Consider the following 72,089-nt stretch of genomic DNA (forward strand, 5'->3'; position numbering starts at 1 on the left):
GCAGAGTGCAGGATGACTTACAGAAGAGTTGGAGGATAGAAGGATCTGAAGGAGACAGGAACTCCACAAATCTAGGCCCAGGGGGACCTCCAGAGACATCATCCAAGCACGATGCATGGAGAGGACCCAGACCCCTGCTCAGATATAGTCAATAGGCAGCACAGCCTCCACGTGAACCCCATAATACGTGGAGTAGAGGCTGCCTCTGACAAGGACCCTGTTGCCCACTCATTGGTCGCTTCCCCCTGGTGGGGAGGCCATGCCAGCCCACAGAGGAAGAAGATGCAGGCAGTACTGACAAGACTTGATAGGCTGGGGTCAGATGGTAGGTGAGGAGGGTTCCTCCTTTCTGAGGACTAGAGGAAGGGAGAAGGCGGGGGAAGTGGGGAAAGGGATGGAGGCTGGGACCAGGAGGAGACTAGGGAGGGAGATACAATTGGGATGTAAAGTGAATAAATGAAAAATAAACAAACAAGCAAAAAAGCTTTAAGGAATGGCTGGATTGTATTCCTAAAATATTTACAAGTTGGATAACAGCTATAATTTCTGTTGACAGCAACCCTCACAATTGGGGGGGAGGGGGGAAACCTGGCAATCACTATATTTTTCAGGTCTTAATATTTAACATTAAGTTTTTCAAATATACAATAAAGCTGAAAGCTGAATGGATTACCTGCTAATTCCTGGTAAACCTGAAGGGTCTTTATTAATCACCTACATACTATTCTATTTAATTAATTCATAGGTGTAAACTGAGCTTGAATGTTATGGGAATTAGGGGTTAAAAGCATCCAAAGTATTTTTCTTTACAGATTCCTTCAGTAATAGATTAATGTGACAAAGAATCCAGCATCTATATATTCAACCTCTGTGGCCATGAAGAAAGGCACCCCATACAGTTCTGTGAAGATGACTTTCTTAGTCACTGTTCTATTGCTGTGAAGAGACACCATGACCACGCAGTCTTATAAAAGAAAGCACTAAATTTGGGCCTGCTTACAGTTTCAGAGTTTAATCTATTACCATCAAGGTGGGGAACATGGCAGCGCGCAGGTAGACATAGGGTTAGAGACGTAGCTGAAAGTTCTACATTTGGATCAGCAGGTGGCAAAAAGAGAGAGACACTGGGCCTGGCCTGGCTTTGGAAACCTCAAAGCCCAGCTGCAGTGGCACACTCCCTCCATAAAGGCCACACCAACTCCAACAAAGCCACACCTCCTCATCCTTCTCAAGTAGTGCCTGGGCTGATGACTGGGCATCCAAATACATGAGCCTTTAGGGCCATTCTTATTCAAACCACCACAGTGACATTAAAACTGCTCTAATTATTATATTCATTTTACAGCAAGACAGGATAAAGACCAGTCATACCAACATACAGTTTGTTTCCCTTGAACAAGTATTGTGAATAAATTGTATAGAGGATGTGTTCTTTTTTTCTACCCTATCGGAAGATGTGACAGTCAACCTTTATCCAAAATTTCAGTCACCCAGAGCAAACAGTAACCTGAATAATATAAAATTCCAAAAATGTATACAGTTCCTACGTTTCCAATTGCGTGCAGCCCTGGGTAGCACAGTGAAATTGCCTCATCCCATCAAGTGTGTGAAGGATGTCAGTGTCCAGTGCATCCACACTGTATATGCCACTCCCAGATCATTTAGTAGTGCTTAGGTCCGCAGACTAATCAGTACGGTTTCACAGCATATGAGCTCAAGTAAGCTTTATTTTAAAGACCAACAGCTCCAAAGCATCATAGTGAACTTTAATGGAGTATATGAGTTGTTCCGTTTTGTTATTACTGTTGTTAGTCCCTCCTTGTATTGATTGATAAATTAAACTACCATAAATATATGTAGGGAAAACATACTATATAGAGAACATATAGTGTTAATGGTTATTTTAAAAATGTGTTGCAGTTCCTCTCTTAATCCAGCTAGCAACCGAATAATTGAGACTGGCACTAGTATATTTATTTGACAGGCTTTAAGGCACAAGAGCTGAGCAGTGTTAACTATTTTAACCCTTTGAGCTAATCTAGCTACCTCCCAGCTAAAAGCTCCAAGATACCTGTATTTTATGGCTTTCTCTGCTCCAGCTGCTCTCTCGTGATGTCTCCTGGACCTCTCCTGGTGGCTGGATCCCTACTTTCTCTCTCTCTTCCTCCCCTGGCTGGCAGGAAGCCCAGCCCTACTCTCTCTCCTGGTCAGTGACTGGCTGTCAAGCTGCTTTCCTGACATATCAGGGAACAACTGGGGAGCAATGTTTAGACAGGAGATTCTCAGAACAAGGAGTACAACCAGATATGGGGTCCACAAAAGTCAGCATTTGAATCTTTACACAGTGCACAATAACATTATGCCTACAATATAGGATCGAGCACTGTCATAGTTTTAAGCATTGGCTGTGTCTTGGTCACTGTTCTATTGCTGTAAAGTGACACCATGACCAAAGGCAATTTTTCTATAGAAAAGCATTTGCATGGGGCCTTGTTTATAGTTTCGGGAGCTTAGTCCTTTATCATAATGACAGAGAGCACACAGCCACAGGCAGCCAGGCACTGGGGAAATAGGAGTTACATATTGATTTACAGATTGAGAGACACACTCTGGGCTCAGCATGGACTTTTCAGACCCCAAAGCCCACCCCCAGTGACAAGCTTCCTCCAACAAGGCCACGCCTCCCAATCCTTGTAACCTTTTCAAAGAGTTCCACTCCCTGCTGACCAAGCATTCAAATATATGAGTAAATGCGGCCGTTCTTCCTCAAACCACCACGCCAGGGTTCTGGCAACATAACCTGCACAGATAAGGGAGGATTGCCATAACTTTGTCAAAGTCACTAAAAAGGAACAACTTCTATCACCCCTCAAGTCAGAACTAACAATAGTCCTGACCACAGGTAGTTTAAATGGTAGGGCCACTTCTGCAGAAACAGTTATGAAAACACTGTTTCTAAGACTATTTTTTCCTTGTCATCACCATTCATACCTCTTAGAAACTAGCCCCACCCCCCCCCAAAAAAAAACCTCCTAAATTTATTATTTATTTTATTCTTTTTTTAAATAAATGGATCAGTCTAGGTGTTCAGTGGGTCAAACAACAATTCCTCCAACCCTCTTCACATGCACCTTAACAGTGTGACTTTTACCATCTCCACATTAAAAAGTAGCGGTGGGGGCTGCAAGACGGCTCAGTGGATAAAGGTTACTTGCCATGCAAGGCTGGCGTCCTGAGTTCAATCCTTGCACATAAAGGTGGAAGGAAGGATATGACTTCAAAAAGTTGTCCTCTAATCTCTACACACACACACACACACACACACACACACACACACACACACACACACACACTCCCTCACACAAAAACACAATAATAGTAAGTCTTTTTTTTTTTTTAATGAAAATTAGTTTCTAGATTCTAGATACAGCCATTTTACTTGCTTTGGCCAATAAGATGTGAGCAAAACATGGAGAGTAAAACACCATGGCTCCATGAGCCCACTGTGTGAAGAATCTGAGCAAACCTGTCAGAGATACTTGGTTGAACTGACACTGAGGACCAGGATACCACGTGACCATCCAGTGCCAGTCAAATCACCACATAGCGGCACTTGAGTGATCGCCATTGGATGAACCACTGGCACGAGTCCAAACCAGACCAATGACCCTAAGCAAATATTTGTTGTTTTCAGCCAAATGAAATAAGACCACAGTCCCTAAAATCTTAGGAGAAACCCCACATGTGACGTGTACTCTTCTCCGTGAAGACAAAAATCTTCATTTGATTCTCCAAGTACCCCAGAAGTCTAACTAAAAAAGAAATAAGCAACCTAAACCCTAACTTCTCATCCACGGAGGGTGGCTTAACGCCACAGAACACAGACCACCGGGCCCTAGAAAGAAAGGACACTATGCCTCTAGCATATGAGTCTAAAACGTGAGTTAGAGTTTGGATACTCGTTCCCACCTTTTCCAGAGTCCAGAAAGCAGCAAGACTTGATTGCAAGGTACATGCAATTGAGAGGGTTCACAGCCTCAACTCTAAAACCGTGTGTCTTTTCCACTGCCCTAAACCTCTGGGGCAGAAGTCGGTAAAATTACTTCCTCCAAGAAATAATACAGACCAGATAGGTCTCTGGATATCAAAACTTCTTTCCACAAAAAAAAAAAAAAAAAAAAAAAAAGGGCCTCGCCCTGGTGCACCTGTAGAGCTTTCACACCACCTAAGAGACCTGATCCCTAAGTGAGGTCGGTACTAATGACAACTGAAATGCCAGGGGCAGGAAACCTTAGAGGAGCGATGCACCTCCCTGCTGTGCACCGTTACAAAGAACACTTGTCAAGTGTCAACAGTGTCACTCAGGAAGGAGGCACGCCCTGCTTGGATCACCGCAACCAGCAAGTGCTACACAGGTAGGGTGGTCTTAGGGCTCCACCCAAGGTCAATCTCGTCCTAGTCGCTAGAGTAGGTCCCGAGGACAACGCGGAACGCGATCGCCCGCCTTTCGGTTCCGTAAATGCCGAAGGCGCGATCTACAGACGACAACCTTAGCCACCGCCAGCAGGTGAAGTCTATGTCACCTTGGTGGGGCATGTTCCAGGCCTCACCTGGCCACGGAGGGGTAGGGTGAGGAGCCACGACCCCGCAGACATTCGCTCACCAGCACCTGCAGTCCCCGCCCACCCCAGAGACGGCTCTTAGCCCGAGTCACGGCGGTGACGGCTGTGCAGAGTCGGCTCGGCTCTTCTGTCACTCACCAGCCTGGTGGCCCGGTACGGCCCGGGCCCCACGATGCGGTGCTCCATTTCTAACCCGCACCAGTCGCCGGGCAACGCCAGCACGGATTCTCAAAGTCGCCGCGCTGCAGTTTGAATCACAAGCCTGGAGGTTCCGGGCGCTGATTGGGCGGCGCGAGGACACGTGACAGGAACTGCGTGAGTGGGCGTGGCCTGGGTTTTACTAACTATGGTTGCCTGGAGGAAATAGACGCTTCCTCCACCCCAGGGACGCTCAGACGCTCTGGGTTGTGACTGCTTGCGGAGGATATCGCAGGGCCACAGAGGAAGGCGCTGCCCAAACCCTACACGGACTGTCCCCGCCGCCCAGCTCTGCAGCCTCAGAGCGCAGTGAGCCAAGCCTAGCTGGAACCTATTAGATAATCCGTGTCCACACCCAGGGCAGAGAGCATTTGTAGGTTAGCAAAGAGAGGTAGAAATGGGTGATGAAAAGATGCTCGCTGTTAGCTGTCCAAGTGGAGGAACTTGTGAAAACTAGATAAAGGCAGTCTGTCATACGGAGTGTAAAGAGACTATTGAAGGGATAAAGAGGGTCAGGTCAGCTTACGCTGTGTTCTCTTGATAACGTATAGTAATCTTTCGCCTCCTTGAATTTATGTTTCCTATTTGGCAATCTGACTGAAATTGTTAGTTTATGGGGTTGATGAATCCATTTTCTCTGTGTTGAATCACCTACACATCTCCTGACTCTGGGAATTATTGGCCCAACTTGCAACTGTTCAAAGAGACAAATGACTTTTAACTCGGTGACTATGAATCTATGTCTGGACAGGTCCGTGAAGAGGAAGACGGGAGAGTGCTGAACAACCCCCACCTTGATCATGGAAGGGGATATTCAATTGACGTATTAGACGGTGATATTAATTCAAACACTCAAAACTGGTGAGAGTGCTGAGAATAAATAGGACTGAGCCTGGGACACTGATGAGAACACTCACTTCAGGGAACATGGTAGAAGAAAATGCAGAAAGAATGAGGTGAGGGATAGGGAGGAGAGCTGTGAAATGCTGTCTCCTGGACATGATGCGGCTGGTATGGCTGTTGCACTCATGAACCCAACGGCAAGTTTGATTTCCTGTGCAAGATCTGCACACAATGAAGCCTGTCAACATTCCAGCTCGCCAAGGAAGGGCTCATAGGGCTGCTTAGCGAGGAGATGAATGGAAGTCAATGGCTGCTGAGAGATGGCATCTGCTTTCTTCCCCACACCCATGTTCCTGTAAGCTACCCTAATGAAACTCAGTGAGTCAATCCCAGCACTCGGGAGGCAGAGGCAGGCAGATCAATGTGAGTTCGAGGCCACCCTGGTCTACAAAGTGAGTCCAGGGCAGCCAAGGCTACACAGAGAGACCCTGCCTCGAAAACCAAATAAATAAATAAATAGTCAGTGAGTCATTAAAAGAAAGAAAATAAAAAAAATAAGATTACAAAATAAAGCCTAGACATGCTCAGGTAAACATGTTTGAGGGCCTGAGGTGGGATGGCTCAGCTAGTAAAGTCACATTCTGCTAAGGCCAATGAATGCCCTGAGTTTGATTCTGAGGCCCAGCTGTCTCCCATAAGTTGTGCTATGACCTACATGAGTGTACTGTGTCATGCTAAGGCACACACACACACACACACACACACACACACACACACACACACTAAAATAAATCAGTACAAATTTAAAAAGAGAGATTGCTGAACAAAGAATGAACTCCCCACCTCATCCTACACACTATCCAGGTATGTATTTGTCTTATTATGAAAGAAAAAAACTTGCCTGGAATGCTGCAAATATATTACTTTTGTGAACATAAAAAAAAAATTTTTTTATTTCCAATGAATAAACCTTTATCAACTTTTTATACCTCCGGACATAGCTCTGCTTGTCTTTGATGATGGATGCCCAAGGATGCCTATATTATTAGTACAAAAGGCAGAAGGAAAAGAAATTTTAGAGTCTGGTAGAGCTAGAATCCTGCAACAAAGCCTGTCCATCTTCAAATTACACAGATTTCAACTCCCATGGAAACCACAGATGTAGAAATTTGCTAGATATCAATTTCAATTCCAGTAATGACCAGTACACTAACTAGTTGAGTGACTTCGAGCTAAGAATTTAATTCCCCTCCACATGGTTGCAAAATGGAAGTCTCAGTCGTTGTCTTGCAGAGCTGGTATAAGGGCTTTAAAGGGTACATTCAAGTACTCAAACAGTGCCCATTATACAGCAATAGTTAAAAGATGGACCTAGGGGGACTTGAGAGATGGCTCAGCAGTGATCAGCCCATGCTGCCTTTGCAGAGTACTGGAGTTCATGTCCCAGCACACACATCAGGCAGCCCATAGTGACCAGTGCCTAGTCTGACCTCCTCAGGCCACTGTATGCATGTACATACACCCACATACAGACACATGCACCCACACACACAGTATGTATAAAATAAAGTTTTAAAAGGAGCTACCTTTGAAAACCAAATCATACTAGCTTTTTCATCATTTTCCCAAGTCCTCTACAAGGCATTGATGATATTTTCCATTAATTTGAAAGGATCGGAAGGGTCCACATGTCAGAAGGCATGAGGGCGGGCAGTCTTTGTGGATGTAGTATAAAGGGATGCTGATCATCCGTCAGGCTTTTGGCATCACATAAAAGCAGTTTGACCATTCCCACCCTCTCTGCTTTCTTTCTCATTCATTTACCTTTCATCCATAGCTAGCCTTCTTTCTGTTTCTCATACATATCCCTACTTCCCAGCCTTTGCAGCTTCCTGCCAGGAACGTTCCTGCTCCAGCAACTTGCACAGCCTTCTCCATCAGCCCTACCCTACAGCCTACCTACAGCCCACCCTACAGCCTACCCTACAGCCTACCTACAGCCTACCCTACAGCCTACCTACAGCCTACCCTACAGCTTACCCTACTACCTACCCTACAGTCTACCTACAGCCTACCTTACAACCTACCCTACAGCCCACCTTACAGCCTACACTACAGCCTACCTACAGCCTACACTACAGCCTACCTACAGCCTACACTGCAGCCTACCCTACAGCCTACATACAGCCTACACTACAGCCTATACTACAGCCTACACTACAGCCTACCCTATAGCCTACCCTACAGCCTACCCTACAGCCTACACTGCAGCCTACACTACAGCCTACCCTACAGCCTATCCTATAGCCTACACTACAGCCTACCCTACAGCCTACCCTATAGCCTACACTACAGCCTACCCTACAACCTACCTACAGCCTACCTACAGCCCACCCTACAGCCTACCTACAGCCTACCTACAGCCTACACTACAGCCTACCCTACAGCCTACCCTATAGCCTACACTACAGCCTACCCTACAGCCTACCTACAGCCTACCTACAGCCTATAATACAGCCTACCCTACAGCCTACCTACAGCCTACACTACAGCCCACCCTACAGCCCACCCTACAGCCTTCTTACAAGTATCTTCTTCCTTAAGTATAAGGTTTCATACCACACTTGTCTTGCACTGCTTTTTTTCTTCATAACACTTAACATGCACCTATTTTTTTTTTCTTCCATCAGTAAGACAATGATCACCCACCTTTTTGGGTATGGTTTTCTGGTTTTTGAAATATGGGGAGGTCTTGGCTGACATTTTATGGGCAGAGAAAACAGAATACTTAACTCAGAAGGGGCAACCAAGAATCCTTGTTCTGTACAACATTTTAGTGACCTATTGGATGACTAGGGCGAGAGAAAACCATGTTTGTAATTCTATAAGCCTGGAGCCCTGCTTTTTTCATAAAAAATTTCAAGAATTTTTTGTATGATCTGGGAATATTGGCCTCTGTTTTGTCACAATGTTACCATGTCAGAAGCCATGTCACCAATGACAAAGCACATTGTGATGTCTGACACAGACTGTATCAGCCTGCATCTACAGCTGTTGAATTCATGGGTCGTATACAAAAAAGTATCATATACTTAGCTCTTATTTCAAAATGGCAGACAAAGGGGAATGGTCACCACATTCAATTTGTGTTTTTAATTACTTATAATTCTGTATGTAATGCACTCTACAAGAGAATAAGTGCACACATCATTGTGTGCACACATGCGTTCATACATATGTATGTGTCTGTCTGTCTGCCTCTGTGTGTGTGTGAGAGAGAGAGAGAGAGAGAGAGAGAGAGAGAGAGAGAGAGAGAAATGGGGGAGGGGGAGAAAGAGAGAGGGAGGGAGTCCAACTGTTCAGAGTCAATTCTCTCCTTCTCCTGTAGGTCTTAGAAAAAAAGCAAAAGAGTGAAGGGGACAGCAGTGTAGAGAAGTAAAAGAAGCTACCACTGGCCAAGGAGGATGTGAGTGGTCAATGTGACTGAAGTAAAGAGAGCAGTGTGGGGACAAACTTCAGAGCCAGGAAACTGAGAAGACCACAGGAAATCCTGAGATAGGCTCATGCCTACCTATCCAGAGAGCACAAGGAGCCTGATGCTGGAGGTGGGAGAAAAGGGAGTGGAAAAGACGTCAGAGACAGGGCACAGAAAGGCTTTGCAGACACATTATAGTCTGTGGAATTAAAATTTTGTTCTAAATTTATGAAAAGTATATTGAAAAGTTTTGAGCAAACAAGAGCCAAGATCTGAAATGTTTTTAAGTGCCACTCTGGCCATTGCACCAGCAACAGTTGGATAGGGGTGTACTGAAAGTTTTTATTTCTTTAAAAACCAAGTTATGATATATGAATTTTTCAAAAATCCCAGGTGTGGGATAAAAAGCTGCTTCACAGCAGGTGATTATAATTTAGCTAGTACATGAGCAAGGGTGTGATCTTTGCCAGCAGTAGATAGTTTAATTCTAGGGACTCTGGAGCAAGTATAAATGGGAGAGCCCCGAGAGAGCCTGTGGCTATGGCTGTTACTGCTGCAGCCTGCTGTGTCCTGCTGCTGCACTTGCTCTTGTGTTTGCTGTTGTTGGTTTCCCGGACTGCTGGCTAATCTGACAACAAATATTGGACTTGCCCTAAGGAACACAACACCCCTAATCAGCACTAAGTAGCCTATAGAGGTCTACACCCCCTTTCCCCTTTAACCTTTTTTCTCTCCTGCCAAGTGTTGAGGGGTTGGAAGGGATTAGGATGGAATAAGGGCTGGAAGGGGGGTAGATATAAGAACCCAATAAAATAGCTAAACAAATACAACCACGCAGGCGGGGACACAGATCACGGGGTGGAAACAGGTAAATCAGGCAGGAAGTTGTTGCAGTAGCCCAACAGGTAAAATAAAATCAGCCTAGTATTGGTGCATAGTGGTATCCAAAAAGCAGTTGATGAAGAAGTAAACAAGCAAATGAAACTAGACATCAGCTTCGATTTTTCAGATTTCAAAGTAGCTCAGTAAACATAAGTGCTTATGCTAAGTCTAAAGATCTGAGTTTGATACATACCTGCCTGATGGAAGGAAGGAGCTAGCACTTAAAGTGGTCTTCTGTCAACAACTCATGTGTACACACACACACACACACACACACACACACACACAAAACCATTGTGATGGTAAAATGCTTAATTATTCCATTCCATCCTAGGTGTGCGGCTCACTCCTCTAACCTCAGCACCGAGGAGAATCAAGAACTCAAAGCCAGCTCAGAATACACAACAGCACTGTCTCCATTTTTGTTAGTGCTCCCTCCTTGGGCCTGGAGAGTTGGCTCAGCAGCTAAAAGCACTTGCTGTTCTTGCAGAGGACCCAGGGTCGGTTCCTGGCACCTACGTGAAGGCTTACCACCATCAGTAACTCTTGGCCCAGGTGGTCAGCATCATCTTCTGGCCTCCTCGGGTACAGAGCATGCACACGGTGAGCTTACATAATTGTCAGGAACACACTAACATGTAATTAAAGCCATAAACACTGTAAACTATTAATTTCTTAAAGAAAACTTTGATTGACTCTATAGTTGGGATTTCTTATGTAAATTTACAGAATAACTGCCTTTAATAGGTTTATATCATCTGCCAAATTTGTTTCTGAGACAACTACTCTGTTGTTATCATTAAAGTTGTCTGTATTTGTTTCTCCTTTTGAGTTTCGAAGGTGGAAGCCACTCATATCTCGGGCCTTGGCTTATAATCACCTCTTCCCTTTCTGCCATTTCATACTTCTTGTGTTTTAGTTCAAAAGTTGTCCTAGATAAACCTCTGCCAAAGAGCATTATAAAATGAGTTCATACAGTTGAGTTCGAGCTCTCCATTTCTGGCAGGTCTTGGCCATGCCAATTAGCATCTATTCTCAGTAGCTGGAAAAGCAATATAATGGGAAAGCAATTTGTAGCCAGCATCTGCCTGGGGAATTTTGGATGGACTGGAGGAAGATCCTGAAGATAAGAAACCCATTTAGAAAATTATTGGAGGATTATAGGCATGAAATTGCAACAATAACAGAGTGGCATGTGGAAATAGTGTGTGTTCTTAATACTAGTGGGTGACAGAGCCCAGCTGACTCCTATGGAAGGGTTCTGGGGTCTTATATCCTGGAATGAGGTGGACAGAGGCACATAGATAGTAGCAAAAGAAACAAGAGGATTTAAGAAAGGAAACATTTCTGAGGGAGAAGCACGCTGGCTAGAAGACATGGGTTAAGAGCTGAAAGGTCTTCCATATAGGTAATATCAGGTCAAGTGAGTCAGGTAATGTGATCTCTGGTGTCTCCTGCATTCTCTGGGACACGTAGTTCCCCTGGTTTCACGCCTCATTAACATCTGAAATCCCCACCCGCAGATAGCCTGACCTTGGGGCAATGCCTCTGCTCCTACACCAGTGGCTCCATTTGTGTGGTGCAGTCCCACTGTTGGGTTTAGTAAAACTAAAATCAGTGTATAGGAGAGATGACTGCACTCTCATACCTTCTGAGTTTGTTGCAGCACCATACATAGCCAACTGTAGAATCAACCTAAGTGTCCATCAGTGGGTAGATAGATAAAAAAAAATTAAAATAAAAGTATGGCATAGAAGTCATGAGTCCCTGGGTTCAATTTTCAGCTCCAAAAGAGAAAATTTTGTCTTTTTAAAAAAGAGGAAAAAAAGAAGAAGAGAAAAAGGGAGGGAAATGCAGTATTAAATGCCACTGTGGAATATTACTCAGCCATAAAAATGGTGAGATCGTTTCAATTGTAGCAACGTGAATGGGAGAAGAGCATATTAAAGCAAAGTGAGCCAGGCACAAAAGGGCAAATACTACATTTTTCTCACTCATTCGAGGAAGCTGGATGTTCGATCACATTGAACAGAATAAAAGTCAAGAGGCCTAATCAATCCTTTTTCCATTGAATGGATTTGGCTTCTTTGTCAAAAATCAAGTGACCATATGTGTGTGGATTCATATCTGGGTCTTCGATTCGGTTCCACTGATCAACCAGCCTGTTGCTGTGCCAGTACCATGCTGTTTTAATTACTATTGTCCAGGTACTCTGAAGACAGAAACAAGAGGATCCCACATTCAAGCCTGGGTTTCTGGGCTGCAGAGTGAGTTCAAGGCCTTCCTGGGTGCAAAAGAGATAGAGGTTCAGCACCGCAGGAAAAAACTCTCCTAGGACCTGCAAAGTTCTAGGTACGGCCTCCAGAGCTGAGAAGGGCTCTTTACTCCCAAATTTGCACTCCCTCTGTGACTTTCACTTATGGTTTTCCTAGTAATTCAAATTTGTATTAAACTTTTTAATGCAAATATTAAAATTCGCTTGTCTGGTTCCTGCAAAAAAAAAAAAAAAGTCAAGAGGCCAAGATGAGTGGGTGGGAGGGAGGGTACAGAAGATGGACAGTGAGCACCAAAATGTGTTTAGAATTATAATGAAGAAATTGTAATGTCCTACAGACAGCACGGTGAACTACACAAGAAGAAATTGTAATGTCCTACAGACAGCACGGTGAACTACACACTAATTGCTGTATGTTTATAAAGATGCAGAAGAAAGGAGTTTGAAGGCTTACAAACACTTCAATATTTTGAGAAGATGGGAACGCTAATTTTCCTGATATTCTATATTATATATGTGTGTGTGTTAAACTATAATGCTTAAGTTCATAAGTACAAGGATTATAAATCAATCAAAAAGTAAGCCATTGGGGGCTGGAGAGATGGCCCAGTTGGTTTTCTGTTTAGCTTCTGTTGCTGAGATAAACACTGTCACCAAAAACAACTTGGAAAGAACAGGCTCTCTTTTCTCTCTCTTTCTCTCTTTCTCTCTTTCTCTCTCTCTCTCTCTCTCTCTCTCTCTCTCTCTCTCTCTCTCCCCACCCCCTTTCTCCCTCTCTCCCTCCCTCATTCCATCCCTCTCTTCCCCTCCCCCTCTCTTACCAGCTAGTACTCAGTCTGTTTTCATACACAGCCCAGGACCTCCTGCTCAGGAGTGGCACAGTGGGGTGTCCTTCCGCATCAAACATCAATCAAGAAAATACCCCACAGACAGGTCCACAAGGCCACTCCGATAATGGCAATCCCTCAAGGACCCCAAACACCTTGGACTCACAGGACTGGCAGCTAAGACATGGGTGTATGGACAGATGTTGGCAGTGTGTGCAGAAAATGTTGACCAGAACTTTTTTTCTAGATGTTCAGAGCCTGAAACTGCTTCTCTACAGAGACATGTCCATTGAGATTAGCTAAACCAGTCTCCTTGATCAGTTGTTCGTGAGAACCCTGCCTCTTTGTTCCGCTATGTACAATAACCCTGCCTCCTTGATTCAGATTATGAAAAAAATGTGCAGATGTTTTGGACAACTGCCAATGGTGTGTCTCCATGAGCACACATGGCCTATCTGATCACAGCTTTTTGTAGGCTCAGTTTTCTTAGCCAATATATTTTATCACAACTTATTAACCAAGCGTACCTCACTTATAACTCGACTAATCGAAACAACAGGAAAAGAGGATTAAAGAACACAATGGCAAAACCGTAAGGATATCAGTTCCGAGGAACTATTGTCCTGGCAGAATCAGCAGGATTTCTTCTGCTGGAACCTGGAGTAATCAGAACCCGGAACCTCAGCAGGAGCCTGGAGCCCCGAAGCCTTCCCTTGAGCGATTCTCTCTAGAAGCATCTTGCAGTGGAGTGATAAACAGCCAAAACTATCCAAAGTCTCCAAAAGCCCCACCTCCAGTTCTGGCCTCATTTATATATCTCCTCCCAGAGTCTGTTCACAGGATTTTTTCAGCTGGCAACAATCAAGCTCCCACACTAGGTGGTCGGTCTTCTAGTGGATTAACCTCACCTGTTGTCTCACAAGACCGTTCCGATCCCACGCTTGGGATCATAAAAAAAACAGTTTTATCTCTCCTTCGACTTTTCTATATGTGTGTCTGAAAATTCTTCATTCCCCATGGCCCCAGTTAGGTCAAGCCGTAAGCTGTGCAGGTCCCAGCACCCTGCACCAAAAGACTATGGTGGAAGAACAGTCCAAGAAAATTCCTGCTATCGACTTGAGGCCTTTGCAAGCACACAGGCACACAGGCACCTGCATGTACACATGTGCCCACACATATGTACCCACAGAGAGAGAGAGAGAGACAGAGAGAGAGAGAGAAAGAGAGAGAGAGAGAGAGAGAGAGAGAGAGAGAGAGAGAGAGAGAGAGAGAATCACTCAGGATAATGTTTGACTAATACCCAAGTATCCTTTGACCCAGTCAAGTTGCTACAAAAAATTAACTGTTGTAGCTACATAGTTCTCAATCTGAAGTACACAGACAGCTCTTCCGGTGATTCCCAAACATCCTGCTCAGGATTGTGGTGAGGCATTGTGCACATACAATCCCAAATCTATTCTTTACTATACTAGAGCTAAAACAAGAACCCAAGCAAGATGATCTCATCACACGAGCCCTGTGACGAGAAACAGTGCTGTCCAGTTGGCCTTAGAGCTTAAGTCAGAGACTTAAAGCCGAGCTGAGTCCCACAAACCTGAATGAGTTACAAGCAGAAAGACAGAGCCGCAAGCCTCAAGGAAACAGGGCGCATCTGTGTAAACAGAAAAGGAGATGAAGGGGTTACAGACTTTATTATGCTCAAAATAAACAAGGAGCTTATGGCTCAACTTTGTGAACGCTATACATGGAGGTACCTAGATTCCGCAACTGGGTTATGGTTTAGACTATTGTCTCCACCAATGTCTGCCTGGATAATACCTTGACATCAGTTCTTGAGAGCTGATACTTTCATCAGAGGCAGCCACGGCAGGCCAGATTACTATGATCTGTAAGCCATAAAGTGCTGTATAAAATCCACTAGGCTTGTGTCACTTCTTGTATAACAATAGAAAGCTGATACACATTTTATGGACAAAACTCCATAGCGAGTGTTTGTTCAGTACAGCCACAACACGACAGTAAGAACGAAAGGAGTGTCAATATTTAATGAGTGACTAGCTATAAAGGATACAGGAATGGGGGAGGGGCGGGTAGGGTGGATCAAAAATGGCTTCAACGCCACTGCAAGGCTGGCAGGAAGACTGAGCCACAAGGAAACAAGAGATGTCTGTGTCAACAAGAAAGAATATGAACGGATACAGTCTTTAATATATTCAAAATCACTAACGGAGCTTATGATTCAACTTTGTGAACTCTATACACAGAGGTACCTAGGTTTCATAGCTGGCTTATGGCTTTGACTATTGCTAACAGTGTCAGGTATCTATGACAAGCACGGGTTTCTAGTCTCAATGAAACTCTCACCCTGGAAGCCAAATATAAGCTGTTTCCCAGTTTGTAAATGATATCAGCCAAACACCTGTTATTGCAAGTGCATGATGACTTCACTGTCCCCTGCTTACTGCATGCCTATGCATGATGTAAGCTAGTGCGTGGTGACCTCACTGTCCCCTGCTTACTGCATGCCTATGCATGCTCCAAGCAACAGAATTGCAATTCAGGTATGTGAAAATTGACTAAAGTCATTGCCTCTGATCCTCATAATAATAAAGGTCAAAAGAAGTTGGCATTTAGAACTGGTGATATGGGTCCATTGATAAGCACACTTGGCTATGCAAGCCTGCGGACCTCAGTTCAAATCCCCAGTAGTCACAGAAAAGGCTGGGCACCACAGTGGTGTCCATAAACCCAGCACTGTGGGAGGTAGAGACAGGAGGAGCTCTGGGGCTTGCTGGTTACCAGTAGTTCCAAGTTCAATAAGATACCCTATCTCATCAGGATAGTTGGGGGTAGGAGAGCACCCCCCATTAGAGGTCTATGGGAGGGGACTAGGCAGAAGAGGGAGGGAGGGAGGGTGGGAATGGGAAGATAGGAGGGAGGGAGCTAATAATCAGGATGTAGGGTGAATAAATTATAATAAATAAAATATATGTTTAAAAAAGATACTCTGTCTCCAAGAAATAAAGCAGGACACTTAACTTCCTCTGGCCTGCACAAGCACACACATGAGCATGAGCACATGTACACACATGTATACATAGGTCACACAGATACACTGTGTAGACACAAAAAGGGTTCATTAAAAACAGAACTTGAGACACACAGCATTTGATTGACAGTGAGATATCAAAATAAGGTTAACCCATAGTCATAGATATTCACATGCGAGGTGGGCGAACAACTGTGGAAATGGAAGCCAAAGAGATGAATTAAGATACTGAGGGAGGAAGAACAGAGCAGGGAACAGAGACCCAGGGGTGCTCTCCTTCAGACCCTGATCTGCTGTCTTGACTAGGTCCTCTGGCCCCCCACCCACCCATCCCGACTCCCCCTCTTCACTGTGAATCTAGGCTTGTCGCTCCACCCCAGCCTTTCCCTCCACAGCTCGCCCCGTGTCTGCGGCAGTTCTAAGAAGGGACTGTCCTCTTCTAACGCAGCAACCCTGGAGGCTCAATCTCTGCACAGCTATCACAGGCCTCCTCTAAATGACCCTTAAAGGCACAGGATTCCAGTGTGGCCTCTGCAGAATTAACAGCACATGGCATATTAAAGTGTTGGTAGATGATTTGTCTGAGCCACAGCATCTCGGCTCAGTTCTGAAAGAAACTTATCAACCTGGTTAAAACATCTAGATTTTTAAAAAGCTTCCTCACAAATGGTCCCTGAATAGTAAACATGCTTGATGTAGCTGCTGGGAGGAGCAGGGGTGGGGTGGGCAGGTCGGAAATCATTTCACACAAGGAGAAGGTCAGAGGAGGATAGCAGGGAATATACACAATGCCGGGAAGGCTTCCGGCTTCACAGCCAACACTTGGAAGTCATAAGGGACCTTCTGCCAGCAAGATATTAAACAGCACATTTCCTACTCCCGGCAATAACAGCAGAGTACCCTGGGAGCCCAGGCCAGTGGAGCACAATGCGGGGCGGGGATGGGGTGGTGACACCCACACTGGAATCTGAAGTGCTTTGGTGCTCAGTAGCACCAGGCTAGAAACTGGACTGAAAGTGAGCTGGGGAGGCCAGAGCTCTTAGAACAAGGAAGGCCTGTGAGCTGTGCCTGGGGGAGGGGGAGTGTGTGTGTCAGACTCACAAAGACAAGAAGCACCTTTGTGTTCCGCCCAACACTGTGGCCCTTATATCCTTTCAGGGCTGTGTCGCTGACACTCGCTTGGGCAGGAAAACAACATCATCTTACACTTTTGTCCTCAGTGATAATGATGACTTTATGGTGTATTTTTCTTTCACTTGTTCCCTCCTGCTGCCTTCTCCACACACACAGTCCTTCCCTTTCTTGCTTCCTTTATCCCTCTGTCATTTTCTCCTTTCTTCTCTTCATCTCTCATCTGCTTTTGTTCATTTTCGTTGGTTCTAATGATAATTCAAATTGGATATTTATTGTTTGATTATATAAAGCACTTTGAAAGTTATAAATATTATGTATATATAAAATAATATGCAGGCTTATTTATTTACTTATTTGTTGGAGGTACACACATGCCATAGAGGTTGGAAGACAACTTTCAGGGGTCAGTTCTCTCATTCAACGTCTCCCGGGAACAAATTCAGTTCATCAGGCCTATCAGTAACACCTTTACCCACTGGGCCATCTCATTGCCTTTGTTTGAAAATATACGTGTGTACCCGTAGGGAAAAAAGAATAAAAGGGTCTTATATTGAAAGTATAAAACTCAACATTTCATTTCAGCATTGACTAGATAAATCACCTGTGGCTTTCTTCCTTTTATTTACAACTAAAGAGACTTTTCAGACACTGAAACCTGCTTGACTGCATTTTCCTTATGTAGCTTTCTCTGCAAAGTGCTCATTGGCTGGGTTCTGGAATTGACTGACAGGCAATGGTTCCACTGCAGTCCTGGTGAGGGGTTAGTAGGGACCAGGCTCTGCAGATCTCACTCAAAGTTACCCTCAGCCTATAGATAAAGCTCTGACTTCGGGCCCCTGGGAGCAGCCTCTCTGAGAGACCACAGGAGTGATTTAATATCTGACCTCTTTCCACAGGCTGAGGACTGGAGGTGGGCTTCTGAAAGCCCTGTCAAGCAACATCAAGAGGACCAGGGCAGGCTGGGAGACAATGGCTTCTGCCACTCCTGAGCTCCAAGTTACCAGAAGCAGCATGCTGAAGGGATGCTAGAAGACGCCCATAGGAGTATTCAATGAGGTCTTCATGTTGGGTCACAGACAGTTCAAGGAAGACAGAAGTGGGCATGTAATAGCAGGAATGTTCCAAGTGGAGCCTGGAGTAACTACAGAGCAGCAGTGCACACGCCAGAAGCAATCTTGGGTTCTTGGGGGGGTGGGGGCAGGACTTATTGCATCTACTAATTTTGCATGAAAAAAAAATATATGTATATCAAGTTGGCTGTGTCCCTTGCTATAAACTGTAGGACTTTCAAGGAAGAAGGGGGTGGATAGAGAACGGAGGACTATTTGAAAGAACTGGGTGACCACGCCCAGCCAGGAGTGGGTGTCACCTACCTGTAGTCCTGGCATTTAGGAGACTGAGGCATGAAGTTCATGTCTGAGTCCAGCCTGAGAGCCTGTCTCAGAAAGAAAGAAAGAAAGAAAGAAAGAAAGAAAGAAAGAAAGAAAGAAAGAAAGAAAGAGAGAAAATTGTCGTTCGGCATGGTTGCTCCACGTCTTTGGATTACACCAGACACCCTGGAGGACTTGTTAAAACAGGTTACTGGGCCCTGATCCCAGAGTTTCTGTTTCAGAACAGCTTCCTTGCGGCCTGCGATTGTTCCCAACAAGTTCCCAGGTGACTGTGCTGATGAAGGTGTGGGGACCACAGGCTAAGAGCTGTTTGCCCTAAAATGTATTCTGAGATTATGTGTGATAAAATGACACCATGTCCAAAGCACACCTAAAAGCCATGCGGACGAAGGAACATGAATAGGGACAGAAATCAAAGATGGCTGATGATTTAGCCACTCTTAGAGCTGCATGGCAGGTACATGAGGAGTCGCTACTGCTCTTCTGGCTTCTTTTACATTGGAGTTCACTGTTTAAAATTGATGTAGGTCTGTAATCCCAGCTAAAGCTGGAAGGTCTTGAGTTTAAGTCTGGCCTGGGAAATGTATGGAGACCTTGTATCTAAATACAAAGTAAAATCTGGTTCAGTGCACTATGGCACAGGCATGCTGCCGCTGCTGTTATTACTACTACACACACAGACACACACACACAGACACACACAGACACATATGCATCCATCTCACACACACACACATATACACATACACACCCATCACCCCACACACGTATATACACCCATCACACACACATACACACACAATAAATAGATAGTGTTGAGGACACAGCTCAGTGGTAGAGTGCTTATATACAAAGCATTCAAGATTTATGGTTTTGTTTTGCTGTTTTGTTAAGCAATGTCTTCTTCTGTAGCTCAGGCTACCCCAAATGTATGACCTCCTGTATCAGCCTCCTGAATGCTAGGAATTATACGAGGCCCAGCTCCAAGACTTTTTTTTTTTTTTTTTTTTTTTTGGTGCGGGGCTAACTGAAGCTGTCCTTAAACACCCAGTGATGGAATTATGGGTCTAAACTACAAAAAACAAAAACAAAAACAAAAAACACTCAACAAACTAGGGAGTAGGCAAGAACCCTCTCCCACCCCCACGGCCTCACAAAAAAAGAGCCCACTGAGCATAACACACCTCACCTCCAACTTGTCCTTTAGCCTTGCCACTGAGTGTCACCACATCCTATCTGCAAGGGCATGGGGGAAGGAATTCTCCCAGCTACAGATCATCATGTGGGCCCTCCTTGTGACCAGGGAGGCTCCCAACAGAGCAGGGACTCTCTACTGTATGACCTTTTGAGGTCTGGGCCACTGGCTCCTTTTCTTGTGGGCCAGATGCTGCGAATGAGTGTGTGCTATTTCTCACTCGCTCATCTTTCCACATGGAGAGGTTTCCCATGGAGCAGTGGTTCTCAGTACAGTGTTTGTCAGGTCAGAAATTTCAAACCTAGTGCCTGCTTCCTACCTCCATAGATTGTGGTAGAGTGGTCTTGACATGTGGCCCAGGTTTGGAATCCCCAAATGATACATTATGACGTTCAATTTAGTCTGAGAGCCAGTATCCTAAGTCAGGGCTTCTTCATATATATATATTTTTTACTTCTGGGTATAAAATTATACAAAATGTGCATACAAATCAGTTATGTCATAAAATCATAAACTTACTCTAAACTAATTATTTGGTTTACCTATACTTTTATCACTTAAGGACAAAATAAAATTAACACACTAGCGAGATGAACTCTCAACTTATTCTTGCATTGTTTCATTGACTCAAGTACTCAGTGAACACTTCCACTACATGGGGCTGTGCTAAGGCACTGAGCGGGGCAGACGGGGCGGGGGGCGGACGGGGTGGGGGGCGGACGGGGTGGGGGGGCGGATGGGGTGGGGGGGCAGGGTGTTCAGCAGGACACACAGGCCTGCTCTTTAGAGTGCTTACAGTCTGAATGAGGGAGATAAAATGTGGGCTGGGTGATTATGTATTTAAATTCATGTGGTGTAGATGCTCTGAGGAGTGGGCACAATAACTTCTAGGACCATATCAGGAAATGTTTCTGGGTACTTGGGAAATGGCATCCTTGAAAATATCAACTGAGATAGAATAGCTGAAATATTGGTAGGAATTTATCAGGCCAAGGGATAGGTTTTTGTGTCACTGGGTGGGGCAGGGGGACAACCTGATAGGGTAGTGTGGAGAAGGTAGTCTAGGGATCAGGGTCGTACACAGGCACAGGAGGAAACTTACAACAGCTGAGAAACCAAAGATCAAAATGACAATAACTGTGGCTGCAAAGCTGGGCAGATACCATCTCTGCGGACTGAGCCTTGAGGGCAGTCCTCCCCCACCCCAGCACAGCAGAAAGCCGTTTCTGGGTTTGCACAGACAGGTACAATTAGGTCTGTATTTTACGATGTAGATTAGCTAATAGAGAAGACTGGCAGGAGCAAGGGGACAGCTGGAAGGCTCTGCACCCACAGTGCAGGGAGCTGGCAAGTAGCACGCTCTAGGGCGGTGCCTTTGAAACATCACTGTCACTTCCTGTCACTGAACAAGCGCACACCCATTCTGTGGCTTCCTAAAGGTTTCTATGAGCAATAAGGAACCGAAGTGAACTCTTTCCTAAGCTCTGTATGCTAGCAAACTCTCCACCTACCCCAATTCCCTTCTTTTATGTTCACTAGGGAAATCCAGGGCTGAGACTGACCAGGCGAATTTGAGAACACAAAAGTACATGAGTCTGAAAACTGACATCAAAAGCCTCTGTGAGTGGAGTGGAGATATGCGGGTGGAGGTGTATGCGGAAGGGAGAGAGAGAGTGGGGGGGGGGGCAGGCAGAGCTGGAAATTTCTTTGCAGGGGAGGAGTGACAAGGGAGAAGAGGGCAGTGTCTCTGCACAGGCTTGGCATCGCTCTCCTCTCACCCCAAAGGGGTCTGCTCCTTTGCTGCTGTCTGACATGGCCTGGAAAGAGTCTGAAAGAAAGAGTGACCTTAACAGTAAGCGGACAACAGCAGGAAAGATTGACGGATGCAGGGAGGTGGGGCAGGTGCTTGTGAGGTGCGGAGAATTTTAGCCGCACTAGCCAGCTAAGCGAGCCCAGGGGACGATGCTGTTTCTTTGTGGTTTGTTTGTTTGTTTTTGTTTTTCAAGACAGGGTTTCTCTGTGTTAGCCTTGACTGTCCTGGACTCGCTTTGTAGGCCGGCCTGGTCTTGAACTCACAGTGATCTACCTGCCTCCACCTCCCCTCCCAAGTGCTGGGATTAAAGGTGTGCGCCACCACACCCCGTATCCAGCAAGTGTTTCTTAAGACAGGCTTTTGTTTGTTTGTTTGTTTGCTTGTTTTCATTTTGTGAGACAGGGTTTCTCACTGTAGCCCACACTGTCCTGGAACTCGGTCTGTTGACCATTGCTGCTCTTGAACCCAGAAATCCACTGCCTCTGCCTCCTAAGTACTAGGATTAAAGGTGCACATCACCCCACATAACTGAATGTTTCTTTAAAAGTATATATGGCCAGAGGGCCTCGCCAGGGCTGTACTGGAGGACTGGCCCTGGCCATGTGAGCTTGAGAGAGCCTGTCCACCTCTTGCTGGCTGCCACAGGCAGGAGGAAAATTGTCCCTGCCCCTCACCTGGGCAAAGTAGGAGAATTGGCCTGGAATTGGGATGCATGATGTGAAATTCACAAAGAATCATAAAAAGCTAAGGAAAAAAAAAAAAAAGACATATACACCAGGTGTAGTACCCCCTACTTGTAGTCCCAGAACTTGGGAGATTGAGACAGGAAAATCTCCAATTTGGAGCTAGCTTGGGTAACATAGAGACATTCTGTCTAAAATAAATAAATAGCCATCGTGGTTGTGTATGCCCCACAATTCCTCAAGTTCATTCTTTCCTGTTCCTAGTGATTTTGAGGCCAGCATAGATTATATGAAACGTTGTCCCACCAACAACAACAACGGAAGTCCATCCAAAGTTGGGTGTGGGGTTCACACTACTCTAGAGGCTGACGCACGAGAACGACCTGAGTCCAAGAGTTCAAGACCAGCCCGGGCAACATAACAAGAGTGTATCTGTCAGGAGCCATAGGACCTTGCCTGACCTGCCCCAGTGGCTGAAAGGCCCTGCTGGCTGAAAGCCACAGCTGTCTGCATACTTGAGATAATTATTCTGCCTGGCTACCACAAAGATCCAGCCTGACCTTGAGAAAGAGAACATTCGGTGTATCGAGACTTCTGTATAGTCGCCCCACTCCACACCTGCTGTCCTTGGGCCTGGCCCAGAAGATTTTGTAACTTTCCACTGCATTCCTTCTCACCCCTGCCCTTTCAGAAGCTTATTATAAATTTGGATACCCCCTTATAATAAACGGCCCTCGATAAGCAAAGTTTTTCCTGGGCTCGTGCCTTTCTCTCGTCCATTCTTTATTCACAGGTCGTGACCCTCCTCGCCACTCCACGAATAACTGAACCCGCAGGTCGGGAACATGTATCTCAGACATAAATAGGTATAAACAAACAAAGCATATATACAATTCTCAGCCCAGAGAGATAGCTCAGAGGGTAAAGTACTTGTGCAAACATGAAACTCTGAGTTCAGAATCTCTATACTTACATAAACGCTGGGGCATGACAGCACCCAAGGCGAGGATGCCCTATATGAGAAGGCTCCCGGCCAGCCAGTCTAGCCAACGTGGTGAGGGCAGGGTTTGAACAATGAGGTGGAGAGCAGCAGAGAAAGATAGCTGAAGTCATCTCTGGCCTCCAAGCACGCAAGAACGGGCAAGCATGCCCCTGCCCCTAACATGTGTATGCAAGCATGACAACCCTAGAAACATCCAATTCCTAGCTCTATGAAAGTATCTTTAAATATTTTAAAAATTAAAATGCTTTCTAATTTTTTTCTACAAAGCAGTCCTAACATTGAGTGACCAGTGTGTTTACACCCTGTGCCGTGCTCAAGAATTTTCCAGGGTTCTCTAGAAATTTTCATTTCTTTCATCTCAGCCTTCCTTATCTTATTATCCTTGGTAAAGACAGAATCACAAGTTACTTTACACGTCTTGTTTCTCTGATTTAGGTAGTAGGTCTTGAACCCAGGGCCTCACACACACACTAAAGTTCTTAAATCCTTCAAAACTCTGCTCCATAGTGGGGCAACGTTTTAAGTCCATGAAGGCAAATGCTTCAAGAGCAGAGCAGAGCAGAGCAGAGGAGGCTAGTCTCACAGTCAGGAAAGGTCCAGAGAAGTAAAGAAAGAAAAAAGGATAAAGATCCAACTGGCCCTTTCAAAGAGCCTCACTATGAGGCAGGTGCGGGGAGATTTAGCGACAGAGAACCGGGACTAACCGGTTGGCTGAGGCCTGCTTACTTCGGGTTGCTGTTCTCTTTTGTTTGTTTGTTTGTTTTTTTGTTCCTTGGGAAAGTCAGATGAGATGGTCTAGCGTGGGCTCAAAAACTATGTCCCGCCTCTGCTTCCCAACTGCTAGGATTCCAAAGCTTCACCAATCCAAGGAAGCTGCCGCTTTTGTGGAAGGTTCAGATCAAGGGAACAGCACGCCCGAGGAAACTGGCCTGGTGCTGATGGCCGTCTCTCTTTCTAATCTTGACTTCTTTGAGCATGTGGGTGGAGTTTTAGCAAGAATGACTCCATTTTGAGTTGGGGTGACGGCTAGTAGGGAAAGTCCTTGCTGTGAAACCCTTGGGAGTCTTACCCTCCAACTTCCATGTAAAACCCGGGCACTGTGATGTGTCCCTGTAATCCTTGTACAGACACACAAACACTACACATGTATACATGCACATCATATCTGAATGCATACATACAAACACACACGCATATACATAAATGCACACACACACATATATGTATGTGTATACATAAACACACACACATACGATAGGCATACACACATAGACCCATGCTGTGGCTCTATTTTGAGTTCTAGCCTGGTCTGTGGGGGTCTAATTCAAGAGCTTCGGGTCCCAAACAAAGGGGCCTTCTGTGCTTTTAATTTAATTAAAAACAGCTGCTAATTCTCCCATCCCCCTAGCCAGCGCCAGCTACTGTTCTATTTACTATGCTGTTGCCTCTAAAGTAGATCTACACAGTGTTTGCCTTTTGGTGACTGTGATTAATCAGAGTTCATCACTGTTGTAGCATTGGCAGAATTTTGTTCTTTCTGAAGGCTGAACAGTATTTTTATTTTGCATTGATTTTATACACCACAATTTTACTTATTCAGCTGTCAGTGAGTAGTCTTAGCTGCTCCTATGTTTTGACTTTGAACAATGCTTCTATGAACACTGGACACAAATGTTTTTTAAAGACTTGGCTTGGGGGTGGGGCAGAGTATGTACCCCAAAGCGCAATTGCTAGACCACATGAAGCTGTATTTTTAATTGTTTGGTAGCTCAGCATTCTATCGTCCTTAATGGCTGCACTACTTTACTACCCCATAAATACAGCACAGAGGCAATTTCTGACAACCCTGAATCTGATCTCCACAACTCACATGGTGGAAAAACAGACTCCTACAAGTTGCATTTTGGCCTCCACACGTGTGCTCTAGCACATGCATGTCAACACACATGCACACACATACACACATAGATAGATAGATAGATAGATAGATAGATAGATAGATAGATAGATAAATGTACCTTTTTAAAAGTTAAAGGAAGCTAATGAAAAGAAGAGAAGATGAAAAAGTAACAACAGGGCTGGGACTGCATCTTAACTGGCAGAGTACCTTGCCTGGCATGCACGAAGCTCTGAGTTTGTCCCAAGCACCACATAACCCCGGGGAGGAGGCACATTTCTGTAGACCAAGCTCGTGAGAGGTAGAGACAGAAAGATCATAAGTTTGAGGTCACCTTCAGCAATATGACAGCCTGGGCTACCTGTGAGGTGCGGGGGGCAGTGGGGGGCAAGAAAAGAGTCAATGAAGCTTCTATGCTAACATGTTAACGTCCCCGTGAATAACAGATGATAGTTAAACCCAAAAGCACTAATGGATTTGTTTTATTGATTCATATCTTGTTCTATAGTCAGAAAGTCATGGTAGTCACTAGTAATGCAGGAGGAAGGAGTGAGAGGGGAAGGGGGTCCCTAGATGAGAAAGACAAACATCCCTACATACACACCACCACCACAACACCAGAGGTCTCACCTGCTGGCTGACCCTCTCTCTTCTGGCCAAGGCCAAGAAGTAAGGTATTGTTCCTTTTGCTTGAATGAACAAAACACATACAGACAAAATGCATTCCACTGCATGCAAAATGTTCTCCAGTGAGGGAAATATCTGATGCCAAAGGAATGTGCTTTGAATGAGGAACTGCCATGTGAGGCTCTCACCTGTGGCTGCAGAAGTGAAGCCCATGCAGATTCACGAAAGCGCAGCTCTCAGTGGCAGCGGGGAAGTACTCCTGTAGTTGGTAGGAGAACTGTGGTTGGCATATGCCTCCATTCACTGTGCACATGGTGCAAGGAAGAAATGATAAGTGCTCGGGAGGAAAGGACACCTGGGTCAGTACACGTTGCAGGCCACTAGGCAAGTGACAGATACCACGGGACTGATGGTCAACAGCAACCAGGAGAAGCTGCACTGAGCTCCAAATCATTTGACCTCAGATTGCATCTGATTCAAAGACCTCAGAGACAGGCTCCAAGGCCCACCTCCCCGCGAGGCTTAAGTGTAGTTTTGCACGTATACCTCAAGATACGGATCTGAAGGACAGCCTGAAACCAATTTAGCTTTAAAGCTCTTCACTTGCACTTATTTTCTAGGCTAGAGTCAAGCAGCCCTTCATTTCATAAAATAGAGTAGGTGTTCTAGTGATCTGAGCGGAAGTTATTTCATAGACAAGTGAAGGCTGCAACAAGAGACACAAGGCAAACCGGCCACTTCAGGTGCTTGTAATTCCGAATCAGGGAGACAGAGCATCAGACACAGAACCACTTGGTTAGTCTTCCCTTGTTCCTGTGATACTCTGAAAGAAGCAACTTAAAGGTGAAAGAAAGGGCTTGCTGTGGCTCACAGTTCAGTCCGTCAAACAGGGAGATCGGGGCAGCAGGAGCGTGACGATCTGGCCATATCACATCCGTAACCAGGAGACAGTGAGATAATGCTGGTGCTTAGCTCCCTTTATCCATTTTATATAGCCCGGGATCCCGAGACCAGGAAATCATCTTACTCGCAGTTAAGACGGGTCTTCCCAGGACTGGAGAGATGTCTCATCTGTGAAGAGCCCTGGCTGCTCTTCTAAAGGACCCAGGTTTGATTCCCATCACTCTCATGGCTGCTCACCACTGTCCCATTCACCAGGGATCCAATGCTTCCAATCTCTGCAGGCACCAGGTACACACATGGCACACATACACACACTCTGGCAACACTCATGTACATAAAAAAATAAATAATAAAGATTAAGAAAAAAACTTGAGCTCAAACAATCTCCTCCTACATTTTTATTTAGTTGTGTGTGTGTGTGTGTTTGTGTGCACATATGTCACCGCCCACAAAGTGCAAGTGTCAGACCTCCTAAAGCTGGAGATATAGGTCATCCAACATGGTTATGGGTGCTAGGAACTGATCTCTGGTCTTCTGGAAGAGCAGCAAGCACCCTTAGCCGCTGAGCCATCTCTTCAGCCTCCTTGCTCATACCCTTCAATGAATAAACATTTCTCTATTTCTATGGTCTATTTTCCTCTCTGACCTTGGGGGCTTCTTTCATTTGTCTTGTCCATTGTGGACTTAGCAGCTCCTTCCTGCATTGGAACCCACCTAAGCCCAGAAATGCAGGTGCTATGATTTGGGTCCGTGCTCCCCAACAATCCATGTGCCAAAGGTTTGATTCCCTGGTGGTAGTATTCAGAGGTCCAGTGGAGTTTTCAAGGTCCTTAGGTCATTTGGGGCAACCCTTTGAAGAGGATCATAGCTCTCCAGTCTCTCTCAGATCCCTGGCATGAACCTTATGTACTTTACTCAGCCACAAACTCCTGCTGTGGCCTGCCATCCTTGCCAGAGTTGTCAAGGCAGAGAAAACCTTCTGTTGGACTGGAACATCCAGAGCCATGAGCCAAAATAAACCTTTCTCTTTGCAAGCTAGCTGCCAGAGATGTTCTGTCATGATTTCACTGGCTGACTCATCTGCTAAGCTGTTTGATCTCCCTGGCTAAATGCCCCATGCTTGTGTTAAGGCGACCTTTCCAGAGATACTACTGCGAGCAGGCCAAGGTGTGCTTTGCTCGTACAGCTTCAGGCATCTCTGAGCATCTTAAGATGCAGCTCTTTATCTGCCCACACAGAGATAGGACCGCCCAGGGAAAGACTTAGAAGGATGTAGGCTGTTTCTTCAGACATCACGCAGAGAGCTAGAGACTGTGGAACACCCAGCCCTTAAATGGGACATCTCTATCAAATCTCTTCCCTTCTCAGAGCTCAGGGAACCCAGTGGAAGAGCAGGTAGCAATAATGTAAGAGCCAGAGGGGATAAAGGACACCAAGAAAACAAGGCCTTCTAAATCAACATGAGCAAAGTTCACATGAGCTCACAGAGAGTGAAGCAGCATGCACGAGGCCCACACGGCCTGCACCAGGTGCTTATCTTATGGCTTTAGTGTTTTGTGGAGTTTCTGAGTGTGGGAACAAAGTCTCTGATGCTTCTGCCTCCTCTTGGGCTCTTTCCCTCTCTGTCACTTTGTCTTGTTCAACTTTGATGTGATGATGGTTTTTGTTTTATCTCATTTTATTTTATTATATTATATTTAAAAATAATAAGTGCCTGGGGCTGGAAAGATGGCTCAGAGGTTAAGAGCGGTGTCTGTTCTTCCAAAGGTCATGAGTTCAATTCCCAGCAACCACATGATGGCTCACAACCATCTGTAATGAAATCTGGTGCCTTCTTCTGATGTGCAGGCCAGAACACCGTATACATAATAAATAGATAAATCTTTAAGGATAAATAAATAAATGACTGAATGAATGTAAACCTACCCACTTTAGGGTAAAATTAACACCTGAACTGTCATTTATTCCCGCTAAGAGAAGGGAAATCAGTTTTTTCTTCTTTTTTAACGTTTGGAGAAAATAAAAAATGAGACAAAACAAACAAGATTTCCTGGACGGTGCTCTAGAAAGCTCTGTGTTACAGAGAGATCAGTGATGCAGCAACTGAAAAAAATCCTCTTATTCCACCCCTTGCTTATAAATCTGAGTTACGTATTTTTTTAAAAAATCACAGTAGAGTTTTGTTTGAGCAGCAGTCAGTAAGGAAACACTCAGATTTCTGCCCTGAAATAAGTGTATATTGACCCAACATGGATGAGCAAAGAGAACTAGCCTCTGGGTGTTCAAATCAGGTTTAGCCAACAAGTTAATTTGCTGTAATTACCTAACTCCGTAGTTTCTTGAGATGGTGATTCTCAATGGGCAAGGTTACATCATTTTCCTGTACAGACCTTATTCTTACCTCTCTTACTAACAGGATCAAATCTTATTAGAGACGATGGCATACCCACTTAGAAAATTCTATTTCCCGGTTTCCCTGATAATTAAGGTTCTTTTGACGATTGAGATGCAGTGGGAGCTGCTGTGCAGGACTCCTGGCAACGCCTGCTGGTGGAAAACAGACTCACAGTTTGTCTTGTGTGGACCCCAGGACTAAGGTGACAAGGAGATGCTTTCTCCATGCTCTTTCTCTTCCCAGCACTTGGCTATGTAACACCATGCTGTAGAACAGCGCAGAATAACCACTTCCTGTTACTCCCAGCTGCAAGAAGAAAGTAGTTAAATGGTGGCACGGAGCCTCGGACTCCCTGTGAAGGTTTTTATCCAGAGCCTCTCCTAACCACGATCCTAATACTAGACTGCTAAAGTTTATAGTTTTCTCAAGTTACTAGAGCTCCCATCCAGGTCTTTATTGTAGCTGCTTTTTGGTGGTGCAGGGGATGGAGGGGAGGCCATGCTACGCAGGTCCTCTGCAACTGGAGTCCCCAACCCTTCTTTTTGTTTTGGCCCTGTCCTTTAGGGCCACTTTTGGTGAATAAATTGGGCCACTTGTCTTATGAAGTCCCTATACTTTTCATACCTTGTATCTGTTAATTGAATCCAGCTGGTATCTTTTAACATGGTCCTGTATCCACAAAATTATTTATTATAATAATTATTGTTGTTCTTGTTCTTGTTGTTGTTGTAGCTGATTTAGAAACAGACATTTAGGTTCAAGTTCAAAACACAAACTAAGGCAAGAAGATTTCATAGTACAGTAGCAGGCTAAAAGCTACATTAGCCCTTCAGCATCCTAGCTATTATTAGCATTGAGATGAACTGTGGATTCAGACTATTATCAGTGGCAGTCACCATTCCTAGCTTCCCCGGGGAACTTCCATCAAGTGTTTTAAGAAATGTAGATGAGAACTAGAAAGATAGATGGCTTAGTGGTTAAGAGCATTGCCTGCTTTTCCAGGGGTCCTGAGTTCAATTCCCAGCAACCATATAGTGGATTACAACCACCAGTAATGAGATCTGGTGTCCTCTTCTGGGGTGCAGGCACATCACAGTATATGTAATAAAAAAAATAAATCCTTTAAGAAAAGAAATGTAGATGATCATTACCTAGAAACTGTTATTTCAGTTAGATAGGATGAAATTCTTTTTAAGTTTCGTATTCATTTATTTTATGTGTGTATGTGTTTGCATGTGTGTATGAGCACAGTGGGCTTGCCTGGTGCCTGTTAAGGCCTGAAGAAGAGCTAGAGTTACAGACAGTGTGAGCTGTCATGTGGGGACCAAACCCAGGTCCTCTGCAAAAGCAGTAAGTGCTCTTAACCACTGAGCCACCCCTCCAGCTTCTTCTTATGTACGGACATCTGGTCTACTAACCTACTACCTCGCCTTCAAATGCCTTCCTAGTATTTTTTTGAATTTGGGAATGGCAGAACTTTGTCTCCAGTGGCACTTGTACTATGCTGTCTGGGTGATAAGATGCAGGTGGTTCTGATGGGCATTTTGAACTGCGCATGCCCAACAGTACTCTGAATACAGCAAGCATATAATGAGTGTGACAAGTGCTTTTACTCAGAGCAATTCAGATTTAGACTATCCTACATAAGCAAACAAAAGGGGCTAGATTCAAAAATGAAACACACATATACACATGCACATAAATGTTATGCCACAGATTTATTATAGCACAGAGAACAAATCCATATTCTCACAACTTATACAGTCATTAAAAAGTAAACAGAAATAGGAGATAACCAAGGGACACAATCTCATAATTTCCCAAACTATGAAAATGTAGTATACTCATTTAGAATTCTCATTAAGTATTAAGACAGAAAATCTATCACCCATAGATATTTTAAAATTTTGTATTTATAACATATATATTGGACCTCAAAGACTCATAGAACTTTTATAATAAACTATACTTAATAGCTGGGATTTTTGCTTATTGGGCAAGCAAATTCAAAGGCGACAATGTCCTGAAGAGTAGGTAAAACCCCATTAGAAGCTCTGTTTGACCAAACACTGCCCACACAAGTTCTACCACCAGTGACACTCATTTTAACCTACTGAAGCTTACACATCAACCATGCTCGGTTTTCATACAGCATTTCACCTCCCTGCCTTCGCTCATATAATTGAGAATGTGGGATCACTCAGGTATGTAATAGCATCTACCATACAGAGCCATCTTAGCACAGGCTGGACACACAGAGTCAACACAGAAAAACATGGATCCCTGAGACCGTCACAGTGACAGACTAGCACAGCTGTTCCCCTCGGCTCAGCTTGTCTGTTAACTTAATTCTTTAAGAATGGAAAACTTCCTGTGATGCTCTGCTTCTCATTGTAAGCAAGTAGAATCACTAAAGGCCACATCATGGCAAATAACTTTATAAATGAAAGTGAAGGTAGAGACAAAGGCACAGGGCAGAGTAGCGGATCAGGGGAGAGCAGGCAGAACTTCAGAGTTTGCAGTCAACGAAGACTTGGGCGTTGCTGTAAAATGAATGACACTACATGGCACACATGAATGAGGCCATCAGTACTGATTTTGAAGTCCTTCACACATAAATAGCTCTTCAAAGAGGAAATGTCCAAGTATTGCTAAGTAGTTCTGGCTCTCCAACAAGAAAAAAAAATTATAGAAAATAGCATTTTTAAAGGGGAAAAATGCCACATGAATTTCAGCCCTTCACAACATGGCTTATAGGTCTGAAGAAAAGAAAATCCTGGCGAATTCGTGATTTTGGAAATATTTCTTGGTGCTGTGTATCCATAACACTAAATATTTATAAAACACAACCATAATGTAGTGTCTTTGTCTCTCAAAATCTAACGCCCTTTGTTTATATAATCCCCCAACTGCAGTTGCTTCCTAAGCCACACTGCATAGTAGCTTTTCAAAAAATTAATATGTAATACAAAGGCACCTGAGGCAAGCTAGTCACGTGAACATTTAAATATCTAGCTAATACATAGGCAAGACAACCCTTTAAACCATGACATATCGGAGAGTGGCATTATGCCATAACCGATTGTAACTTTCCCCACCAAATTCCACAGCACTTTGTTCGCTGACACATCCCTCTCTTCAGACATACACAAAGTTAATTGTAGAATCGTCATTAGCAAAGTGTTCATTAACCTCTTAAGACAAATCGTCTTGTTTTGCATCATAACGTTCCCTTCACCTTAGTGTCAAAGGCATCACCGCCTGCAACAGGCGGGGGTGGGGTGGGTGGGTGGTGGGGGGGGGGGGAGTCTTATTGACAGGCCTGGTGGCAAGCACTCAGAAGAGGCATTCAAACTTACCATTAACAATTTAGAATGAGAGCTTATCAACAATCTACGTAGGCTTCACCTGTGTTAGCACTTTAGATTGGGAACTGAGCCCCACAGTGAATATAATGTCTTCTGAATACATGGAATAAGTGACTGAGCCAGAACCCAGAATCAGGGGTTTCCAGACCAGGCAGGAGGAATCTATTGTACTCTGTGGATCTCAGGCCATGTTCAAAATAACTAGTATTTTTCATCTATCCTCAAAAGAGTACTGTATTACTTCATAACCTCCTCTCACTGGAGCAAAATGCACTAATACCTTTGATTAGCTTGAAAGGCAGCAGGAAACCTCCTGGATGCTCCAGGCTCACCCACTGAGAAGACTTATCTGGGAGCTTTGGACTCTCAAAGATTGGAAATAACTTATCATAAAAATACAAGCTCTTGGTTTTGAAACATATACAAAATGCGCTGCATAGGCAAGTATCTCTTGATTGTCAAGGAAGGCAAGATATCAGTCTCAACTGTAAATCCAGGCTGCGCTTTGTATTTTAGTGATTCTTGGTTTTCACATTTCCATTTTTTATAGTTTTGGGCAACCTCTGACCTTTGGTATAAGCGCGATACCAAAAATGGAGGAAGAGCAGCAGGAAGATGCATCCGTAACTCATGATGATATACAGGAATACAGGGTACTGGTAATTGCAGTCTTCCATGAAGAAGATCTGGCCTATGTGGATGGTGATAAGAACAAACTGGACCTGCGAGAGGAGAGGATGAGAAAGAAGTTAGATATGAAAAAAGCCAAGTCGGGTTTATGAGTTCTTCAGCCATACCTAAGCTACTCCTGGGGACCAGGGCGGTGTGTGGTTTAAATATGGCCTCTCTAGGAGCGAGAACAGGTTAGGTGTGTGGTATCAAAGCCTAGATGGGAGTTTGGAAACCCGATATTTGGTGCCGATGCTGCACAATTCCAGCAGATCCTACTTAAATGTTCCCTGGAATGTGCTGTGTGGCAACCAGCACCCTTCTCAGGCATCTAACAAAGCGGTTGTTTGTTTGTTTGGGGGGAGGGGGTCCTCAGGGACTCTAGTCCTTGGCTCTGAGATGTGTGTAGTGGATCACAACTACACTATGACCTAGTTTTCCAGGGCAGTTTTGATTTCTAACATTCTGTCCTCAGAGACTAAGTATTTTACGTTTTAGAAAACGCTAACATCCAAATTAGAGCCTTTCTAGTTTTATGGGGCGGGGGGCCACAGCATATCCTTAGAGCTGCCATGTGATCTTCGGCACCACAGGTCCAAACTGTCCTAGGAAGGGGCTGGACATGGGGCCATCCTGTTGTCTCCGCTACCCAGAAGGCTGAGGTGGGAGCATTGCCTAAGCTCACGAATTTGAGATCAGCTGGACGATGCAGCAAGATTTCACCTCCAAGAAAAGGAAATGAAAGGGGAAGAAGTCCCAGCTGCCAAGTAGGAGGATTGGGAGCAAAGACTTGCTTGGCCTCCCAAGGATGCTCAAAGGCTCTACAGGCAGGAAGAGGCTACATATTCGTAATAAGGAGACTTTGTATGTTAATACTCAGAGGTTCTTGGGTATCTTTGATGCTTGTTTGTAGAGGGGGGACCATACCTGAGGCACGGCATGCCCGTGCAGGCCAGGTTAGCTCTATTTCTATCCTTCCTCTGTGTGGGTCTCAGCGATCAAACTCAGGGCGTCAAGTTTGGTGGAAAACTCCCTTAGCCACTGAGCCATCTCACTGCCCCCTCCCGCTTGGCACCTTTTTATACTTAATCAGTAGTTTTAGAAAAATAAACCTCAGAATATTCTCCACAGTTGAGTGGAGAGTGGGATATGACTTTTTCACGTACTATGGTGCCTCACATTTGACCATGTCCCCTGGAGGGGGAGACCTGGTGGCACTCAGAGGAAGGACAGCAGGTAGCCAAGAAGAGACTTGATACCCTATGAGAATATATAGGGGGAGGTAATCCCCGTCAGGAACAGTCATAGGGGAGGGGAATAATGGTAAAATGGGGGGGGGGAGGAATGGGAGGATACAAGGGATGGGATAAACATTGAGATGTAACAAGAATAAATTAATAAAAAAAAAAAGAAAAGAAAAATAAACCTCTACAAAGAAGTAGTAGATATGAGCTAACTAACCATGGTTAAATTTCCTGCATTATTTCTTGAAATACAACTTTATTGTTAGCATCAGCCTTCACTGCAACATTCTATAAACTTCCATGGATTTCCTGTCCAGCAGCTGCACTTTCTCTCTTTGATTTGCAAGAATAAGACCCTGGAAAGGTGGAACAGAGTCCTCCACACATGAGTGCTTGAGAAAAGGGGTGAACAGGTGTCTGACCCTCATTCTTATGTACACATCTTTCCAAGTTATTGAAATTCTTATTTATTTTCTAAAACAAAGTCTTATGTAGTACTGGCTGGCTTCAGTCTCCTTATGTAGCTGAGCATGACCTTGAACTCCTGATCCTCCTGTCTCCACTTCCCAAGGCCTGGGTCTGGAGGTGTGCACAAATATACCTGGCTCGCTTTATTAAAAATGTGTCACAACATTTGTTAGATGAAAAAAAAACTAACATAAGATTTTGAAGCCTATAAAAACCATATATATATATATATATATATATATATATATATATATATATACACATACATATATACAAAAAAATAACTATTACCCGAGAGAGATGAAGTTTTACTTGTGTATTGATTTATTTTTCATTTACATGTCACTCGGAACTAGGAAAACTCTCCTACACTAAGCTACACCCCACCCCATTTTTCTTCTTGTGGTATTTTAATTTCTCTGCAATGAGCACACATTACTGAACAATGAGGAAAATACTTCAAAGGAGAGCAAACTGGAGAATAACTGCCATGACGTCACAGCATTCCAAAGTAGGAGTAAAACAAACATATGAATTAAAGTATCCGTTTCACTGCTTCCTCCAGATTGGTCATTGAGACTGTTGCCAATTTCAGGTACAATAGCTAACTCGAAGGCGCTCCTCTTATCTTCCGTGAGGGTCCGCAGGGGCTGAGGCACCAGGCTTTCACCTGGGAGAGCCCTATCTAATGTCACTGGCTAGCTTTGCTTTAGTCCCACTTCTCCTTGGTGTCTCTGGCAGACTTCGGCACCCAATTTATACTATACTTCAATTCAGGAACTATGTAGATGGCAGAATTCTTCTAGTAGAGCATAATGACTAAAGCAGGTCATTCCTCACTCAGTTATTAAGACAATTACATGCCATGTATTTTTAGAATTCAGTCTTAGGGGGGTATTATTTGGCCTAAACTCAATGCCTTACTCCTTCAGGCACCGATGACCTGGGGTGGCATCCAATCTATATAACCCACGTGTTAGTTAATTCATACCAGGGATCCTCACAGCACTCTGAGGAGGAGACTGGCAAACTAACCGAATTAGAATTAAACAGGTTAAGCAGAAAGGCCCGCCCCTTCCTTCTGCGTTACAGCCCTTCGATGTTGACTCAGAATATGGAATTTCTAACTTGTATTATTCTTTTTTTTTTTTTATGGTCATATAACTTTGACATGATTTTGATTACAAATTTTTTTTTTTTGTAAATGTGTCTAAGATCATTATACAAACGAAGACTGTATTAAGATGGCTTAATCATATGAGAGTCTGAGCTACCAAGTCTATTTTAATTTTAGCTGACACAGCTCCTGATAAATCACACCTACAAAGGACAGACATCCCATTGCCCCATGGACTGCTCTGCGTTCCTCTAGACTCCTAACTCACAGAGGAAACATGTGACCACAGTGTTGCTTCATGTTTAAAGAAACCCAGTTACTCACAAGCTGCAAAGATGTCAAATGTTTTTTCCACCACAAATACTTCTGGTAGGCTGGTCCCATTGCACACAGCCCATAGTAGGAGTACATGACCACGTGCACGGCTGTATTCAAAAAGGCATGGAAGGTGCCCAAGCCACCTGAGAGAAAAGAAGTTACCGTAAAATGGCCCCTTGTCCCTTACAGTCAGACACATCTGCCCTAAGATTTCAGTATCATCGTTTCTCTAATTTTCATAGGAGAAAAGATACAAAAGAAATATCAACTCTGTGAAGCAGCCATCACCTCCGAGTTCAATAAAACATTTAGCAAAGCGCAAAACAGAAATCTTACAAAATAAATCAGCATACCATTATGCGTTATGCTTTAACCTTAAGATGAGCCTGCGATTTGAGTTTAAGCAAATTAGCTCAAACTCTTAAATATGCTACATCGCTGAATAAGAATCAAAATGTATTTTTAGTGAAGGTTAACATTTATAAGGTGAACAAATCACATTAATCTTAAATGTATGGATTAAGATGTCCCACAGACTTAAATTACCTACCTATTCCTGTAACTATCAGGAAGATCAAGACACAGAATACTCAACACCACCGAGGCCGCCTCGCACTGTTGCCTGGCTACACCTCTCCACAGTGACCTTCATCCAGTTTCTATCATCAACTAATCATTTTGCCTGCTAGTACATTTCACATAGCTGGAACTACATAGCATGGACTCTTATTTCTGCCTTCTTTCATACAACACAACAGCTTTGAGTTTCTTGCATGATGGCGTACACACTGATAATTTGTCTTTTTCCTGTTGTTCAGCATCATGCCATATAAACACATCGATATTTATCCATTCTCCTGTTGAAAGACACTTGGGTTGCTTCCAATCTGCGTTCTCATGAGTGAAGCTGCCAACGCAATCACTGTGTGGAATCAAATTTCTCTTCCACATTCTCAATGCTGTGCATTAGATATTTTTAATGCCACCAACATTCTGTCAGGAGAGCACTGGAAGTCACTACTAAGTCCCACTAAATCTGCCACAATCAATTACTGTGATTTCAAAATAAATAGCTATTGACAATTAAACCACCTTTTTCTTTTTTTATCATATTGCTTCCAGTTGGTTATGTCTTCCAATTTTTAATTTCACCATCTTTAATTAGGAGGAAAAAAAAAAAAAAAAAAAAAGCCACAAGAATGTAAGAAAAGATTATTTCAGTTGCCTTCAGCTGTAACAGTCCTTGGTGGAAGGGACATAGCAGCACGTTTCGCTGATGGTGAGAAAAAAAAGAAAAAAAAAAACCCCGAAATTCCTCTCTAGGGTTTCTCTCCTGAGGTGTTCAGCCTAGAGAAATCTGCATTATACCTGGTAAGGTTAACCTGGGATTAAAGTTTTTCAATGGATAATAATCCATTTCCTTAACTCCAGAAGTCTTTAAACTCACAACTGATTATGGGAGAGCTAATGCCTAAACACTTTGAGTTGTCTGCGGGAAAATGTTACAGAACAGGTGCAAAGCAGCATGGATTGCTTTCTGGAAGTCCATTCGTGGGGCGGGGAGCTGTGAATGCGCATGCGTCCCCCCAGCACACACGTCGAGGTCAGAGAACAACTGTGGGCATTTGGTCCTCTCCTTCCACCATATGGTTTCTGAGAATCAAACTTGGGTCATCAGGCTTGGCCTTGGAGGCAAGCGACTCTGCCAAGTGAGCCATTGTGTTAAAATAATTATTCACAATTGTAGTAATTCTGAATGGTTCTAGATACTGTAATTGCCAAAGTATTCCTGTCAAAGGACACGCTTTAAATAATTAGGTCATACTCGTCCAAAGGCTCATGTTATCCTGTACTTCATACACTTTAGTCAAATTGCAGTTAATTCCTTAATTATTATAAATTCCAGAAGCAACGCCTTTATTGCAGCATGTTACTATCCCTTCAACTTTTATTGTTTATATTTGGATTAATCTTCCCATATCCAAAGAAATCCAAATAAATTATAAGGTGGGGATGCCCTTTTTAAGGTAACTAAAAATCAGAGTGGCTGCCTATTCGTATAAATAGTTCAAAAATCAGGCTCGTTCCTAGGAGGGAAAGGGAAGACTGCGCATGCTCATTTGTGTCCAATGAGACCGCACACAGGAAGTACAGCTCAGCTTTCACCAGGGCTTGTACTCGAGCCATGCTCACTAAGAGACCACTTTAACCACGTTACCCTCACCATTTAAATAAGTTCTTCTCAACCTATGGGCCAAGACCCTATACAGGGGTCAAACAACCCTTTCCCAGGAGTTGCCTAAGACCATCCTGCAGATCAGATATTTACAATATGATTCATAGTAGTGTTCGCAGTAGCAAAATTAGTTATGAGGTGGTGACAAAAATAATTTTATAAATTATTTAAGAAAATAATTCCACCACAACATGAGGAACTGTATTAAAGGGTCGAGGCATTAGGAAGGTTGAGAACTACTCATTTAAGTGCATTAACCCGAGGATCTGGTAGAGGGATCTGCATGAATGTTGCTAAGAGGACTAAGTTAAAGACTTTGTTGAGCAACAGAGGCTGCCCAATGACATTAACTTGCTTATTTTCTCTACCGAAAATAAGCTTTTTAAGAACATACTACTGTAGAAAGTTTGTTCATAAAGCAACCACATTTTAATTAGTAATGCTTCCTACTTTACTCTTTAAAAGGCTTTTCAAATGAAGTGTTGCTTTCTTCACAAGAATGGGCCTGAAAAGCAAACATCTCAGGATGAGTTACAATTAGTTCCCTCAAATGTTATCTTTTGACATATTATCTTTTGGTTTGGGGAAAATAAAAGAATCACTTGTGTAGTTATGATAATTCTCTGCAATCCTCAAAGGGGGTATTTATATAATTAATAGAAAAACCTACCATGAAAATATTCTCTTATTCAAAGGAAAAGCTGGGTTGCTATTATCCGAGAAGGAGGTAGAGGAGGCGACAGAAAACCAAACACTAAACAGAAATCACCTGGCTCCAGTATTTGCAAAGATTGGCTTAAGCAGACAGGCCTGTTCTACATTTGGCCGTTGCCAACCACGCTTTTGGAAACAAACCCTGTTGTTTCTGGGCCTCCCACTGAAAAGGCAAGGAATGAGATGTAGGTGTGTTGACTAGATCCCCACCTAAGACAGAGCAGGACTACCAGCTCACAGAACACACCAGGGACACAAAACATTCCTTTTTTTTTTTTAACCTTGACTATTCTTTAAAGGAGATAGGAATTAAGGTCTGGGTAAAAGACGCTATGATAAAACGCTTGATATCCATAGACATGGGACATTTCAAACCTGAGGTAGAGCCTTGTTTGAATGTGCGTTTCTTTAAAGCATTACTTGTTTTGAAATGGAAGCTAGAACATCAATGGATTCAAACAAAGGTAAGAAAACCACCCAATTTCATTCTTTACATAAGAGGTAGTTTTCCTATAGTGGAATCACCATATATTTAATACAGAAAGATAAGAGACCACAGAGAAGAATAAAGAAGCCAAGGGAAACACATCAGTTTCGGTTATCTTTAAACCACCTGTGTGTTTTTGGAGCACTGCTTTCCAATGTACTTCTTTTTAAGAATTACAATACAGTATAGCTATTGACTGAGACCCACAGAAGGGAGGTTTCAAAACTCCCTGGTGATAACCAGTTCGACTACCACCTGTGGATATTCGAAGCTCCTTACAGAAAATGGCGGATTGTATGCATTATAATCTGTGCGCATAGACCCATATACTTTATAATATGAAGCCATGGGCATGCAATGGAAGCAGTTCTGTACTATATTGCTTAGAAAATAATCACAAAGAAAGTGTTGGTGCATGGCTTTAGCACAAGGGCCATTTTCTTCCTTGGTTTTGATCCATGGTTATCTGGATCCATGGATGCAAAGCCCACAGGTATAGGAGCCCAACTATATTCTGATGTTATGGAAGAAATAGAAATGAAGTAAAGGCCTTGAAGACACATTTACTTCCATCTTAAAAGGTAAATTAGTCATAAGAGGAGCCTAGTGAGAGGTGATTGAGGACTTTCCCATGTGTCTCTTGTTTTGTGTCCGGCTATGCCTCCCTGTTCTCTTTATCAGTTCCTTTGTTATCTCCACCTTCCCTTCCTTGTTTTTTTCACTATGATCTATCTGCCATACTACACTGCTAGGCCCTGCCCAGAGGCCAAACAGATGGCACTGCCTGATCTTGGACTTTCAGCCTCCAAAATCGTAAGTTAAGTTAAACAGACCTCTTTTCTTTATAAAGCAACCAGCTTCTTTCTGGTAGTCTGTGGGCAACACAGAATGGACTAAGGGGTGTATCTGGCATTAGAAAATTGAAGGCAAACAAAACATAGACTTGAGATAAACCCAACTTTCTGTGAACAAATTAGGACTGTTTTTAAGTAGATATCAATGAAGCCGAGGCTTTCGATATTTTACCTATTTGTTTATTACCTACGTAATTGAAAACACGTAGTAGAATTCTAGAGAGAAAGAATAAAGGCTGGACAAAACAAAGGAATATATATATATATATATATATATATATATATATATATATATATATATACACATACATACTTGCTCAAAAGTCTTCATGTGTAAACAAGTGTTGGCGTCTATGCTTATGTTTTAGGTGATAATTTCAGAAGTTTAACCAATGTGGCTCTTTGATTTTAAAAAAATCTTATAAATTATATGTAAGGACAGAATGCTTATGTTTTAGGTGATAATTTCAGAAGTTTAACCAATGTGGCTCTTTGATTTTAAAAAAATCTTATAAATTATATGTAAGGACAGAATTCGTATTTGTAGCACACGGAAATGTCATCATTTACATACACATGACCCCAGCTCTCCCTTTTCTACCTGCAGCAAATTTGACTCCAAACCACCAGGTCCATGGCATGATTGTATGATGGAAGACATGGAGGAAAGTCACTTGGCTATTTTTCTTACGCAGAACAAAAAAGATCTGAAATAGTTTAAAGAAAATCAAGTTCACAAAAAAACCATGCAATAATTTAATGAGTGTTATAAAAGTACCAGCAAGAAAAAGCAAAGTTTCCCAATTTGCTTTCAACTGGCTGCTTCAAAGGTGCTGACAGGAGCAGCTGGTGCCCCAGGGCACGGCTCAAAGGCTAACCCAGCATGCACGAATCCGGATGATATGTGATCATGCGAGAACCAATAAGAAGGTGAGACGTTTTATGCAGATTTAAAAATCAAACATACATAATGAAAACCTTGGCCAGAATTTCTTGAAAGAAATGTTATTGATAAAAAATTAATTAGAAAAATCTCATTAAATTTTGAATAGTGCAGCAGCCAGAAGTTCCTACTTCTTAGTACTGAAATTATTCCATTCTACATTGCTCTCCAACACATCTTCCCTCTTTGGATAACTGAGTAAGCAAACTGAAAGCGGACTTGGGGGAAAAAATTATTAAGTTAAGAATGCATTACCAAAGAAAAACAAACGGTGAAATTCCTGAAGAGTTTACTCTAAAAAATATTGTGGACAAGAAAGCAGAGCTGCATATGAAAAATGAGAATGACAAGCAAGGTACCAGTGTGATTGCGCATGCCAGGTGATGGCTTGCAGCTACACAAGAGGAACAGAGAAGAGTTGGGGTGCTGGGGAGGCGCTCAACGAATGTGCTAACAGAAAAGCTCACAGCGCCAGAGTAAAGTTAGACTTTCAAATTCAGTGCACAAGACAAAGCATTACTGTGTCGGGAGCACTTGGTGAAGACACTCGGCCGAACCAATTTAATTTCCTTCTGGAAGTTGCTGCTGAGACTATGCAAAGCAGAGTCAGTGAACCCTCGCGCATTTGCTTATGGCCAAGGAAGAAGGCAGCCTGGTGGGGCAGAAGGGCCATAGACTTACAGCAGGGGTCCTGCTCTCACCGCAGCACCCAGTCTCTGGGTGAGGCAGTCAACTTCTTAGTTCCTTTCCCCACTACCTGAGTGAGGGTTCTGAACTAGGTCAATGGTTTGCAAACCATTGCAAATACAGAAAAAAATAGTTTAAAATACCCGCATGGGGCCATCTACGCCAGGCCATCAGGCACGAAATCTCCACAGGTGGGCCCTGTGTGTAGTGTTTTGTTCCTAAGGCACATAACTGTGAGGAGACACTTGCAAATGCTGACTACCATGAGCCTGTGGCAAGCAGCCTCTCAAAATGTGGTTCCCGAGTGAGAAGAAGCCACATTAACAACCTAAGAAACTACCAGAAAAAGGAATCCCTGATCTCCACCTCGCCCCAACCTACTAAATTTGAAGCCCTAGAGCCATGGTTCTCAACTCCTTTGGGCTTGCCTAAGGCAGTAGAAAACATGGATATTTACATTATGGTTCATAACAGTAGAAAATTACAGTTATGAAGTAGCAACAAAATAATTGTATGGTTGTGGGAGTCACCACAACATGAGGAACTATATTGTGTTAAAGTGTCCCAGCATTAGGAAGGTTAAGAGCCACTGACGTAAGGAGTTCAAGGCGTCATTTGTGCTTTTAAAAAGCCTTCCATGTTTTGTTGTGTTGTTTGTTTGCTTCCAATTTCTTTTCTTTCTAAACAGAATGTTACTATGTAGCTCAGGTTGGGCTCAAACTAATGGTCCCTCCTCAGCCTCCTGAGTACAGGGATTCCTCTAGGTGATTTTAATGCATGCTAGAATTTGTTCCAAGGTCCCTTCTCAGCCTAGCATTCTGTGATTAGTCAAGGAAGAATGAGATGGTAACATTTCCAACAGATAGTGTGGTGGCGTGTGTTCCAGACACACGCCAGAAACACCAGCACAGCCCTCCTACACCAGCAGGAAACCAAGGCTCTTGGCTTTTGGCTTTCAGAGCACATTAACTAAACCCTGGGCCCAGCTGACCCTCACCAGGATGTAGGCTCAGGCTTCAGACCAGTGGCTGACATGATGTCTGTGTTCCCCAGACAACTGACAACCCTTGGATAGCATCACACTTTGGGTTTATGAACTGTGATGCGCTAAAGCATCTCGCGAGAGTACGGTTGGCTCTGTGTTTTGGTATAAGGCACCAGAGGTAACCTGGTCTCTGCTTTTTGTTTTGTGAACTGCTTCATAAAGAATTGCATCATTTACAGGCACAGTAGGTGGTCAGGGGGCACAGTTCTGTCCTGCTTATCTTAACCAGGTAATACCTATATAGGCTGTGAAATGCTGGCAAGTACATTTCCTAAAAGCACAGATAAAGGACATGGGACAACAGTAGGCTAGCCAGGGGAGGAGAGATAAGCAAAGGTATGCGATAACTACCCTAGCCGTTTATTGCTTCAATGAGACATCAAACAGTAAATGTGTGGGTCTTATACTCACAGTGTCTAACAGCTCAATAAATTTGGAGAAGTAATAAAGCCAGCAGGTGTGCACCATCTGTGGGAATGTACACAAATAAAAAATTATTTAATATTTTATATGGGGGAACACTTACTTTGAAAAAAAAAAAACTGGTTTTAAAAACCCGAAACAAAATTTACCCAGTTTTTAAAGGTATAATTTGGTGGCTTCGGTAATGTTCATATCCCTCTACAACCATTACACAGCCATCCACGGAACTATTTCACCTCACAACCATTGCACAACCATCCACGGAACTCCTTCACCTCACAACCATTACACAGCCATCCACGGAGCTCCTTCACCTCACAAGCATTACACAGCCATCCACAACTTGAAAGAGTGAAACTCTATACTCCCCGTCCCCTCTTCCTTCCAGCGCAGTAATCATTCTACCCTCGGTCCAGTGCATTTGACAATTTCTGCTACCTTGTATAAGCTGAATCAAGTAGCATTTGTCCCCTGTGACCAGTTAGCACACTGTCCTCAAGGTTCAGACAAGTTGTAACTTTTACAGACTGAAAAATAGTTCTGTTCTTTGAATGCACACACGAGCCCTCGTGTGTGTGTGTGTTTGTGTGTGTGTGTGTGTGTGTGTGTGTGTGTGTGTGTGTGTGTGTGTGTGGTCTACATTTGCCCATTATAAATAATGGTGTTGTGGTCTTGAGTATACGGGCACCTCTTTGAGTCCCTGACTTCAACCCCTTTAGGAATACAGCCAGAAGTTAACCTGCCGAACCTTAAGAAAATCCTATGTTGCATCTTTTGGAAATCAGGTAAGTTTTGAAACCTAAGAAGTTGAAACAGCACTGACTGTCATTTTATGGAAAATTACACACCTGGCTTCCTTTAATTCTTTCTTACAGTTTTAGCTTTTTCTCCCAACTTATTTAAAATGATTATTGAGTTGTTCAATCATTCTGAATTCATATCCAACATTGCTAAATCCAAAAAGGATTTTCACGATGATGCTGAGCTACAGATTTTCCTGAAGAGAGACTTACCCTCATTGCTCTTGGTGACTGAGAATAGTCAACAATGTCACATCGAAACGAATAACCCGTTCCCCAGCCAGACATCACAAACTGGAAAAGAAACACGCATGTTAAAAAGAGAGAGCTTGCTAACAGCTACAACAAAGGCGGTTTGTACTGCACCTTGGTGCATGACCAGCTGAGTAAGCAGGCGGTGCCAGGGAAGAGGCAGTGAGGACCAGGACAAACTAAACACGCTGTGAGGAGAAGCTTGGCATCAGGTGTTCTCACAGCCACAAATGCACACCACTTTTATATGAACTGTATTCTGACTAACTTGCCCGTTTCTTGGGAGGATGCTTTAAAATAATGAATGACAAAGCCCCAGGGAAGTACTCTGCTTAATTAACAAATGATTACCTATGCGTGTTCTGTGTTCGAGTACTTTTAAGGGGACGTGCCTGACTCTGAATATGTTCTTTCCTGAATGTTTCCAATATTCCTAATGAGTCAACAAGCATTACAGAAACAAAAACCCATCCATGTGCCAACAGGGTGGCTGCAGCGACTCTGCTTTTCCTACCCAAGGCTGGAAAGTACCCACGGTAGTGCCTGGCTCCGGTTCCCTCTCCTCCTTCAACATACAAACAGACCGTACACAGGTCTCATACCAGCTGTAGTTTGAATTCACAAGACAAGTAAGGGAAGACAATGCTTTTGTTACTAACTGGAGTATAATCTGGCAGATGGTCATTCCAACACACCCACAAAGTGACCTTCTACTGGTGTTAAAAATAAAAGCCTATTGTTGATTAAGTCTTGACTGCAATTCAAAGATCATATTGACATCCTTTTAGTTTGACGGTGGGAAGATCTTTTAAAACAATAGCCAGAAATAAAAGCTGAGTACTTGATTTTAATTAATATATACATTTAGTGGTTGGGCCACTCTGGGGTAGAGACAAGAACATTCTCTCTGTCTCTGTCTCTGTCTCTGTCTGTCTGTCTGTCTGTCTGTCTCCCTCCCTCCCTCCCTCCCTCCCTCTCTCTCTCTCTCTCTCTCCCCCACCCCCAAGTGTCACTTCTTCCTCTGCAATTGCCAACATCTGACTTGGGACATCTTCTCTCTCCCTATAAGGTCTATGCCACTTTTGTTCATAGTTTCATCACTATTTTAGCTAAAATGGTAACTTTCCAATAGAAAAACACATACTTAAAGGCTTGCATACGCTTTTTTTTTTTTGACTAGGCTTTGCTATGTAGCCCAGGCTGGCCTCAAATTTACGACTCTCTTGTCTCAGCCTCCTAAAGCCTGTGATAACAGATATCCACCAACTGAGACCAGCCAAGATGAATTTTGATATGCAAAAAAAATAAGAAATAGAAGAAACAAATTTGACTATGCTACTTAAGATGCACCCCACCCCCGTACTACTCTGTAGTGTAAGATAAGATAAGCTCTGGAAACACTATGAGACCTTGAACATTAAGACTCAGGAAAGTATAGGATATGCACCTCACGGTTTAAAAAAAAAATATCTTTAAAGTTGAGTCATTTTTCAAAGCAACAAAATAACATCTTTTCAAAGTACGGAGGAATATGACAAGATCAGTGAATTCTGTTTCTCAAAACCCTCAAGTCCATGAGCAATGCCATTTTCTGTTCTGCTCAGACTCATTTCAACTGATCTAAATAATGCTCTAACCAAGCGGTTCTCACCCTATCTGTCACAACCCCTTTGGGGGTTTAACAATCCTTTCATAGTGGCCGAATATCAGATACCTTGCATATCATATATTTACATTACAATTTATCACAGTGGCAAAGCTACACTTATGAGGCAGCAAGAGAATAGTGTTATGATTTGGGGGCCGCCATGACATGAGGAGCCGTATTGAAAGATCGCAGCGTTAGGAAAGGTGAGAGCCGCTGCTCTAACCCCAGGAGCCATTTACTTTAAACTCGATGACTAATTGCTACCTTATCCTGAAACAAACAAGAGCTACACCAAGCGAGAGAGATTGTGTGACTCGGCCCTCTGTGGGTCTCACCTGCTTCTTCTTCATTAGTGTCTGACTTGAGCTGGATTCTAGCACATGCCATCACAAGAGCACAGATGAGTTTATCCCATACGGCATGGCTCTCTTTCTCCAAACGTGCCTGGCAGAGGCATTTCCTCTGAAAGCCTCACAAAATCTTGCTCTACATCGTAAACTGTGCCTGGGTTGGACTGTGGCTGACAGACAGCGTATGTCTTAGTTATTAAGTCTGTGTCCAAGCGGAGGACCTAACGTCCTGATGTTGAGTGTGAGAGCATACCAACAGCCTGTGGAAGTTTTGACAGTTATAACTTTAGGCTAGTAAGAAAAGTTTAGCGGTTTATATTCAGCGGGCAGTAAGTCCTGAAACTATAACCCAAGTAATGGAGAAGTTAGAAACTCTCTGAATTGGATATTTTTAGAACCTTCTTCTCTGTTATAATTGACAAAGCAGAAACCAAAACTAACTGGTTACCACTGGACTCTTGTCAAGCCCGAGAAATATAATCTGGGGTCATCACAAACAATGACACTGTCAGAGACGGAACCTGAGAAGACTAGAACACTCTGGGAGCCGAGGGAAAAACTGGTTCAGTCCTATCACTACAGTGTAAGAGAACTGAGGCCCGAGAGATATAAAGTAACGTGGTCAAGATGAGGCAGTCTGGGCTCCTAACTTTCAAGCCTGTTCTTAACCTTTCTCACATGTGTATTCTCTCTTTGAGGACATGCGAGGCGCTTGTTCATAGTAAAAGGACAGAAGAGTAGTGGCCGGTGGGCTAGTAGTAGAAACAAAAAAGTGACAAGCAGCAAAGCAAAGATAGATTTAGCTCATTTGTAGCAGGAAAGAGGTTGGTGCCACAGCGGCCAGGGAGGCTGCCGTTGCTCTGCATGGGCCCCAAGCGTGAGCAAGCACGTGGTATGCTAGAGAGAAAATGAACCAAAGGAGGACGCCAGCCAGGACTGGAAATACAGCAAAGAATCTTCGAGAAGCAGGTATGTGAGGGCAGTTGCAATACGTGACCAGCAGAGGGGCAGAGAGTAAATCCACACTTCTCTGTCTTCTCTAACAAGGGGCAGGGCTTTAGCGTCTATGACACTGTGTGAATATATGTTCTTTCTTGCCTCAAAGCTTGTAACTTCTAAACAGCTGCAAGTCAATACCCAGCTCTGGAGGCACCTGGCATCCCAGGACCAGCTCTCTAATTACCAGCTGTCACTCTGAGGTCATTAATGATTTCCTCCGGGAATGAGTTTCCTCAAAACTAGCACCTATCCTGTGCAAATCTCCGAGCTAAGTGTTACTTTTTTCCCCCCCTCACTATCCATAATGGAAAACTGTCCTGAGATCTTTGAGTTTATTATTTCATCTAGACATAACAATCTTGGTGTCCTTGTTACAAACAACTGCTTGGTTTCTCCATTCCTCGGTTCTCAAAAAAAGAGGTACTCCATAGTCATAACAAAAAAAGAAAGAAAGAAAGAAAGAAAGAAAGGAAAAGAAAAGAAAAGAAAAAGAAAGAAAGAAAGAAAAAACAAAAACAAAAACAAAAAAACATATGGACATATAAACAAAAGATGCAGGCAAACTTTTCCCATTAGGAATACTGAAGACACTTGCCTCGTAGCACATATACACAGAAAACAGTACTATGAAAAAATTGTACGTTATCATCACTTTCTTGAGTTCAAAAGGCTTCCTGTTCTCCATGAGCTTCGGTCCCAGAGATGTGACAAAGTAGACATAGAGCCCCAGGATGATGGTTTGTGGTAGAGGTGAGGACATGAGGAGCCAGTCTTCAACTCTTGGATCTAGGAGGAAGAGAACAGGTAAGTACGCAGCCACTCTGCGAGGGACAACAGGAAACAACGTCTACTCCAGTGCTGGCAGTGCACCAGTGCAATGACCACGTCACCTTTAAGTCTCACAGGGCAAGAGGTATTAGTCACCAGAACCTGAAGGGGAGCGGAGTATCTGGCGAAGCCATCCTAGAGGGACTGTGTCATGGACTGAAGCTGCACCCTCTCCAAACACCTGTGTTCGGCCTGGTGTGGTACTTACTGCACACACAGAACACCAGCACTTGGGAAATGGGGAATGAGAGAATAGGGAGTTCAAGGTCATCCACAGCTGTACATCGAGTTTGAGGCCAGTCTCAAAGCGCAATAAAATAAAATAAATAGAATCCATGTGTTGAAATCCTAGCACCTAATATGATGGAAGCAAGAGGATTTCATGAATAGAGTTAGTGTCATACAAGGGACCCTAGGAAGCTCTTCTATCTTTCTGCCACATAGTGACACAAAGCAAGACAACAGCAACCCCTGAGGGCCCTTCTTCAATGTCCCACAGGACTTGCACCCTGGCCTCAGATACATAATCCTCCCGGGATCTAAGAAGCGGGGTATATAAGCAGATCTGGAGGAAAGGCCAGCTGGTGATGCTCCACCATCCATGACCACTGTCAACATTCAGAAAATTTCCATCCTACCTGGGCATGGTGGTGCACTGGTGAAATGACAGCACTTGGGACAGGGGAGGCAGGAGATCAGGAGTTCGAGGACAACCTTGGATGAATGAGATCCCATCTCAAAAATATTTTTTCCATTCTGACATATTCTTTTTTTTTTTTTTAAAGGTTTTTGAGACAGGGTTTCTCTGTATTATCTTGGCTGTCCTGGATTCCCTTTTGTAGACTCACAGAGATCCTCCTGCCTCTGCCTCCCAAGTGCTTCTGACATACTCTTTTATATTTAAAAATGTATTTGTGCTGGCTGTTTATTCATTTTCTTCCTTTCATTAGAAAACTGGTGTTCTTGCTCAGATACAGTATCATAGAACCACAGAACTGAAAGGGACCACATCAATATCAAACTATCCAAAGTGTGTATCCTAAGTGTCCAAAGTGTGAGCCAACAAGTCTGATATTTCAAGCCAAACAAAACACATAATGGACTTATGTTCAACCACATAAACATAAGTTCATCCCGTTCTTTCTGGCTTCGGGCTAGCAGGACTGTGGCATTTAAAAATTGCAATTAAAAACGAACTGTGATTCATTCTATAATTTCAAGCACTTGGGGTATAATTTGGCCAAGTGACCTCATGAAGCCAGATTGGTATGGAGGAAAATAACTGTGGGCAGCTTGCAGGGGCATCTGACTCAGCTCATCGCAAAGCATCACCTTCATCACTAGTAAAAGACATGCAGCGCACATCCCTGTTCATCTGAACTGCTAACCAGAAAGCCAGGTACCAGCAAACCCTCTCACCCAAAACTCCTTCACTAGACGGCATTGTCTCAAACAAGCAAAGCAAGCCACGGAGTGAACAGTTAAACACCGACGCCAGATGATCAGGATTTGAGATTGTGCTTATGTCTGTATAAGGACACCTATCTATACAGCCAGAACTCTACACAGCTTTTCAGTAGGTACAAAGCGACGAGAGGAAGAGGATACTGGAATGTAGACTGAGGAGCCAGCTGGTCAAGGAGAGACAACTTAGGCTTTAGATCGTCCGCATTTCAGTGCCTGGACACACCACACAGAGACTTTCACAGGTTAGCCAGATGTGTGCATCTGGGATTAGGAGTGAGATCCGAGCCAGAGATAGAGGTTTTGGGGGTTGGCACCACAGAAATGATGACTATGAAAGCCGTGGAGAGGCAGGTACAGTAAGGAGTGTGAGTGCTAAGGTGGGAGTCCCGAGGACTTCAGTCAGGACAGGTGGGAGAGAAAAACTGCGATGAAGGCTGAGGAGGAGTGCACAGTGAAACAGGAAGAAAACCACCAAAGTAAGATGTCCCGAAGGCAAGGAAGAGAGAGACACTCAGGAAGGGCACTCAGCATCGAACAGGGCAGAGAGAGAAATGCACGTGGCTAAGAAAGCACGGCTACATCTAACAGAGAAGACATCAGTGTTTTCAGCCAGAACAACTTTAGTAAAACGCCATGCACAAAAGAGAACATCAACAAAAGTTTGCTGGCCAGTACTTAAAGCACAAAGCTCTAAGGCTGGAGAGATGATTCCTCAGTGATTAAGAGCACCAGCTGCTCTCCCAGAGGACCTGTGTTCAATTCCCAGCTCCCACAGGAACAGCTCACAACTGCCTATAACTTCAGTTCTCCTACACAAAAAAGAAAAGTAAGTAAATCTTTTTTAAATATATAAATACAAAGTTCTAACATTTGAAAGTATTTTCTCTTACTTTCTCTTACTCTATTCTCAAGACTTGTCATTTTTAAACCTAGAAAGGTTCTGGAATCGGCTATCTGGGTACATGTTAACTAGTCTTGTGTGTTTCAGTTAGTTCTTCTCTATCCTTGTAACAATGATGAGTTTCCTATGACGGGATTTCTGGTCATCATTGGAAATCATGGTGTAGACTGGAACATCAGTAGATACAGCTTAGTCACAGGACTGGGACTCACGGCACAGACCAAGAACCGATCAGCCTTAAATGAATTCCTTCCCCTGCTGGTCGATATAAACCTTAACACGTGAGTGTCATAAAGCCAACGTCTAGCTTTTTATTGCTTTATTAATGTGTCTAGGTTTTATTCCTAATAAAATAAAGACTAATGAAGTCAGTACCTAAGGAAGAGCCCAAGAAGGCTGCAGGCATCTCTAACTAAGCTTGGCTACAATATGGGAGATTTCTGGTTTCTTCTTCACAGGAAATTGCAAATGTTTCTGTCCTTAGGCACCCCCAAATACAGTTTTAAGACTGAGATGTCTTAAGTGTGAGTGAAGGCACTTCTCAATCAGAGGCGTCTTTTGTTTTATTCCTTCACTGACTGGGCAGCAGAAACAAAAATCAAATGACGTCACTCTTCTCTTCCTCCTCTGTTAGCAACAGAAAGAAAACAAGCCAAGAAAAGCATGCAAGGCTAGCTCAGGAAGACCAAGAAAATCATTTCCAAATAAATCATTTCTTCCTGCAATTTAATTTTTTTTTTTTTTTTTTTTAGCACACACCTCTTCTTAAAATCCTGAGTATATGACTTTCCAAGTTCTACAAATAAAAAAGTTACTTTGGGAAAAGATTGTTTATTTCATTCTATGTTATTTTTAAAAAAAGATAATAAAATAACAAAAAATATTATGTAGGTTTGTGTGTACAAAGAAAGTGGCATACATTTGTGTGTGCATGTGAGGAGGTCAGAGGTCATCTTTGACATTATTCATCAGAGTGGTGGTGACTTGTTTTGCTTTGGCTAGGCTGGCTGGCCAGTAAGCACCACAGCTTCCCACAGCTGGAGTTCTAAGCCTGGAAGCGTCCCAGGCCTCTCACATGGGTACACTGACTGAGCTCAGGTCCTCCTGGTTTCACAGCACACCACTTAGTCACTGAGCTACCTCCTCGCCGCCTTCTTTTTTTTTTTTTTTTTTTTTTTTTTTTATTAATTTATTCTTGTTACATCTCAATGTTTATCCCATCCCTTGTATCCTCCCATTCCTCCCCCCTGCCCCATTTTCCCATTATTCCCTTCCCCTATGACTGTTCCTGAGGGGGATTACGTCCCCCTATATATTCTCATAGGGTATCAAGTCTCTTCTTGGCTACTTGCTGTCCTTCCTCTGAGTGCCACCAGGTCTCCCCCTCCAGGGGACATGGTCAAATGTGAGGCACCAGAGTACGTGAGAAAGTCGTATCACACTCTCCACTCAACTGTGGAGAATATTCTGACCATTGGCTAGATCTGGGAAGGGGTTTAAAGTTTACCTCCTGTATTGTCCTTGGCTGGTGCCTTAGTTTGAGCGGGACCCCTGGGCCCAAATCTGCCTATCATACTGTTCTACTTGTAGATTTCTAGGACCCTCTGTATCCTTTTATTTTGCTATTCTCCCATGCGTCTCTCATTTAGAGTCCCAATAGGATGCCTTCCCCTCTGTCCCAGTTTCCTGGTAAGTGAAGGCTTTCGTGGGACATGCCCCTTGGGCTAGTATGCAGATATAAGTGAGTATATACCATTTGATTCTTTCTGCTTCTGGGTTAACTCACTCATTATGATCATTTCTAGCTCAATCCATTTATCCTGGGCGTGGTGGCGCATGCCTTTAATCCCAGCTCTCAAGAGGCAGAGGCAGGTAGATCACTGTGAGTTTGAGGCTAGCCTTGTGTACAAAGGGAGTCCAGGATAGTCAAGGCTACACAGAGAAACCTTGTCTTAGAAAAAAAAATCTAGAGCCAGACAGTCAGTGTTTTCACCCCATCTCTCCTCCCCTGGTCTTTTATGCAGGTCTTATGTGGTTGACTTAACCTCACCAAGCTTGGTTTTCTCATCTATGAATTGAGCAGAGGACTGGGTGAGGAGCTCACTATTGTCATTGTAGTGGATCTCGGCAGCGCTCTGCCTTCCTGAGGAGGGCGTCAGTCCACTCTCCTGTGGAATGCGGGCTTTCCCTTTGTCATGCCTGTGGGTCAGTTGGGGTTGGCTTGACATGAAGACTGTAGAGAGGGCACAATAACACTGAAGGTTAATTCTGACTCACTCCGTGTGGGAATGCAGTCAGGGTTAAGTGGTCCCTGTTTTCCTCAGGGACAAAGGCTTAGGAGGGAGCGATAGTCTTGTGTAGCATGCCGTTGTCCTCAGAACTGCCTTAAGCATCCTGAGGTGGGCCAAGATGAAAGCAGAGGGTGGGAAAGCAGGCTGGATGCTCGGCTACACCCCAGAGACCACCTAAGTGCTGATCTACCAGTATCATAATAATTCTTTTCTGAGAGTTCCCCAGAGAGAAATGAGGTACAGGGAAAGTACAATGCTGGATAATGCTGGATATATAGATGATTAAGGAGCCTTTCCATCAACACTATAAGGCAATGTTCTTTTTGTTGTTGTTGGTTTTTGTTTTTTGTTTGTTTGTTTGTTTTTTGGTTTTTTTTGGTTTTTTTTTTTGTTTTGTTTTGTTTTTGAGATAGGGTTTCTCTGTGTAGCCTTGGCTGTCCTGGACTTGCTTTGTAGACCAGGCTGGCCTTGAACTCACAGCGATCCACCTGCCCCCGCCTCCCAAGTGCTGGGATTAAAGGCGTGCGCCACCAAGGCCAGGCTAAGACAATGGTCTTAAGCAGGATGTACTACATCAAAGAGTAAGCACTTTACAATTCCAAGTCCCGACAGAAGGAAGAAGCTGGAAGGGAAGGGAAACGTGTTCCCCGTGTGCTTTCTGATACACCAAGAATTCACAGAGAGAGCAGACAAAACTCATCCTTGATCTTGAGCAAAGCAAGCTCATACCACCGGAAAGTGAGCTCTAGGATCCAAATGCACGAAGGGATGCTTTTGAGTGACTAAGCATCTTCTTTCATCGCATTTCTCCTTAGCTCAAAGCGCTGCTATCGTATGATTTTAAAATCTAACATTCTTACTCAGGCAATTAATTTTATTCCTTCTCAAGTCTCTGATGGGGTTGAAGACCAGAGAGTTTAGTTTTATAATTAAGCTTAGTTGTTTAGAGGTTAAGATGTTTTTAGGTCTAGATAGCTGTTTTAAGTTGATAGAGATGAGATATGGTAGATATTGATTTACATTCAGAATTTTAGATGCACCAAGATAGGAAAGATGTTTTCTTGAAGGTTGCCAAATTAAAAAAAAAAATAGCCAAAACACTATAAATGTAACACTTATATGATTCCTGATTGTTTCACCCTTTTCCTGCTGTATGTAGTTTGTTGTATATATGTGTAATAATGTAAATGTATATGTAAAAAAAGAAAAGGAAATAAAATAAACTAAAATCTAACATTCCATAATCAAAGGATTGTAATCAACTCTTTTCTATCTTACCTACTAAACCATCTAAACATTCATGGCCATGGAATTTTCCACATGAAAAAAAAAAAAAAAACTATGCATGGCCACCACTTCTCCAGCAATCTGAAAACTAGTAACAGTAAGTTTTCCCGAGGCCGCGCAGGATTAGTGCCAAAGCTAAGAGTACACTTGACATTCTTGGCTATCGATCATGCATTTCAGCCTTTCCCAGGGCTCAAAATGCAAAACCAATGCCTCTCCAAGTTCAATACCACAGTAAATGCAAGGGGAAACGCTCTTGATGTGCCTGACAGCAATTCTCCAAAGCTGAAAATCTCAGTACAAATCCCTTTTAACTCTGCTAGACCTTGATAAGAATACAAAAATGTGAAAAAAAAAAAAAAACAAAAAAAAAAAAAAAAAAAAAACAGACACTCAACTGATGTGTTACATTAGAAGCGTCCAACAGTAATTTGTAACTGTCTCTGGGTCTATTTGTGTCAGGACACATCCCCAGTAATGGAGCCTTTTCACACATCCTAGCTGAGAGGTGCTATCCTCCGTCTTTACTCTCAAAGAAACATGCTTTGCTCAAGGTCACCTAGTTAGCCTAGGATAGTGGGGGTCCTGAACACAGCTCCTCCTGTTCCGCCTTTCCTCTCCTAAGACAACAGAAGAGCGTTAGACCCAGAAGGGTCTACCTTCCCTGTGCCTCTCTTCTCTCTCCTTGCCTGCACCGTGTGTGTAGTGTTTCTCGATTTTCCTCAGTCTTCGGTTTTAATCACCTGCGATCCTTTGCTACCCTCTTCTTTGATCCGGTATTACTTAGCTTTTCGACGACGGGAAGTACTTCAAACAAGAGGTAAAGAGCTGCTAAAGGTGGAAGCGGCATTCTCAGTCGTTAGAATATTTTGTTACTTCCAGGGCCGTATGACTAGTTGCCACCATCTGACTCTACTTGGCTCTAGAATTAAGGATTATCTGAGTGGCCTGCATTCTTGTGTTGAGGATAGTGAATAGTAAGATTTGGATTGCACAGGTCTGCTTTTTCAAATAACTCTATTCTAGAACTGTTCCCAGGACTGACGAGATGGTTCAGTAGGCAAAGGTGCTTGTGACCTGTGTCCCATCTCTGGAACCCACATAAAAGTGTATAGAGAGGACCAATTCCCCAGTTTGTCTTCTGACCTCAACACCGACACTGTGGCACATATGTACACACAATAACTTGTCTTAATAATACCTTCATCTACTTGGGTTCCAAGTTCAAAGAGTGAGACCCGAGTAAGCAGTGTAGACCTCTCTTTTGAAATACAACTGGAAGATTAACATTTACATCAAGTACTGAATTTGTAACAGCCCCTATAAACCATCATAGAAAGGTAACCTGTAAAGAAACTGGTACATCTTTCTGAACCAACTAAGTTGAAACTTTCAGGAAAAAAAGGCAGAGCAAAGCTTATTTGTCCTTGGCATCCTTGAAGGACAAAAACTATTGGGAAAACTTTAGAGAAGTCACATGGCCCTTTAGCAGCCTGCGGAGAAAAATGCTGCCTGAAATCACTGTAAAGCAGGATGTGGCCTCGCGTGGGCTAGGTGTGTGATATGATGAACCTGTGGTTTCTGGTCAGTGAGCGAGTCACTCCAAAGTGGTTTTGCTGGTGACTCTGTGTATCTTAAACATTACAAAATAATGAGACACTAGCACACTAATTATCATTAGAAAACGTCGGCTCTAGGGTTGTTTTTTTCCCCCTTTTTCCTTTATCAACTTTTTCTTCAACTTTATTAACCCTGGGAAGGTCACATCTCTGGGTTTTAATTTCTTCAGGTGTAATATGAGACATTAGGTTGGATGGTATCTCAGGTCTATTTAAGTTTTAAGGCAGTATGATTCCTTCACTGTTTTTAATTCTTTTTTTTTTTTTTTTTTCCTATCTTTGTTTTATTTTTAAGATGTTAATAGTTTCAAAAGCAATACTGGCTGGGGTTTAAAAACTCAGTGACAGACAAGTTAATAAAAGTTACTCATAAGATCGGGTGTAGCTCTACTGTAGAGCCCACACTTAGCAGGGACCAGTGCATCACCCTGAGCTCAGTCCCCAGCAGCAGACCCATCACCACCCAAAACATCATTCACCACCAACAAGCAGCTCAATTTTCCACAGAAGAAACACACATATATGCCTTCCCGTCTGCATGCTTTAAGCTTTGGTGACATTGCTTGTTCCGAAACATTTTTATTTCTCCCTGCTCTTTCTGCATCACCTCTCACGGACAGAGGCAGTTCCTTCATTCTAGAACCAGCATGGACAGACCTTGCGTGGGCGGTGACAGGGATTGCTGTCTAGAGCGGTAGAGTACAAACCCTCCGAAACCATTTTTAAGGGCTACTGGGTTGAGATGTGTCATCACACAACACCCAATTCCTTCCTGTGGCTATTCAGTGTTTACACAATTATAAACACCATCCCGGACATACACATAAGTGTAGCTGTCGTGAAAACCCTGGCTTCTTGGTTAACTGGTAATAAAGGAGTGTGAAGCTGCCGCCTCTCTTATTTTGTTCTAAATAAATCCTATTAATGAGGGAATTTGATATAAAAAGGAAAGATGAACTTCAATTAGGAAATCTCATTACTTACCAGCATCTTTGATCCAATTATCATAAAAACGCACAGTCCTCGATGTAAGGTCAGTGAATGCCATTTTCTAGGAGATCCACTGGCTCTTTTAATGGGTTCTTCAGTAAAACGGTGCAGAAATGAGCTTCTGATCTGAAAATGCAAATAAAAACAAGCTTTTAGTAATACAATATTTAAAATGCTAAAATTTTAATAGGAATTGGCAACGAAGTCTTGCTGAAGGGAAAGTGCATTAGCGGGCCACAGGAAGTGCTGATGCAGTCTCAAACACTTGAGATTTTTTTTTCCATTTTCCCCCCCATTCTTCTAGAGATACTGACAAGCCCACTGGAGAAGGCTGGCATTGTATATATGTGATACAAAAGGAAAAACTCATACAGGAGAATCTCCCTCTCATGGGCAGAATGCAGGTCAGGAGCAGGCCGTATCACTGTGGCAAGGCTGCAGTAAAAGTCCAGAGGTAGAGAAGACACCAAGGCTTTCAGACACATGTGCTGACTCAGGTCTTGAGGCCATCTTTAGGCCCAATAAAGTCTTCTTTGTGTGAGCTTTTGAAAATATTGATTTGGTTTTTTTTTTTTTTTCGGTTTTTCATGACAGGGTTTCTCTGTAGCACTGGCTGTCCTGGACTCACTTTGTAGACCAGACTAGCCTTGAACTCACAGTGAACTGCCTGCCTCTGCCTTCCCGAGGCTGGGATTAAAAGCCTGCGCCACCACGTCTGGCCCAATTTTGTTATTTTTAATTATATGTAGTGTGTATGTCTGTGTTTGCGCGCACGCGTGCGTGTGCACATGATATATATGTAGAGTGCCAGTGGAAGCCACCAGAGGTGTCGAATCTCTGGTGGTGGGAGTTACAGCTACTTGATATGGGGGCTGGGAACCAACTCAGGCTTCTGCAAAAAGCAATACACTCTCAACCACTGAGCCATTCTCCAGTCTGCTACGTTTTTACATTTTAATGCTCTCCCAGCAGTCCCACAGAATGTTTTCAATCAATAAAATGCCATCTACTATTCTTTTTTTTTTTTTTTTTAAAGTTATTGGGAGGTAGTGGAAGTTTTGGTTTCTTTAAAAACTCAGTTATCTTTATCTTGTGTAAACATTTCTTGTTGTTGGTTGGTTGGTTGGTTGGTTGGTTTTGCCCAGGTGAATTAGGCTGCTTTAGTTTGTCCACAGCTGTAAACAGTGACAGGAATTATGGGAAAGAAAAGTCTTCTGAGGGACATGGCGGGTGATGAGAACCAGCCCTGCTACGTGTTACAAGGCACTACACATCCTCAGTAACTCAGGCAGTAAGGACCAACAGAGACAACTCAATGGGACACCTAGAAATACGTCAAACGAGTTTGAGAATTTAAAAGTGTATGTCGGTAATTCTGAGAGGTATATCTTTCCCATCCTTTAAGCTCCAGGTACAACCTACAGATGTTCGGTGTGTCATGAATTAGTGGCGTAGGTAGTGAACCAAAACCGTCATGTAGGAAGATTGGGAATGTTCTAGAGCTGGGTGATCACACAGCAGACACAAGAGGGAGGATAGGAGGGGGAGAGGGAGAGAGAGAGGCAGAATAAAATACACATGCAAATAAATACACATCTAAATACGCAAAGCAAACATCACCAGATTTCAAGGGAAAGATAGACCGCAATACAAAAATAGCAGAGGATTCCAGAGTGCCCTTTCCAATAACACATCAATCACCCAGATTAAAAAAATGAAGACAAAGCAAAGGCCTGGTAACCAACAGCACATCGCTCCCCCCACACACGGAACATCCTCCAGGGCAGTCACAGTGCGAGTGTAAGAAAATGAAGAAGACTGAAAGTATATCAAGTCTCTTCCCCAACCTCAACGCTATGAACCTAGAAATCAACAAAGGAAGGGCAACCAGAAGAGCCATGCAAAGATGTAGAAAGAAAACCGCCTGTTCCTGAACAACGAACAGCCCCAAAGGAAGTCAAAATGGAACTGTGAGGCAAGTGAAGACAGAAACACAACGTAACAAAACTGTGGGACTTTATGAGAGCAGTAGGAGGCGTCACTGATCCTGGGTGAGATTAGACTGATGAGTCAAAGGGATTTGTGTGCAAACGGAGGACCTGTGGGCAGCGCCTGAGTCAGCACCCACATCCATGGTAGAAGGAAACTGGCTCCTTACTTTAGAGGTAAAATGTGAGGTCCTCAGGCACTTGTGACAGAAAAAGCATGACTATATCTCAGCTCTTAGTACACGGCAGAGAAGTGCACTGTAAGTGTTGCTGTTCAGGCAAATGGACAGAAGCACAACAGAGTCAAACATCAATAATGACTAGCTGATATGGACTCTGTTGCCTGCGTTTCAATCACTTCTCCCTGGCGGGACTGCCTTGCCAGGCCACAGGGGAAGAGGACAAGCTCAGTCCCAAAGCAACTTGATGAGCTGGGGTGGGTGAGTAGTGAGGGGGCAGGCTCCCTTTTTCTGAGGAACAGGGGAGGGAGGATGGGGGAAGAAGGAGGAAGGTGGAACTGGGAGGAGAGGAGGAAGGGAGCTACACCCAGGATGTAAAGTGAATAAATTAATGAATTAATAAAAATTAAACACCTAGCCTTCTATTTGCCAAATAAAGATGCCATTTGGATCAAGGAAGATTATCTGCTATAAGTAGCAGCAGTCAAGTGTAAATAATTTAACCCATGAGGGGATATGACATCTGAACACAGGGCAGATCTTGTGAGCTGGACAAGAGCTGATCTGCTGCTGTCAATGGGAAACTCAGCTGTAGCCTTTCCCATGCACCTTGCAGGAGAATAGTAAGATGGACTCTCCCTGCCTCTGTCTTTTTCTTCCTTCCTTTTACAAGGTCTCCCTATGTAGATGACTCTCAGCTCTCGTTCCTCCAGCCTCATGTAGGCTCCCTACCGCTGGGATTATAAGTGTGAACCACACCCAACTAGCACTAGTTTAAAAGCTTTTTGATGTTCTCCAAGATGGCTCTTAAATGATCCATTCCATAAAAGTCTCACAGGTTAGCATCTAGCCAAGGACTGGACCAGGTGCAGCGATGCATGCATGTAATCCTAGAACCTGGGAGGCTGAGATAGGCTACAAGTTCAAGGCAAGTCTGTGCTGCTTATGGAGAGTCTATGTGAACACAAACACATGCACACACACACACACACACACAAACACACAGACATACATTCACAGACATATGCACACATACACACATACACAAACACACACATGCACACACACATACACAGAAACACACCACACAAAAAAACACATACAAATACACACTTAGGTACACAAACACACACATATGCACACACACAAACACATACACACAAACACATCATAAACACAAACACACATATATACATATACAAACACACACACACATATACACAGACACAAACACACACATAGGTACATACACAAACACACATATGCACGTGCACACACACACACACACACACACACACACACACACACACACAGCCTCAAGCAAGAAGTAGGGTTCTGAAATATGGAAGAGTGGTCAGCCCACTGGCATAGAGGGAAGCTATCTTAAAGAAAGAACTTGGGACATAACTGTAGCTTGGAGGATTGCCCAGGCACGCCATGTTTAGATGTGAACCAAGCTCCAAAGCCTGAGCCCACCCAAGCACTTGCTACCCTTCTTGCCTGGGGTATGCTCTTGACTAAAAGATTTTGATTTTGTTTTAAACAAAGCCTGATGAATAAGTTAGTAAGTAAAATATGCAAATAAGTTAAACAAACTCTGTAGCACCTTATTAGACTTGCCAGAGACTTTTGTGTGTCTTCTGTTTATAATGATCTGTGAACGGTCTCTTCGGAACAGATGCCACAACATAAATCTACAAACACAGGGTGGTATAACACTTGTAACTGCCATTTTATGAGTGCCAGGAACTGAAGGTGCTCTGTCTGGAATCTAGCTACATGAATACAATGTGTGTTTCCTACCCCAAATAGCAATGACACAGGACACCTATTAACGTGGTATGAGCATCTCGAGCCTACCTTTCAAAAGGAAGAGTTGGGGGAGTTTCCATACCAATTGGGATTCAAAACAAATATAATTTCTATTCCTTATTCTTTTCTTTCATTCCATTTTGGGTTTTTTTATTTTAATTTATTATAATTTATTCAGATCACATCCTGACTGTTATACCCTGGCTTGTATCTTCCTGTTCCCACTTTCTCTCCCTCTTCCACCCTATTCATTTCCTTTAGATCTCTGACAGAAGGGGACCTCCTCCCCCACCATATGACCACAGCCTATCAGGTCTCATCCCGATAACCTGCTTCCCCTACCTCCGAGTGCCACCAGGCTTCCCTGCCACAGGGAAGTGATCAAATCTGAGTCATCAGAGATCATGTCAGAGGCAGTCCCTGCTCTCCGCACAGCCATGAAGCATGAGCTGTCCATTGGCTAGATCTGAAAGGGGGTCTAAGTTCACTGCATGCATGGTCCTTGGTTGGTGCAAGAGTTTGTGTAGGGCCCCCTGGGTCCAGATCAGCCAGCCTTGATAGTCTCGTTTGTGGACTCCTGAAACCTCTGGGTCCAATTCTTCCATACCACTCTCAGCCTTCCAGCCGGAGTCCATTCTGTGCTGTCTCCTGCCTTCTTACTTGGAGATGTACTAAGAGTCTTATCCTCTACGATAGATAACACAACACATGTACACGACCTGCCAGGCTAATTCAGATCACAGCTCTGCCCAGCTCAAGATCTACAGCCTAACCAGGACTTGAGTCTGAGAAATGAGGCAGACATTTTGGTTCCAATGTTCCCTTAGCCTCAGTGTGCTAATGTAACAACTTGTTAAACATAAAGGAAGCCTAGATGCCACTAGGAAATAGAATTTCTGCGAACGCTTTGACAGACTACTAAATAATGTGCTCTTCAACTGTGTCTGGGCACTCATGACAACAGAAGGACCTCCCATAGAAGTGGGCAAATAGAAGCCTTTGTTTCTGGTTCCTAGTTAGCTTTCTATAACTTGGGAGAGATGAGGCAAACAAGGGCCAGCTCAAATCACCAGCAAGTGCAACCTCAGCACCAGGTACCACAGAGTAACCCGAGGTGGTAGAGTCTCTTTTCTGCAAGCAGCATCAACAGGCAAAGGTTTTCTAGACATTGGATGAGTGATGTTTGAGAATTAAAAAGCTTCCTAAAAACTGTGTCCCCCTGGGACCAACTGGACTCAGTTATCAGAAGAATTTATAATCACTGCAAAGATGATTTAAATCTTATTCACAACCCAGTGAGGTGTCTGGAATTAACCCAGTGCACAGTAAATAACTATGAGAGGAATTTGTAAATCCTGTAGCCGCAGGAAAAAATGAGACAAGGTAAGAGTGCTCATTTCAGGTGTTTTCTGATGAATGCAAAACTTTTCTCTCATTCATTTCACCTTCAAACAGAATAATCTCTGAACAACCATTTTTATGTTAAAAAAAAAAAAGTGCTGTGCAGAACACAATCTTATTCTTAAAATATGACTCCTACATTTAAACAACTTTCAATCTGCTAGGGAAAGACATTTATTTAGATTCCTATGACGCAAGAAGTGCCATGCAAAGAGTTCATATAGAACAGAACACTCCTTGTGGGCGTGTCACATTTGTCACGCCTGTCAGACACACCCAACCCAGAAGGAAGACATGTTAGAGGAGAGAACTCAATAGATAAACAAAAAGTGTTCACACCTGGGAGAGAGGGGAAGACTCTGCAAGCATACAGACCTCCGAAGTGTGGGGAGCCACTTACTTAACCAGCATTTTTAAGTATCTGTTATATGCCAAGCACTATTTAGTGTTAATGATATAGCGAAAGACCAACAAAAATTCTGACCATTATAATATTATTAAAAAGCCTGAGCGTGTTTGTATATTGAATAGCTGTTCATGTCTTGGTAATGCACGAGGTTAAGGAGCAAAGACAGAAAATCCAAGACAGGGCTGCTACACTCCTGTCTTGCTTACTGAGCTGTGGAGGAAGCAAAGGCAACGTGGCTGAAGAATTTTACTAGCCTTAGTTCTGTTTGACAATGAGGAGTCATTACAGGTTTTTCAAGTTGGGAATCTGTCCATCAGTGGCAGATTTGGAGTGATTGACTGGGTGGTAGGATCCAGGGCTGGGAAAGTGAGGGTGTGCCTTAGAAGAAGGGTAAACAATTCTGCAGGGTTGGATCCTATTGGGAAAGATGCCTATGGACGCCCTTCTTCCTCTGAGATGCATCCCTGAGCTAGGCAGACAAGGATCGGTTTCCCATGTAACAGTAATCCTCATCCAAGACAGCATGTACTTCACACTACTGCAAATTCTTCTTTGTCCGCTCTTGTATGTTCCACTCATCAAGGGCAAGAGCCTATGCCTCAGGATCTTTGTATTCCCAGTGCATAGATTGAAACTTCATATGCAGCAGAAAATATCTGTGGTATGAGTGAGTAACTAAGTGTATTAAGTTGTGCTCCCTTAAGATTAACATGTTAGATCCTAGTCACCAATACTCAAGAATGTGGCGTTATTAGAACAGAGGGTTTTTATAGATATAATGAAGTTAAAGACGATATCATGGGCAGCAGTTTAAGACAGTTGCTGCCCAGCCTAATGATGTTCAATGTCCAACCTACATAATGAATGGAGAAAAAACAATTCTTATAATGTCCTCTGTGCTGTGTGGTTCATACACACCCCACCCCAATAAGTAAATACATACATAAATAAGTAAATCAATCAAGCAAGCAAGCAAGCTATTAGGCTGGCTCCTAATCTAACATGGCTGGTATAGGGGTTGGTATAGGGGAGAAATCCACACATGGACAAGCACACAGGGTGAATGGAATATGAACACGAAGTGGCCATCTCCAAAGCAAGGAAAGAGTTAGAATAGTTCCCCACCTGACAGCCTGCAGAGGGAACACTGGGCCCTTTGATCTCTGACTTCTAATCTTCAGAACTATGAGACAATACATCTCTGTTGTGTAAGCCACCCAGTTAATGGAACTCTGTTATAGCTGCCCTACCAAACGAATAGACCAAGTATCTATGTTCATTGGACTTACAGAAAAACCCAGTATCAGAATGAAGAGCTAAAACAATGCTTAGTTCTGGCAAGAGGTTATGATCAGCATGGGAGCAGTGCAAATCTCTTGAGAAATACCATAGGAGGGGACCAGGCAAAGGACAGCACCCCAGGAAACACCCATGGTTAAGAAACAGGAAGAGAAGCCAGGGACAAAGACAAGGAAGCAGCCACCAAAAGCTGTAGGAGAGCATCTAAGAGTGGCTCCAAACACTGATGAAAAAACTAAATGATGACAAAACTAAAACCAAAACCAACCAACAACCAACCAACCAAACAAACAAAAAACATGGAATTTCATAGAAGCAACCAAACAAGGAAAATCTAATTCCAGTGCAGCCTGCCTTGGCGGGATCCCTTCCTTTCACCTTCCAAACCACCTTTAGTCAGGTTGCCACATGGACTTCTTTAGGTTTATTTTCCCACCCAGTGGTCTCCTTCTGCCATAAACGCACCAACACAGCTCTCCAACCAGATAAATAAGAACCCAACTATTACATTACGGTTTAAGTTGGCCAGACACTGGAAAGAAAATGATTTAATTGTTAATTGAAGGAAGAGAGTGATTTGCAACTTAAAATGCATTAGGCTTTCCTGCAACAAGAGAAATTAAGTATAAGCTTAGATTCTCAGGCCTTAAACTGCAGCTAAGGGAGGGGGGGCGCATGGGAATGAAACAACGTAACATCTGTACAGCAAGTAGATGGTCTGAGTGGAGCTATCCAGACACTCACAAGATGAAAAGAATGGATATTATTACAAATAGACTTGCAGGGAGCAGGGGGCAGGGGTAGGGTTGGAGTGGGAAGGAGGAAAGCAAGGACACTAAACAGATAAAGAGTCAGCCAAGGCCAGGCATAGTGGCACGGTGCTCGAATCCCAGCACTTGGAAATCTGAGGCAGGAGGATATTTAGAGTCTGGGCTACACGGTAAGTTTCAGGCCTGCCTGATATGTTACATAAAATACATACATACATAAGACAGACAGACAGACAGATAGACACACACACACACACACACACACACACACAGAGAGAGAGAGAGAGAGAGAGAGAGAGAGAGAGAGAGAGAGAGAGAGAGAGAGCGCACACCTAATCTAAGGTGAAAATGTAATATAACAAAATTCCTCTCTGTAATTACTTGGAGTGAAAAACATGTCTTCATAAAATGAAGTTTTAAAGAATATTTAAAGAATAAAATGTAATAGAGAACAGAACTAATATAACAATTTAAGGAACAAAACATCACTATTACATTAAAAAGAAATTAGAAATAGATTGTTTGTGGCTGAAGAGCGATCCCTGGTGTAGAGGGCAGTGAACTGGCCAAATGAAAGCTGATAAAACGTTAAAATAACCTCAAAAAGCTCTGAAGAGGGCAAGAACATCAGATAGGAAGAGGATTGGTCTTTCCAAAGCGCAGGAATCAACAAAGGGAAAAGAAGCTATGTTTAAAGGCATAATAAAAATTAGACTTTATACACCGAGAAAGTTAGTAATAGAGAAAATTGTGCACCTCTGAAAAAAGTCAGAGCATTAAACAAGCAGAAAAGTATACCATCTTCATGGATTGGGAGAGTCAATATTATTAGGATATCAATTATCAATCCAGGTGTGGTGGTAGAGAATTCAGGAGCACTAGACAGAAGAATGGAGATATTTTCTCATAAAAGCAAAAGATATCCATTACCCTGGACTTAGTTAGACATGATCAAAAAACTCATACACTGGACATATTGCCTAATAATCTTATTCCTGGATATTAGCTGAAGAGAAATAAATACTTCTTTCCATACATAAAGGCTCGAGTATAACTTCTTAGGGTGGTTTTATTCACAAGGACCCCAAACTAGAAACCACCCAAATGTCCTAAATGGACAAATGGACAAACTGCAGTAGATCCAATCAAGGGATATAACTCAGTAATGACAAGGAATTGTTGGCATCAGTGGGGAAAGCAGGGAGACCTAAGAGCAATCTGCTGTGCTTACTGGGAGATAGCTGTTACCTTGAAGGAACGTTTGGGCTGCAGGGGCCCTTAGAGTCTTGAGATGATATCAGTGCAATATGCACCCAACACTTAGCTCAGTCGACCTCTGGTGTCTTCCCCATTTTATATTGTACTTCTCAAGACATTTGTAGGGAGAAGGGGATGGGAGGTGGTAAAGTAAAATGTTTATTTCAAGAGCAAAATCATCCTGGATACCCTGGACAGACTAGGAGCAATTAAGTAGCACTGGTATGTGTGTCCTGATGACGAATGCTCTGCTTTTATTGGCGGTAAAAGCGAAATAGGAAAACAGATAAGTTGGACTCTCAAGTGAGTGCCTCTGGCCACAAGTGCTCATTATGAACCAAGACAAAGTTTAATTTCAGTACCAGTCCGCAACCTATCATTATCTGGGATTCTAAAATGAATTCATGCTTTGGTTCTTTAGAAATTCAAAGTATGATAGGCATTTCATTTTCTAGACAAGATCTGAACATTAACTTACCTAGGCCTTAACGCAGACAAGTGCATTTAGCTAGAGGTTCTGGTTTATGGAAACAGACCTTCAGCAAAACAGGGGGCTGAGGGCGAGAGCAATGGCTCAGCGGTTAAGAGCACTGGCCGCCCGCACAGAGGACGTTGGTTCAATTCCCAGGAACCAAAGGGTGGTTGACAACCACTTCTGACTCCATTTCCAGGCATTCCTGGGCCTTCTTCAGATCTCCTTGGGCCCCAGGTATGCACGGGCATACATGCAGGCAATGCAGTTATGCCCATGAAAGAAAATAAATAGAAAGAAACAAAAGAATGCAGGAGAGACCACCCTTCTTAGAACCTCCAAATAATCTTCATGGGGACATCTTACACCCCAAGATTTTAGTCTACCTAATGTTCAATATCATTTCTGAAGAATCTTGAGAAAAGATATATTTACTGGGCTGCATTTACCCCATATTTGGAGGGATTCTACACTATGATTTCAGTTTAGAGTTGTTTGGGGAGTATTATTACATTTTTTAAAAAGATGACACTAAACACAAATAGATATTTAAGTGAATATTTGAAGGATTTAGGAAAATGAAATAAAGCATTTCTTTTTTTTCTTTTTTTTTTAATTTTTAATTTATTTTTATTTTTTATGTGCATTAGTGTCTTGCCTTCATGAATGTCTATGTGAGGGTGTCAGATCCCTTGGAACTGGATTACAGACAGTTGTGAGCTGCCATGTGGGTGCCAGGAATTGAACTCTGGTCCTTTGGAAGAGCAGCCAGTGCTCTTAACCACTGAGCCATCTCTCCAGGCCCCATAAAGCATTTCTTATAAAGGTCAATATGGGAGGGGCTTTAGGAGTAGGTTGGTCTAGCCTGGGGTAATACCGTGGGTAATACCATTTGGATTTTTTCTCATCACTTGGCACATGCCTTTGTTTTCCACTGATAGGTAAAGACCCTGACAATGCAAGCTCATGCTGAAGGGGGTTTCTCAATATAATGATGGCGAGTTCCTCCATTTATTAAAGACTTTTCACACAGGTTTTACAGCCCATTGCTTTGTGTTTATCTGTCGCTTATCTATGTGTCTTAAAGGGCCTTTGGGTGGAACTCAGGACATCAGAAAATGTTTTCCGTGCAAAGTAAATGATAAGTTAAGCTATTACATCAATGCAGACATTCAGCTGAGTCTAATATGCAATAACGCAGAGTCTGTAATCCCACAGCACATTTATATAGCCAGATTGACATGCCATTCTCATGCACTGGCATCAGTTTTTCTGGGCTAGCCTCTGATATGACCACATAGGCATCCATGCCACACTAATTGCTAAGTATTTTGATTTCAGGAAAGAGGGGATGGCTCAGTTGGTAATTTTACTATATAAGGATGGAGGATCTGAGTTTGTAGTCTCAAGCTAGTGACGGTGGCACATGCCTATAACCCCGTCACTGGGCATACAGAGACAGGAGGCTCTCTGGAGCTCCCAGGACAGCCAGCCTAGCTGAACTGGTGAGCCTCCGGGTTCAGTGAGAGACTCTGTCTCAAAACACAAGGTGGAAATGGCTGAGGACAGCTTGAGATCAGAGATGGAGATTCTTCCAAAGATCTTTTATCATACAGGATTGTCTTAGCTATAGCTTTTTCCAGATGAAGTTGAAAATTGATCTTTCAAGGTATATAAAGAATTGTGTAGGTATTTTGATAGGGATTGCATTGAATCTGTAATTAGCTTTTGGTAAGATGGTCATTTTTACTATGTTGATTCTCCTGATCCATGAACATGGGAGATCTTTCCATCATCTGATATCTTCTTCAATTTCCCTCTTCAGAGACTTGAAGTTTTTTTTTTTTTTTTTTCACACAAGTCTTATAGCATATTCAACAAATGGTGCTGGTCTAACTAGAAAAATGCAAGTGGATCCATATTTATCAACCTGCACAAAGCTCAAGTCCAAGTGGATTAAAGACCTCAACATAAAACCAGAGGCACTAAAGCTGTTAGAAGAAAAAGTGGGGAAGAGCCTTGAACTCACTGGCACAGGAGACAACTTCCTGAACAGAACACCAACAGCTCAGGCTCTAAGATGAACAATTAACAAATGGGACCTCATGAAACTTAAAAGCTTCTATAAGGCAAAGGACACAGTCAACAGAACAAAATAACAGCCTACCGACTGGGAAAAGATCTTCACCAACCCTAAATTTAACAAAGGGCTAATATCTAAAATATATAAAGAACTCAAGAAATTAAACACCACCAAACCAAAGAACCCAGTTAAGAAATGGGGCTCAGAGCTAAACAGAGAACTTTCAACAGAGGTTTATATCAAATGGCTGAGAAACACTTAAAGAAATGGTCTATGTTCTTAGTCATCAGGGAAATGCAAATCAAAATGACTCTGAGATTCCATCTTACACCCATCAGAATGGCTAAGATCAAAAACTCAAGTGACAGCACATGTTGGTGGGTATGTGGAGAAAGGGGAACACTCCTCCATTGCTCTTGTTGAGTGCAAACTTGTACAGCCACTTTAGAAATCAATCTGGGGCTTTCTCAAAAAAATTGAAATAGTTCTACCTCAAGACCCAGCTATACCACTCTTGGGCGTATACCAGAAAGATGCTCCACCACACAACAAGGACATTTGTTCAACTATGTTCATAGCCAAAATCTGGAAGCAACCTAGATGTCCCTCAATCAAAGAATAGATAAACTGTGGTACATTTACACTATGGAATACTACTCAGCTATTAAAACCAAGGAAATCTCGAAATTTAAAGGCGAATGAATGAAACTAGGAATGATCATCCTGAGTGACATAACCCAGACCCAAAAAGATATGCATGGTATATATTCACTTATAAGTGAATATTATCCCAACATGGATGTCCTCTGAGAATCTCCACTTAGCAAGGGGTCATGACAGATGCTGGGACTCGCTGCTGGACTCCATGAAAATGATATGGAAGAATGGGGTGAGAGGGGCTTGGAGTGGTGGCCTGTACTTGTAATCCCAGCACTTGGGAGGCAGAGGCAAGTGGATTTCTGTGAGCTCGAGGCCAGCCTGGTCTACAAAGCGAGTTCTGATCAGCCAAGATTGCACAGAGAAATCCTGTCTCAAAAAAACAAACAAACAAACAAACAAAAACAAAAAAAATTGGGGGTATAGAAGGACCCAGAGGGCCCAGGAGCCCCACAAGAAGACCATCAGGCTGGCAGATCTGGCCCCGGCAGGCCTGCACAAACTGCTGTACCAACCAAGGACAATGCATGCAGTGAATCTAGACCCCCCTGTTTAGATCTAGCCAATGGAGAGCTCATTCTCTATGGTTGTGGGGAGAGCAGGGACTGACTCTGACATGAACTCTGGTGCCCCTGATTTGATCACTTCCCCTTGGTGGGGAGTCCTGGTGGCAGTTGGAGGAAGGGGAAGCAGGCTACCAGGATGAGATCTGATAGGCTGTGGTCATATAGTGGGGGAGGAGGTCCCCTTCTGTCAGAGGTCTAAGGGGGAGGAATAGGGCGAAAGAGAGAGGGAGGAGGGGAACAAGAAGATACAAGTGAGGAGGAAATCGAGCATCAACTTCTGGCCAGTACCTGCACATAACACATTCATGCGCATGTGCGCAGTGCGTACACACACACACACATGCACACACCGCTTTGTGTCACATCTGCATGAGCCTCTTATTGAGATAAGAGTATCATTAAGGGTACTTTACTGGCAATCATATTGTATTGTCTCTTCTAAAATGCTGTATGCTTTACAGGAAAGGTGGAAAAGATATCTTACCCGAGTGTGTGTACTGTGCTGAGCTGAGGAAGGTGGGCCAAGGAATAAACGTCCACACTGCTCATCAATCATTAAGTCAAAAGACCACAGTTGAAAACCACTTTGCTGCCTTTCCTAGCATGAAGGCCTGATTTGCCCCGCTTCAAATTGAAGTCTGAAGTTTAAACAAGGCATGTTTGCTTGTAAATAAGACACAGCAAGGTGAACTTTTCAACATTATGTTGATTAATCACATTTATTTGTGGCCTTGCCCTTTACTAAGCTGCACTTGATCTCCTCAAGAGATTTTCTTTAATGAGATTTGATTCTCTAAAAATGTGAAGAATGTGTTTTCATTAATGTTAGTCATCTCATTTTTTTTTTCTCCTAAAACTTTGGGAATAAGATTATTTGCATTTAATTCTTAAGAGTCATTATTTAGCAAAGTCCTCACAGCTGGAAGGAAGACACAGTTCAGCTTGTATACGTGTGTGCGTGTGTGTGTGTGTGTGTGTGTGTGTGTGTGTGTGTGTGTGTGTGTGTGTGTGTGTACAGCAAGGGCAAAGATCAGAGTGTGAATCTAGAACCTAAAAAAAGTCCACAAAGACCAGCCCACTGTGGCATCCTTTGGGTAGCACGTTCCAGTGTGGTTCCAACTTTGAGGATTACTTCCTAAAAACACAAGAGGATGCTGAGATGCCACACCTTCGCTGATGGATGAGCGGCAGCATGTTCTTTGCTCTTGTTAGTTGAACTTCCCTGAATGTTTCTTGTGGTTTTGCTTCTGGACAGTAAACAGAAAGAGTCAACATTGCCAAGTCAATCAAAACGCACCCAGAATGTTCTCTCACTCTGTGTGCTGCTCATCAGTAACAAAGACAAACATAGATCCAGGCCATGTGTGAATATTTGAAGTGAACTATACGCGACAGAAAGACTGACATTGATCAATCACAAAGTCCCCAGAGAAGTCCAGGCCTAGGAGCATCTTGACAGAGTAGTAACGGTAAAGGTGTTTATCACTTGGCAACCCCCCAAGTGTCTACTAGCATACCAATAAAGATGGAGGACAGAACGTCTAATCTTCCGTTGCCTGGAACTTCTAGTAGTTTGTTATCTCAATTATCAATCATATAAAAATATTGTCCTATCAGTGAACTCCACCTTTCTCTTTTACATTTTCCTAACACAGGAGATATTTATTTTTTTCTAATTTGTAATTAAAGTATAGAATTTGTGATTCCCCCATATTAAATGTAGGGACAATATTCTACAAGCTTCTGTGGCGTGTGCTTATACCTCTCATGTCAACATCAAGCCATGGGGTGCTTAGATACTTGAGCTGTGGCACCCACATGTCAGCTTACAGCGTCTGTCATCCCAGTTCCAGAAGACCGGCCAGACACACATGCAGTCATAACACCAATGCACATAACATAAAAATAAATTGTAAACAGGATTTATACAGAAGGGGAGAGTCCACTAGGACTGGACAGACAGATGACACCTGAGAAAT

General features: G+C 43.2%; 1 protein-coding gene across 1 annotated transcript; it reads right to left on the reverse strand.

Annotated features, from left to right (window-relative positions):
• Positions 1-32,535: 32,535 nt before the first annotated feature.
• Elovl7 (ELOVL fatty acid elongase 7) lies at positions 32,536-57,363 on the reverse strand. Its single transcript, XM_051172380.1, has 7 exons — positions 57,212-57,363; positions 48,430-48,620; positions 44,799-44,879; positions 43,774-43,830; positions 41,289-41,394; positions 36,403-36,539; positions 32,536-33,302 (listed from the first exon to the last, which is right to left on the reverse strand). Exons 1-7 carry the CDS (start codon positions 57,273-57,275, stop codon positions 33,093-33,095), a joined length of 846 nt encoding a protein of 281 aa, XP_051028337.1. The 5' UTR covers positions 57,276-57,363; the 3' UTR covers positions 32,536-33,092.
• Between the last annotated feature and the right edge of the window lie 14,726 nt (positions 57,364-72,089).

Source organism: Acomys russatus, chromosome 30, assembly GCF_903995435.1.
Source record: "Acomys russatus chromosome 30, mAcoRus1.1, whole genome shotgun sequence".
In the NCBI taxonomy this organism is placed as follows: domain Eukaryota; kingdom Metazoa; phylum Chordata; class Mammalia; order Rodentia; family Muridae; genus Acomys; species Acomys russatus.

Excerpts from the sequence above, each read along its gene's own strand:
- Elovl7 (XM_051172380.1), bottom strand. The coding sequence starts at position 57,275 with ATGGCATTCACTGACCTTACATCGAGGACTGTGCGTTTTTATGATAAT. Across the intron at positions 41,395-43,773 it reads TTATTGAGCTGTTAGACACT|ATCTTTTTTGTTCTGCGTAA; the intron begins GTGAGTATAAGA and ends AAACTATTTCAG. Across the intron at positions 36,540-41,288 it reads TGGAGTCAAATTTGCTGCAG|GTGGCTTGGGCACCTTCCAT; the intron begins GTAGAAAAGGGA and ends CTTTTCTCTCAG.